Source organism: Guyanagaster necrorhizus (genome assembly GCF_019112545.1).
Source record: "Guyanagaster necrorhizus MCA 3950 unplaced genomic scaffold BT62scaffold_15, whole genome shotgun sequence".
Taxonomy (NCBI): Eukaryota; Fungi; Basidiomycota; class Agaricomycetes; order Agaricales; family Physalacriaceae; genus Guyanagaster; species Guyanagaster necrorhizus.
In genome coordinates, this window is record NW_025064894.1 from 1,020,792 (window position 1) to 1,087,971 (window position 67,180).

The window sequence follows — 67,180 nt, forward strand, 5'->3', positions numbered from 1 at the left end:
AACCCTGAAAGTTCATCTGGTGGTCCAAGACCTTCTAGCCAAGGCCCAAATCGAGACACTTACATCTTATAGCATTCATGCAGTCATCATGCTGATTGATAGTGGATGCACTGAGAGCTCTATTAATTGTGCCTTCATCATCAAGCACAATCTCTCAACCTGGGCCACTGCAGCACCAATCCCAGTCTACAACATGGATGAGACAAAGAACCAAGCCAGTTTGATCACTGAATTTGTCAAGCTTAGGCTCACAATCAGGGATCATTCTGAAAGAATCAACTTGGCCATCACTGACCTTGGGACTAAGGAAATCTTCCTTAGCCACAATTGGCTAATTCACTACAACCCACTCTTAACTGGAAGACCAGCCAAATTACATTTGTAAGATGCTAGTGCTGGAAGATTCTCTTCAAATTGTCTGACAAAGATCCTGAAGACTGCTGGGATGAGGAAATGGAAGATGGCGAGACAATCCTCACCATAGATCTGCAGAAGACCATACATATTCATGCCATGCACCATGCCAATGACCTAGTGGCAAAGGCCAACAAGGGGAAGAGGGAGAAGACATTCAAAGAAATGGTGCTCAAACAGGCATGGGACTACTATGACCTATTTGAAAAGGAGAGCTTCAATGAGCTCCCAGCCCTGAAGCTATGGGATCATGCTATCAAGCTGATCTACAATGCCAATGCCAACCTGGATTGCAAAATGTAGCTCTTTGGCAACAATGAGCAGCAAGAGCTTGACAAGTTCCTGGACAAGAATCTGTCCAGTGGATGAATTCAGCCATCAAAGTCCCTGATGGCTTCTCTCTTCTTTTTCATCAAGAAAAAGGACAGGAAACTCTGACCAATACAGGATTACCAGAAGCTTAATGAAATGATGATCAAGAATTGCTATCTGCTTCTGCTAATCTCTGAACTAATGGATAAGCTCTATGGAGCTCAGTATTATACCAAGTTGGATGTCCACTGGGGGTATAACAATGTGCAGATCAAAGAAGGCAACAAATGGAAGGCTGCCTTCTGCACCAACTGAGAACTGTTCAAACCAACAGTCATGTTTTTCAGCCTCATCAATTCATCAGCCACTTTCCAGTGGATGATGAATGACATCTTCAAAGACCTTATTGCCACAGGAAAGGTCATGATTTATCTGAATGACATTCTCATCATGTCCAAGACTCAAGAAGAGCATTGAGGGCTAGTCCAACAAGTGCTAGCTCTCATGCAAAAGCACTGATTATTTCTCAAGGCCAAGAAATGTGAATTTGAGGTACTCACAACCAAGTACCTCAGGGTCATTATCAGTGAAGAAAGCATCAGGATGGACTCCATCAAAGTGGCTGGGATAACAGAATGGCCAGAACTGACAAGGAAAAAAGAATTGCAATCATTCCTTAGCTTTATAAACTTCTACCAGCAGTTCATTCAGGACTACAGCAAGGTAGTCTGACCCATGACCCAGCTAATCAGCAATGCACTATGGACCTGGGGCATGGCTCAGCAGTCAGCATTTAATGACCTCAAATGCCAACTGGCAGAGGACATGGTTCTCATGATTCCAACACAAGATGGAAAATTCCACATGGAGGCTGACTCTAGTGAGGGTGCCATCAGAGCCATACTATCCCAAGAACAGGATGGAAAATGGTGATCTATAGCATTCCTATCCAAAGCACTTACTATCACTGAGTGCAACTATGAGATATATAACAAAGAACTGCTTGCAATCATGCTCATGCTAGAAAAATGGTGACATTACCTGATTGGCACTACTGAAGTTTTTGAGATCTGGACAGATCATCAAAATTTATGATACTTCTGACAGCCACAGAAGCTCAACTGCCAGCAAGCCAGATGGGTAACCAAGCTTAGCCAATACCAGTATATGCTACATTACAAAGCTGGCACAGCAAATAAGAAAGCTGGTCTTCTCAGCTGATGGGCCAACTATGATCAAGGAGGAGGAGACAATAAAAGAGTAACATTATTAAAGCCTAAACATTTTCAGGCAATGATAATGCCAATCAAGAAAGAAATCCATGAGCACATCAAGAGCATGACTCAGGATAACTGCAAATGAGACCAACAAGTGGCCCCATCCCTCAACCATGAGCAGGGAATGATGAAGGAAGGAGGGTTGATCTGCTATGATGGATGGATCTATATTCCCAGAGACCAGGGCCTTCATGGCAAAATCATTGCCATATGCCATGATCATGCAACTACCAGACATTCAGGCATTGCCAAGACCAAGAAACTCATCCTACAGGAATATTGGTGGCTAAAAATAGGCAACAACATTATGCAATATGTCAAAGCATGTGAAGTTTGCTAATGTAGCAAATCTTCAATGCAGCCATGGGCTGCACCACTCCACCCAAATGAGGTCCCATTGTCACCATGGACCCATATTTCAGTGAATATGATCATCAAATTGCTGGACTGCAATAGCTATGATGCTATCCTTGTCATAGTTGATCACTTCTCCAAAGTGATCATTCCAATCACATATTCTACTGAATTAACTTCTGAAGAGTGAGCAAAAATCTTATATGATGAGATGTATGCCAAATATAGCATGCCTCAGGTGGTTATCTCAGATAGAGGATCACAATTCATCTCCAAATTTTTAGACAACTTATACCAACTCCTCAATATCAAATGCAATGCATCAACTGCATACCACCCCCAAATGGATGGACAAACAGAGCAGGTGACTCAGAAAGTGGAGAAATATCTCCATCTCTTTATCAATTATTGACAAGATGACTGGATAGAATGGTTGACACTTGCTACCTTCCAACACAACAACAGGATCCACTCAGCCACTGGAAAAACCCTATTTTTTGTCAATTTTGGGTGACATCTCCATGTCACTCAAACTGAATCACACTACACTATGACACCCACATCTACAGACTTTGCCACCACAATGGCAAAAATTCATGCTGAAACCAAAGCCACTCTTGAAAAGGCTGCATCCACAATGAAGAGGCAGTATAACAAATATTGATATATGGTACATAAATATTCAGTCAACAATAAAGTATAGCTGGATACAACAAATCTTCACCTCCCACACCTGAAACAAAAGCTGGCTGACAAACATATGGGACCCTTTCCCATTCTCACAAAAATCAGCAGTTCAGCATATAAATTACAACTTTCTGTTACATGGAAGGTTCATAATGTCTTTAATGAGACATTATTGACCCCATACATCACCCCAGCATTCCCAAATCAGAAATGCCCTCCTCTGCCACTACCAGATCTGATTGACAATGAGAAATATTATAAAATCAATCAGATCCTAAATCATAAACTCTGCAAGATAAAAGTATGTGGTGGAGGAATGACCACTACAGTTGACTATTTAGTCAGCTGGAAGGGATATAAACTGGAATCAAATCAATGGGTCAACAAAAAACACATGAATGCCAAGAACATAATATATGATTATGAACAGGCATTGAACTGATATTCCATTGGTCAATGTCTTTATGAATCTTATTAGAAGAAGGGCAGATTATCTGCTCTCAGATGCCTGGACTTATCTCTAAATTAACCATCAGGACAATGGTCTTAAGGAGGGGGTAATGTTATGATTTTTCCTTTTTTCCTTCTTTTATTTGAGAGATTGACCCCTATTTTGCTTAGTCAGGGCACCTAGACTAGTGCTTAGGACCATGGGACAGGCTTAGTCATCACAACAACATCTAATCAGTCATTGTCCTTCAATGCAACAGTAACTGCTTGATGACAGACAATATCCTTTTGTAGGTAGCTTAACAACACTAGACAAAACACTCTATAATGCCAGTACACACAATTAGGTAGTTATATCTATAGAATGGATGATGACTAGTATATAAGTAGCATAGCTCTCACTGTAGTATCTCCAGCTTTGAGCTAAAGTTTTATTCTTCATCATTTTATCTCAAGCCAATCTAAAGGCCTTGTGATACAAAGCCACATAACACATCAAGTGAACTCTGACATCATTGTCCAAAGTGCAAGACAGTGTCAGTTTATCACATGTTTAGATCACATGTCATTTGAGTTTAACACCTTTTGTAGGTAACCATGATACTCCAGGACAATGAGTACTATAGCACAGGCATTCACAATTAATAATGCTATATTTATCTAGGAGACAAATAGTATATAAGTAGTGTAGTCAGTGCCATGTATCCCTAGTCTCAAACTATTCTTTATTCTACCACTTCTACTCAAGTCAACTAAAGCATTGACCTTGAGACACAAACACTATTAAATACACTAAGTGAATTCAGATGTGATTGTATGAACATGATACAGCATCTGTCTACCATGTGTATATAGTCATGTGTCACTTGGGCCTAACACTGAGAGACAGGTCTCTTTGATCTAGTGGAGAAGATAGATTGAAAGTCCAGATGTTTCAAACTCATATCTGCTGATGACTCAATATCAGTGAGAGCAAGGATGGATCTAAAGGAGTCAAGTGTTCTGTCAGTAGGTGTTCCAATGAGCTAATAGTTGGTGATACCAGTTGTATATTTTCCACCTGTAAATGTAGAAGGTATAGAGAAATAGGAGAGTTTCTATGAAGATGGAGATGAAGACTGTGATAGTGAAGTAAAGAGTGGATTCTATGTGATATTCTCAGTGATAGCTGAGAGAGAGACAGATCAAGCTTTGAGCTAATTGTTAGATTCAAGCATTATATGAGTGCAAACCCAGGATAAACTGGCATTGTATTGTGTTTATACAATCACACCAGAGTCCACTTTTATGTCTGACTCAGTGTGAGGTTCAAGGCATTGCAAGTTGCTTGAGAGAGAATAATTATTAGGCTCAAGCTGCATGTGATAAACCAATGTGGCTTCACATTCAAGCCTTCCATCAGAGTTCACTATATATACTAATGTTGACTCCCTGTGCTTCAAGACTTTGTATGACTAGCTTGAGAGTAGAATGAGATAGAATAAACTTTAGCTTGAAGCTGGGGATTTACCAGCAAGAGTGAGCTCTTTAAATACTGTACAAGGCCTGCCAATAATACTACATACTTATTATGTGTATCTCTGTCTTGATGCCCATTGTCCTTGGGCATCACTACCATATATAAAAGATTGATTGTGCATTGTCAGGCAACATCATTGCATTGAAAGACAATGGTGGATTTAGCTAGTTGTGATGACTAAGCCTTATCCCACAGTCTTAAGTGCTTATTCTAGCACCCTGACTAAGTGTGAATAGGGGTTAATCTGAAGAAAAAAAAGAAAAGAAAGGAAAAATCATAACAATAGTATAGAATAAACTTTAGCTCAAAGCTGAGTCTACTACAGCAAGAGCAATACTACTTTTATATGTTTCTGAGTGTGATAAATATAGTCCTACTTATTATGAATATCTGTGAGCTGGAACTTAAGAGTTTATGGTTCATGCATGAAACAATATATATCATCTATTGGTGAGACATTGGTTGCAAGCCATAGCAGAATGGCATGAGTTGTCTAATATAGTCAGGATTACTGGTCTGGCCAGATAAATAATAGTTAAGTGCTCATGATTAGATAGGCATCTGATAAGATAAGATAACTGAAAAAATCATAATAATGAGTCACTTGTCCATCAATAATAATAATGTCAAAATAGAACTTACAAGCTACTTACTCATTATCAACATTTGTATGTCTCATTACTCTCACAACCACCCACACAGACTAACAACTCATTTAAGCATCTGAAGACTGAGGGGGCTATATTATGGATATACTCTACCTAGTCTTACTGAGTCTTTGAATGCCTAAACAAGGACTCAAACTTTCTCTTGACTTCTTCAATGTTCTGTTTTCTCTATTTACTTACTCAAAACTACCAGAAATACATAGAAGATTCATGAAATGCTGTACAACTAGAATATTCTTCATAGCTTTCTCTAGCATATAAACACTTACTCTAGCTATAAAAATCCATCTATCTTTTGACTTATTGTTGCTTTGTGTGAACTAAGAATCTGAGATTACTATGCTTAGTGCTTGCTGCCCCTGATCTTTCCCAGTTACACTTAGTGCTTATTGGATTGATTAGTCTTCCTTTGATTATGCTTAGCACTTATCAACCCTCTTCACTTCTCAATTATTTTCTGAAGTGAATGAACTAAACTTGATTAGAATACTTTACTATATACAATTGCTATGTTATCTCAGTATTCACATCAGTGAACAGGACCACCCCTTCCAATGCTTCTCTTTTCACTTATCTCAAGTCAGATGGCTCATAGCAACATATGCACAAGACCATATTCCTTGAGTTCTGCATGAATATTTAGTCCAAGACATCCATGGCTCACATCCTAGGCTATAGCTTCTGCATTAGGAGTGCCATGGAATTGCTTCTCACTGGAGTCTCTCCAGAAATTGTAGCCACAATAGAAAGCTAGACCTCACTAGTTTTCCTGCTTTACTGGTGCTATATGGAGGATATCATACCCATGAACATATCATGAGCTTACAACAAAGCACATATCAACAAGCTTGCAGAAATATTTGAACAATTTCATATTACTAATGGCATCCTATGCAACCTTACTGAGACCACAGATAGCAATCTCAAAATATAATAGGTGCACTATCCCAGTATCCAATAGTGGGCTTGCTAATCCTCTCTACTAGTACCTTGCTCATCTGTTATAATTGCTTTACAAGTCACTTACATTATTACTCACATTGTCACTACTTACATATTGTACTCACTGCATCCAGCAATAAACCATGATGTTTCAGCAGCCCTTCTGACCTTCATCTTTAAACACACAACTTGAATACATTCCAGTATTTGAGTTCTTTTCACTATCACATCATGACAGCATTTCCAGAACATTCCACAGCACATGCAATGCTGCTAGCATTGCACTCTCTCTCACATGACCAGACTATCTACTTTATGCAGTGAGAGGAACAAAGCTATGGCTGAGGCATTCCTCTCATCCTTCAATAGTCATAAGAATAGTTTGAGGCAGTCCCACTATTGTCTCATACTGACCAAAATGAAGTGATTCCAGTTCAGTGATGGATATTTATACATCCTGTAGATATGATGTGCTTCCTGGCTATAGAAATAAACATTTTTTACAGTTAGCACTTGATTGAACACTGCTGCTGCATATTCAGAACCCCCAAGCATAAAAAGATTGGTTATTATTGATTCATGTTATCTTCACAACATCGAATGAACCTCATGGTGAAACATGCATTGACCATTACACTAAGATTGCCAGTTGGATTGGATGTCTTGTATTGAAAAATTGCCCCATCTTGCCAAAACAAAAAAGAACTGATAGAGCTGGGAATTGGATGTGGGGGAATCGAAACCCCAGTTGTTGCCATTCCGCCAGGTCCACGAGACGGATGCGTGAATTAGGACGAAGTGATGCTTCAGTTGATGCACTCATACTGCCACCTCTGTGAGTATTCAGTCTAGTGTGCTCATACAGATGTATTCTCCATAACTCGTAAAAGCGCCTCCACACTTGGCCAGCTCAACATGCAAATAACGACCCCAATTGTCGAAGTTCTTGTAGTCCTTGACCTTGGCGGCTAGGTCACATCACCTGCCTCAAAGTTCTGCATTGAAAGGACGTATGTATATCGATCGCATTGCCATGTGTCACCAAAAATCGGGCTGCATTACGACTGGAATGCCGACTTGAACAACGTTCATCATCTAAAAGGACGCAGACCCTTAGCCTTGAACTCGAGCGAGCATCGTCCCCATCATGTGCTACGAAATCATGGTTCTTTCATTTGCTTGGAGATGTTCCACGCCTACAATCATCAAAGTGTATCGCGTGATCCATGAGGAAATATGTATGTGACTGGCGATTGTCGTGGGTTAAGGGACAAACACGGATGAACTATAGAATACTAATAGCACTCGCCATCAAGTGCACGTGAACGTGAAGGAATCAATAGATTAAGATAAGTGGGGATCCGAAAATCTCGTCCGTGTTATATAGGAAAGCAGATGCTGATCTAAATTGGATGATAGGAATCAGCAGAGATAACATCTGTATAGTGGACAACGTAACCTTTCCCGCATGAAAACATGATGCCACCCACGCAAGAAAGCTGAATCATTGTACAGTTCTTACTCGACTTGGATTCATTGCTTGGAGCAAGGAACTTTTCTTCGACAACATCGTATCAGCATCAAAATTCAGCTGTATTATTCCAGTTTGGAGCAACGAAAATAATGCAAATATCAATAAATAAGCTGCAAAACCCAGGAATTGAGAAAACGGGGCACATGTACCACAACCACACATATGATATAGGATACCCAGGTCCTGCGCATCTACTCGGCCTTCATTTCCGCTACCACAGCTCCTTGTGTATACGAGATCAAAGGGCAGTCAAAATTTTCCTGGCTCGTATCTGGAATACTGACAAAAAAGAATAGGCGCGGACAGCGAACCCGCATGCTGGTCATGGTGGTTGATGAAAGAAGATGCGTGGGAATATTATCAACAGCTCGAAAAGCTGTTGCGGGCCGCAGACGGGCCGCCTCGCAACGAACGCAACACTGTCCAGTTTTCAAGTTCAGCGTTCTTCTTCGGCCCATCCCCTGGTAGATTATCGTTTTCCAGACCCTTCCAGCCCTTCCCCAGAGCCCTGTGGTATTGCGGTATATTTGTATACCGCAAGGAATTACTAAATTACAATTAGTATAAAAGTGCTGAGGTCCGGGGGAGCTTCAAGTTCGGTAGGCTTCGGGCGGTCTGTATGAAATTATTTCGCCCCACGTCTAATATCGTGTTAAATCTATTTGTTTCTTGGACTTGCCGTTGCCATAGTATGTTCTCATGTATTCCTTTCCTCAAACTCAGACTGATCATTTGTTGATTTGCAGCTTTCGGTGGTATAGTAATTGGACAGTATTGGAATCTTTGGCTTATCACTTGCTACTCTGTGATGCCGACTACGCGTAATCCAGACTTGAAGGACCAGAAGCCTATTTATTCGCTTGATAGCACTTTATAAGGCTCGTAAACGCCACTGCCCCTTCTTCATCCTCTGTCCTCACATTTTATGCTTCTCGTTACACCATTCGTACTGACTCTGTTGGGAACTATGCTGGGTCTCGAAGTTTGTCATCGCATCGCCGGCAAGGTCTCGTCTGCGACAGACCTTTACTATCCTGGTGAGTCTGGATTCACCTCTGCGCTCGCTGCTGGCTGACCGCCTACAGGATCCACTTCATACGCAGCAGACAACAAGCACTACGCGATATCAAGTTCGCAGGCATCAATGTGCAGCGTTGAGCCTGGATCTGCTGAGGATCTTGGCATCATTGTGCGTGTGTAGATTTGTACTTCGTACCTTCCATTCACATGAGGCTTTCTAGCTAGGTATATTGGGAGAGACGAATACGAGATTTGGAGTATGTACCGAGTCCTTCACCTTGCAAGAACTCTGGGATCCTATATTTGTAGGTCAAAGGCGGCGGACACGCCACGAACCAAGGCTTCTCGTCCACGACGGGCGTTCAGATCGCCATGACGCGGTTCAACGAGGTTACATATGACTGTACGACACAGACAGCAGTTATTGGTGCTGGTAATATTTGGGACGATGTCTACAAGATATTGAATGCTCAAGGTGTGAACGTTCTTGGGGCAAGGGTATCAGGGATTGGCGTGGCTGGTTTCACTCTCGGCGGGGGTGTGTACATGGTCATTCATCTCTGTGTATTTTCCATCCTGATCGTGACCGAATTCGAAGGGTATGCATGGCTCAGCAACCAGTACGGCCTGGCTATTGACAATATAGTTTCATTCGAGTTGGTAACGCCAAGTGGCACTATTACCTCTGTAACCGAAGCCAGCGATGCGGACCTTTTCTTTTCATTAAAGGTATACTGTGTTAAGCCTATCTTCTCTGGCGCTTATGCTTCCGACGGCAGGGAGGCAACAACAACTTTGGAATCGTCACTCGGTTTACTTTGAAGGCATTCCCACAAAGCACCGTCTGGGTATGTGCAATCTCCACCCTCCATCTTTGTCACCAAATAACATTTTATACAGGGAGGAAGCGCCTCGTACAGCGCGGACAATATATCTGTGTTCACAGCTGCGTCGGCCAAATTCTCGTCGGAAGTCAGTGACCCTAAAGCAGCAATGATCATGACATATGGGTATTCTGGCTCTCCCGCTCAGGTAATCTATAGCACTATCCATTGTCCAAGACATTGCGTTATGTCGTCTGTAGTTGTCCCTCTCCGGTATGATGTTCTACGACGGCCCTACTCCTCCGGGTGGTATCTTCGATGACTTCCTTGCATTGCCTTCATTATCTAAAGACATCAAGTCTCGCTCGTTTTACGATTTCATCATGTCTTTGGAATTTTCGGCCGATAATGACAGGTATGCTTCGAGCTCCTGGCTACTATTTTCTATGGCTAATTTTTCATATCGACTGCTAGAGTTGTATCTAACGATATCCCAGTGCTTGACTACTCAGAGTCGACAATCAAAGGCCTCATCGATGAGCTGAACGTGAGGCCCATCATTTGCTCTTCTATGCGTGCCTTACTTTATCTTCCTTTTTCTTAGCACTCGGCCTCCACCCTATTTACACAAGGAGCCTCCTTAACCGCGTTTTCTATTGAACCATTCCTTCCTACTATCTTTGATCATGCTCCCGCAAACTCATCTGCATATCCAAGCTCTCGCGAGCGTGCGGTCCTCCTCACCAACCTTAACTTTCAATGGGTAGGGGAGAGCCACGACAGTGTATTTCACGCTGCTGCGGGAGCATTCACGCAGAAGCTCGGCGTTCCGGGCGCACCGAGGTACCCGAACTACGCCATTGCTGGTACTCCGGTGAAGGATATGTATGGTGAAGAGGGGGTAAGGAGAATGGAGGCTACGAGGGAAAGGGTAGATCCTAGAGGTGTCATGCGATTGACGGGAGGATTCAAGGTATAACCCCAATTGTACCAACAAGAGATTTTTAGGCGACGAATTAATTGGGTTTTGGCGTCGTCTGACTCGTCGATTATCTCTTGCTCTTGATCGACCAATGATCGACTGACTGTTCATGATCTGTTAAGCCTAAAGTGGTAATCACCGCCAGCTGGGACACCGCCGGCAAGTTCCGACAGATGTTCCTTCCAAACTTCGAACACGAGGCGACGAAATACACAACAAGACTCTCTGTAGACATCTCTGATGCATATGTCATATCTGATGGCACAGCTGTGTTTTCTGCTGAATTTCAGAGAAAGAACGAATTCGCCGAAGCGCGTCAAACTCCCATTCTGATTCATTCACTCCAGTTTGGGCCTTATAGAAGACGGGCTCAAATTCAGGTCACTGTGTCAGAGTCCTCTTAGCAATGGCGTTAAAAATCTAGATGCAACTCGACGGTCGCCAATCCAAGCCGTAAAGTGATGCTGTGCGGCGTTGACACACGATAGAATTTATCGGCTTGATAACATGTCAGTTCTTCATAGCCTCATACGGGCTGAAATCTAATGGTGAATGATCGAGTCTTACAGTGACTCTTTAGCGGTGTATCAGATTAACAACATTTCGGACACGCGTTACGTTACACACGGGCTTAAAGGGCAGAAACATCTTCCATCAGTGCTTCTGCCTCTTCTGTTGGGATCACAGGCGGACCAGGTCCCCGTCAGAGTGAGCATATCCATACAGATGTACAGATGTCAGATGTCTCTTTATTATTCGTCGATAGAGGCCCAAGACAGTTCCGGGACCGGTCAACCGGAAGCCGGATCAAATTATCCGAAGCCCTTCTTCGACGCGACTCTCACCTTTGGGCTCTACGTCTGACGTGCGGCCCGCCGTTCTCGTGCTTACTGCCCCAGATACACGCTTTGAATTCTCCTGAATGTTTCTCTCGGTCTCTCGAATTACGCTTCCCCTCCCCCTACTGACGCTAATCTTGGAAGGTTTTGTCGCAACGCGTATGTGGCGTGGTTCTTGCCTTCTAGTTTAGCGCCGACATCTGCTAGTGCGCGACATATCGTTTGTTTATTCCTTGCTCGCAGGACGATGTCAGCTGACTGAGGTAGCTGTGGGATTTCCGTGGCTTTTAAGTGACGTGACGTGTTTCCGTATAGGTCGTGTCCATGACTTACGTACCAGGAATCAGATCTCCAGAATCGAGATATAATAAGCATCAATTGTGGATACGCCAACTTAGGACTGAACAAACGAAGGTCTACATCAGTTATTTTTTACCATCGCAAGGTGAGTATTCCAAATATGTTGTTCTATTACTGTGTCTCGATCAGATGGTAGCAGGCTCAGGTATCGAGCCTCTGTACCGGACTCTCAGACCCAGAGGACGGCACAGATAAGGAGGCTTGAGTCCCACACTGTCATGAAGGGCGTGCATAAAGCATTTCCTCGGCAGTGGAACTCAAGGGTGGAAATCCCATTTTTAATGTGAGCCGAGGGGGTGTGTTAGTACAAAGGGTCGGGGTAAGATCTTCTTCAATATCTTCTGCTACTTCTCATAGACACCTCTACATACGCGAGAGACATACGGAAACACGACGGTAAGAACTCTTGGCTGTAGGACCTTTATACTTCGGTGGTTTTGAGGCCATGTAAGTCGGTTGATCGGTCCCATACCTTGTGAACTATGACTGACATCTTCGAATAGACCAGACAATACTCGGCGTGGAGCGGCGACACAGTTCGTTGCCGGGGTGACGGGAAAAGCTCTGGGGAAAGAGCAGTTATGTTGTCGGTATGTATGGGTGAGCTATTGAGCGCTTTCTCTGACAATTATTTGTTGTGTTTTTGGCTCATCTGGAAGACGATCAGAAACGTTGACTAGAATCCTCTCTGTCGACCGTTAATATTTCGTCATTTAGAAACGACTATCCTGAGAACATCGTCGTCTGGAAGCTTAAAACGACAATCATCGAGAGGATGGTCACGCTGCGGTAAAATAATGTAGACATAGCACAGAGCCATAGTAGGCAGACCGATTGTGCGTACTGGTTCAACACTCTCTTTTCTGTGGCGTTGAGCTGATGAAACACATATAGACCTACATCACAAATACCGACTCGCCCATTTGGTGTGATCATCTGCAATTATATTCTCTCCGAGTCGCTGGATCTAAGCGGTCTTAGCTTATTATTTATTTATTTATTTTGGATACGGCGCCGGTTCGCGGCGAGGGATTCCAATGTTTACGTGGCGCATTTTTCGATAGATGCTCAGTAATATGTATTCTCCGGCTGGGGCGGAAATTGCGTTTGGTATGGCATACTCCACTAACAGCCAACCGTTATAGAGATGCCATTTATCCACTGGACTGGAATAATCAGGTAAGCGTGTAAAAACGCGAGAGCTAAGTGTTGAACTCAGGCTATCGACGTCCAGGCTGCAATGTGAAATTAACCCGGTCTGTTCAATATCAGACGGTGCAATTACCAAAATCACAGCTCGCCAAGTGGAAAGAAGCTCGGGCTCAGAGCTGTTACATAACGATGAAAAGACAAAGGATTGCTCTGATTTACTTTAGTATTTTTATGATCTGGGGTGTACAGCTATCGAGGTCGGCCTCCTGCTCTGCGGGCAAGGTCAAGCTCTTGCCTCGCTCTCCTTGACGATACCAACATTCAAATTCCTTTTGGAGGTAACTGTCCTCACCAAGGCTATCGTTACTATTGCTGTCGTTGTCATGTTCGTTTTCGCTAGGAATATCGACCTCGGGCTCATCTATAACCTGTTCGCTGATTTGTGGATTGCAAGGCGTCCAGTCGAGTTGTCCATCGGAGGAGGAGTCGCCGCCTATCCTCTGAAGCAAACTCACAAATAGGGGCCTGAATTTTCCATAGTCGGGAAGCTCGTTAAAATCGAGGGAGCGGCTGTGGTCGAGCAGGTCACCAAATTCGGCTGGAAGGCCTCCAGACAGATGTTTGCCTGAACAGCTCGTTTTGATATGTCGGACTATCTCTTGTGAGCGCAGCGGAGACTCCAGGAATGGACGAGGCTTCCAAGGTAGGTGTCCACGAAGAAGGAAGAGGGCGGTGTAAGCTAAGGATTCGAGGTCGTCGCGCAGAGAAAGATCTACGACGTGATAGAGATAAGAATGAATGACGTTACTGGCTAGATGGCGTAATGTGCACTGACCTATTCCATTGTGAGAATTCAGACTTGCCCAACTAAGAGTCCCGACTATGGCCAGGCGATCCTTTAATGGCTCGTACTTGCTGGGATGACGTTGGGAAACAGGCTTGGAGAGTCCAAAGTCAATGATCTTGATTGTCGAATTATCAAGTGTGCAGAGGAGGTTGTCAGGCTTGATATCGCGATGCACAATCCCGAGCGAGTGGATATGCTCCAGTCCCGCCAGCTGTTGCCTCCGGATCAGTTATTCCCAAAAATCCGAATTTGCATTTACGCACCACTTGATCCACGATTCGGGTGACGGTCGTCAACATCACGCCAATCCCTCTCTCGTTGTTCTGTACCCGCTGCTCAATGCTCGGTCCCAGCAATTCCATAGCTATGTACTCGAAATGCTCCAATTGGCCGTATCCATAAACAATGGGAATAGCGGCATGATCTTTCAAAAGTTGGAGGATACGAGCCTCGTGCCGGAGAATAGGTCGTTTCACTCTCACCGAGACACGCGAAGTCTTGAGAGCCACTACCTTGTCGGATCCTCGTTCCGTCGCCTTGAACACAGAGCTCTATTGTTCAAGTGAGTGATGGGACACACGGCGAGATTTGACTCTTGAGCTCACATAAGCGCCCCAACCCAACTTTTCGTCGTAGGATGTAATCCGGTAGGTCAACCTAGCAAGGCTCATGATGTCTGTGGTTAATCTGGTAGCGTTGAAAGTGGCTCCTTAAAGGCGATGGTTTACGCGTCAAATCCGACCAAATAGCGACCAAACAAATTGATTCTGATCATCAGCAACCTTTTTAAAAGCAATACATCTGTCCTCGAAGGATCTCGGAACCGGGAGAAGGTTCGCGTCTGATGCATAAACCAGGAACCAGGCCTAGGTTTTGCTGTTAGTAACTTCCCTGGCAGGCTAAGTACAGTGAATTAAAGGTGGAGGGGCCTTTTGACTATGTAGCATGACGATTTTAAACTTTTACTGTACAGCGCTTCTGTAGACTCTTTTGGACCCAGTCGGTTCAGAGTCGACACCGGTCACCTATCATGCACAGCACATACAGGTCACGAATAGTATTGCATCATCTACACAGTTGCAGTGTGTTCATGACCATCGACAATCTTGTCATGACGGAGAAAGGACTAGCGGCAAAGATCATCTGTTGGCATGCGCAGCTACCGATGTACATTTTACTTATCATTACTTAGTTACAGCTTAAGCAACCTCAATATCCTTCAAAAATATCCTTATCTTAATTTCAGAATGGCAAACAAGAATAGACAAATTGAAAGAAAAAAAAAACAATGACTCCAAGGAGTCTGAACCTCCCGCTTCACTTGCTATCCTTCCACATGAATATTGGGACAAGTGAATGATAATCAGCGTCTCTCAGTCGCGTATGTTTTTCGGAGACTCCATGAATTTGTCTTATCTTTGTGGCTCGACTCCTTTAGCAAGTATCAACAATAGTATAGCAGCCTCAGGCATATGCAACGGTCATCATAAAAGATGCCCAAGCTTGGTACGTCTCAAGGATCTTTGTCCATGGGCCTCCAGCCCGCCCCGTACCCCGGTTATGACCGTCAAATTCAGCAATGATTACCTTCGCGAGCTACGCTTCCTTCGAAAAATTCTCCCCGAACGGCCCCATCTTGCACGTCGATATGCTTTCGTACCACAGCCTTTGGAACGATGCGCAGAAAGATGCGCAAGTGAAACGGTCTCTCGCTGAGCTCAGATGCGTCGCCTCATTCATGACGTCGTACAGCCTGAGCCATAGGAAGGTTGTGTCTCTAAACACAACGTAAGAGCAAATCAAGGAACCTTGTTCAATCCACTCCCACTAAGTGGTTTTAATGGACCTCATATCCGGTATAGCCGTAGATTGGCACATCCGTTCCGCCAATGCATCCCCAGTCGAGAGACTGCCAATCCTCATCAAATCTACAAGGCGCTTTTGCTAGAATTGACATCTCTCTTCCGCACCTTCCCAAACTCTGCTACCTGGAAGGTCCACGCGGAAGAGTCAATTATCCCACTTTCTCTCAAGGCCTACGTCCCTCGAGTCCGTCGATTCTGGATGGAATGTAAGACTGAGTGTTCGTCAGTCACGGTTAAGGCACCCTTCCCACGCCCTGTGTAATATCGGCTGAGGGTTAGACTCCTCCTGGACCTCCTTATTGTGCGAGAGCCTGCAACTGAACTTTTCAATAAATCGTAGAAGACAAGGCGGCAGGGATATTTTTATCTGGATCTCACAGTTACTGCGTGAGCTTTCCAATGGACTCGTTGAAGGATAACCTGAGTGGGAATCGGTAACAGACGGAACGATTTGCTTGCCACAGATCATGGGATTCGGCTGCCCTCCGCACATTTCGTATAATCCGGTCCCACGGAAATCGTGACTCGTAGCGTGTTTTCACGAACATAAAGGAATATGAGATGTTCGGGTGGCCGGAGGGAGCCCCCAGGTGATATGGCCATCACTCAAACGGCTGATCTTTAAATTTGGCTGTGATATTCGAGTATTGTAATCGACTGAGTGTTTTTGTTGGAACAGAATAGAAAATAGGAGCCCTCGATGCCGTTGCACATACCAACAGCCACACCGAGCTTGCGGAGAAACCAAAGCTATGAAAAAATTCGACTGAGGAGCAACGCGTAACGTCAACGTGCTAAATATGTTGGATGCGGAGCACCCAGCATTCCCGGGAGAACGTCTAGTGAGGCAGAAACCTGGGGGAGCGAGTAACTATTTTTCCACAAGTTCAATCTGAGCCTGCGAAGGAGAAAGCGCATACACTGATGCCATGGTATTTGTGTTGTACTTGAGGGTATCCTGCGCTATTTCGTCGCATCTCACAACGCCTCCATTCCGCTCTCCAGAAGATCGGCATATCTCTGCGTCGCTCAGACGTGCTGTCGAGCTGAAACCAATGTGACAAGCAGTCAACTCGGGTGTCTTTCTCTCGCGTGCGATCCCGGGCCGCCTACCGTGACCTGGTTGTTGATCGTTACCGATCATATTTTCGGTCGTATGGAGCCAAGCATTTTTTTGGTTGAGCCATGTTTTCTCCGTCCTGTCCGTTTCCATTTGATACATGGACCTCCAACCTGCCGCACTGCTTTTTTTTTTTGCTCAGGCTGGTGACGCAAGGTATTCCTTTCTATGGCTGCCTTCCAAGTTGGCGTGCCAGTTCGTATCCATTGAACTGTTAAGGTTGAATATCGGAAAATTGCTGGGCTTGTTGCAATAGGCAACGCTCTTGGCCGCACTGACGGTATTTATCCGTCGCCTTTGCTTGGTTCCAGTCCCGGCGGTCTTATGCTTTGGCTCGGATAAATGACTTGGAAAATTCAATATATATCACTCACGATCCTTCCCTTCTAACCAACAAAACCCTTTTTTCTCATCATGCTCAAGCTCTTCTCTATCGTTTCTCTTGCTGCAATTTTCCAGTGCGCCAGTGCTGCTGCGACAAGTTCTACGGCGCTGAGTGGCCTCAATACCAAGTTCACGGCCAAAGGAAAGCTGTTCTGGGTTCGTTATAGACGAGTCACCACCCTGTATAATGTTGAGTACTGGCCCTAGGGCGCAGCGGCCGATGAAGATACCATCACCATTTCCGGTGCGTTTTTGCCACAGTACAAATCCACATGCTGACAGGCTTCCTTTTCAGCGAACGAAGCCATTTTGGAATCCGAATTCGGGGCGGTACGTTCGACTTGTGATTCTTTACCTTTGCCTGACAACCGTAGGTGACTCCCGAGAACTCCATGAAGGTCGGCCGGTTCACGCGTGGCAGGCCATCCGTATCTTATGCTCAATTATTACTAGTGGGATGCGACCGAAAGCACCCAAGGGACGTTCACCTTCTCCGGATCTGACTATCTCGTGGATTGGGCTATCTCGAACAGTAAAATCATCCGTGGACACACTTTGGGTTTGCTTTTAGGGCCACGACCCTGTTTCGAGCTGTGGAATCTGATATGCGCTTCTTTGCAGTGTGGCACTCGCAGCTCCCTTCGTGGGTCTCTGCCATTACCGATGCGGCTACACTGGTGAGCTAGCTAATAACCCCAAGTCGACAATGCCCCAGATATTAAGGGATCATATTAAAGACGTCCGTCATTCAAACACATATCGCGAATGTAGCTGGGCAGTACTCTGGTAAACTTTATGGTAAGCTTGGCGCTTGACTGTTTGTGGTTCACTGACTCGCGCGCTTCGGGGATAGCTGTACGTGTCCTTCCTATGTTTTAGGAGAATTGACCTACCGAAGAATGATCAGTGGGATGTCTGCAAGTGTGTCGGCCCTTACCTCTGCGTCCCTGCATTCTGACAATCTACAGTGAGGTCCTAAATGACAACGGTACCCTGCGATCGAGTGTCTTCTATGATGTTCTTGGAGAGGTAAGTCCTTATCCTGCTATGGCCAGTGTTAGGATATTACTCACCTGGTCATCAAGTCCTTCATTACCATTGCCTTCAAGGCGGCAAGAGCCGCAGATTCTACCGCAAAGTTAGATCAGATTTGCTCTTCTTATTTCTCACTGATACTTGGACCAGATTATATATCAACGATTACAACCTCGACTCGAACAACACCAAGGTCCAAGGCTGGTCGCTGCCGCTCTTCCTTCCTCCAATTTCTTACGTCTTGCCATTCAGCAATGGTTGCCCTTGTCAAACGGATTAATGCGGATGAACAGCTAATCGACGGTATAGGTACACAGATGCATTTATCTGTACGTCTACACACACTGAGGTATTTTGGATGTGTTGTTGACCATACATAGGCCGGCGGCTCGAGCGGGGCAGCAGCAGCTCTAGCGGCACTGGCAGAGGCGGGTATAGACGTTGCTATCACCGAGCTGGATATCGCCGGTGCAAGTGCATCCGATTATACCACCGTCGTTGATGCCTGCCTATCCACCTCTGCCTGCGTCTCAATCACCAGCTGGGGGGTCAGCGATGCTGTAAGCCCATTTCCCTACCTGTCTCCCAAGTAACTTTACTTAGCTACTCACTTACTTATCTTCTTTTCCAGAATTCCTGGCGCGCCAGCTCTACACCTCTGTTGTTTGATAGTGACTACGAGCCAAAGGCGGCGTATACGGCAGTTATATCTGACCTGTCTTGAGAGAGTTCTTTTGAAATCTATTATGGGATGTGTTATTTATAGCCGGGCCGGGTGATCATCGGCCCGAACGCGAAAACGTCATCCTATCAGGGTCCTGAGCCCGGATTTGATTCCGGTTCATTACTGTGCACTGCCATTCGCACATCCACTTTTATATCTTTCTCTGAGGCTGGAGCCTCTTCTTAATTTTTCTCCTTCTTACCACGACGTCTGTAAGCTCTGGATCGTTCTCAACTTTGAAATGGAGTTCTGACTTGGGTGGCGCAGTTTATGCCTGACTCGCTTCCTCAAGAAATCGTTGACACCATTATCGATGAGCTGAAGGACTACACGCATGATCTGAAGTCGTGCTCGCTGACATGTCGTTCTTTTTTCCCCCAAACTCGTGTCCATCTGTTCACGTCGATTGAGCTTTCAAGCAACAAGCGATGCCAGGAATTCATGGTTTTGCGGTCCTCCTCCCCATACGATCTCTCTTCCTATGTCAGGAGCCTCACGATTAATTTTCGCCGGAGCGACCTCACTTTTCAAAATCTTCTTGATGTCATAACATGCTTGACAGTCCACCACATCACGCTGGAGCGTCTGAACTGGGGGAAACTCACAGAGGATATGCAAGGGGCGCTTTCCACATCTTTTCCTCACCTCCGGAGCATCTCCTTCGTCCACGTTAAATTTCCCGACTACCAGACCATCTGCGGATTTCTGGGCGGATTTCCAGAGCTCCAGGACGTCTCGTTATCGGATGCTCATGTGCGCAAGCCAGGCGATCACATGGGATATGAGCGCAGCAGTATACGGCTGGCTGGCCTATCTATCATCGGAGCGCCTACTAGTATCCACAGTCTCACTTCGCCTTTAAGCCCTATATCATTGAAGCACCTCCGCTCGCTTAGGTTCACCTGGAGTGTTCTAAATGACCTCCCCACCGTCCAATCCATCCTCCTTGCTGCTCAAGGGAGTCTGAAAGAGCTCATCCTCACCCAAGCACCTTCCTACGGCGAGATCGGTGAAGTGGCCTCTTTCCCCTTTTTCGTCGTAATCTATCTCTCAATAATATGACCATTGTAGACCCCGGTTTTGTAACCGAATTTCCTCGGGAGCTGCGGATTCGAGATCTGGACCGCCTCCAAGTTGAAATGTGGGACCGGAACGTGTGGGGAGGATCTCCGGAGTTTGATCTCCTAGACGCATGGATCGATATATTCAGGTGCTCCGCAGGGCATGTGCCTCGGGATATTTCGTTTCACCTTTGCCTCTCTAGTGGCGCCGTGTTCGAGAATTGGGAACAGGGATTGGGCGCGTGGTCCTCGTTAGACGAGGTTCTCGCTACTGAGACGGGGCCGTTTGAGTCTCTGTCGCTTGTGATATATGGACTTGAGATGGCGGAAATGATGCAGTTCAAGGGTGTGATAGAGGATCAGCTGCCGAGGTTGAAACAGCGTGGGATGTTGGATGTCCGGTGTAAGAGTTTCTTGTCGAGATGACTCTAGTTCGTTTTTCTGTTGTTTTGCTTTTGATCGCGGGCTTATGAAAGGGACGTCAGGAAATAGGGTTGTTGTTCCGCATTGACGTTTGTAATATACTCAGGACTTGATCTATACGGTATAAATATTTATATTCTTCTGTACAATTGGACAAGGTTCACGATGCGCGCGTACATGGCGCGCGAGAGGTCTTATTTCAGGCAATACCAGCGAAAGCGCTCAGTGAAAAGATGGTCCCATACTGGAGGCATGATACATCCAGTCAGCCAACGTCAACACCGAGTACACAGGTAAGCCCGTAGCTTCCTTGACTGCCTCTGTGAAAGGTGGCTAATGTACATCTTCAGTATCTTGGCTTTAAAGGGTAAGGATTAACATACCATATTCGTACACCTGATTTACGGCTTCGATTAGCATACCATGAATCAAGGAGAGAACAGACGCACTCGAAGCAGATCGCTCGTATCGTCGGGTTCTCTTTTTGAATTTGTTTCGCCGCCTGGACAACCTCTGCTTCGCAAGCTGCAAAGTCGAATTCCGTTTCCAAGGTTATCCAGTTATAAAAGGCACCCCCAACTGGTACACCCTTGACCGGCGGCGCGACATCCAATGCGACACCCTTGAAGTGATCCTTTGTGAGGTTCTCAGCTGAGAATGTAATAACCCCAACGGTGTCTGGCGCGCCGCCAAATAGCTCTCGAAGCCATCGAACCTGTAACAGTGCGCTAGTACCGATTGGGACTAACCAAGCAATCAGACTTCTCGCTGTCGGAAGCTATGGGAGGAGAAACTCACTGGGCATTCTCTCCGCAAGCTCTTTGTGTGTCGCAGCCATGAACCCACAGCTCGTAATCAAACAGGTAACGTTCTCCTCCTTCATCAGCCTAGTCCCTTCTTTGACGAACGCGTCCACCAACGCCATCTGCCCTTCCCTCCCGGCCAATACCACCGTCTCGCGGGTCGCTGCCTCGACGATGGAAATGACCACGGGATAAGCGTACGATTTGAGATTACCGCAATCTCCAGGCGGCCGATAGAACTGGGTGTTCAACTGCAGCACACCAAGTTTTTTGGTGGACGACATTGCTCGATAAAACGCCAGAAAGTCATGGCTACTTATTTCATGGCTATCATATCTCCAAAAAGTGTCTTATCTCGGCCGAGCCTGCCGATCATCTTCGGCATGTCGGCATATCGCGAGATGAGCGAACATTATATTTGTCTTTCATCATTTTGCGTTGTTCTGGTGCACGATACTCTTTGAGACTCCGGTAGAAGTCCTTGATGGCCTGTTGGCGGTGTTATCTTCTTCTATAACTGCCTATCTCTCATGGGAGACTTGCACGCCTTGCCCCGTCCCAGCGTTTTTTGTTCCTCCCTCTATACCACCACGCTCCTCAGCACAGACCCCTCTCAGAATCTTCGTCGGACCTAGCAAAAATGGCGAATAATCACCAGCAGACCGCGGATAGTAGTTTATCCAGCTTCCAGGTCCTATCTCCATCGTTCCTATCGCGTTGCCTGCCTCAATTGTGCCACTATCGTCGACTATAGAGTACCAAGCAAGGGTCTATCCCCCCTTTCCATCCACGGATAAGAAGGGAGCGTTCCTCGCTATCTGTTTTTTTTTTACATTCGGACCCAACCATAATGTCGCCCTCCTTGGATTCGAAGCTCGACCACAAAGACGACGCCGAATCGGACATCCACGACATCGCTTACGGTCCCGATGGCGAGCCCAGTCATAATATCGAGGATTATTTCAAGTTCGATCCTAAGGCGGAGCGGAGGCTCGTTCGGAAGCTGGATGCGAGGCTCATGCCACTTATCTTTTTTCTGTATGTCTTCAATGCCATCGACCGGTCGAATTTGGGTGAGTATTTCGATTGAAATCATACACCGCGGAAGGTCACTGATGGTTGGGATTCTACCTACTAGGAAATGCGAAGACGGATGGGCTGGATACCGACTTGAAGTTTAAAGGGAACGACTACTCGATAATGCTCTCCGTTTTCTGTACGTGGCGTCCTATACCTGGACTTGGGTCGCACGCTTATCTCCTATTGCAGATGTCCCATTCTGTACCCTCACTGTCCCAGCAATCGCCCTCTCAAAGAAAATCGGTGCCAAAGTGGCACTCCCACTTTATATGATCACTTTTGGTGGAATGTGTATGATCAACGCTGCGTGAGTCTCTCCTACTACCTTCCATTTCTCATTTTCTCATCCATCGTTCAGAGTGAAGAACTTTGCGGGCTGTCTGGTGGTGCGGCTGTTCATTGGCGCAGCGGAAGCCGGGTTTGCTGTGACCATTATCTGGTATCTGACTACTTTTTACACGTATGTTCTTCTTGCGTCTGCCGTCCGTATTTAATATACAGTTGCTTAGGCGTGGTGAGCTGGGAAAGCGCGTGGCCGTGTTCTATTCAGCCTCTGCTTTTGCTGGTGGATTCTCTGGATTGATTGCCTACGGGGTGTTCCGGACAAATATCGCCCTTAAGGGTTGGCAGGTACGTTGAACCTCCATCTTGATCCAAAGACCCTCCTCACATATCTTTCTCAACAGCTACTATTCCTCATCGAGGGTGGCGCGACTGTCTTCTTCTCAATATTGGCGATGTGCGTCATCTCTTTTCCTTTCTTCCTCCCCCCCTCCTTGGACACAATCCTGATAACCTCTTAGATTCATCCTACCCGCGAATATCAACTCGACGCCGTTTTTCTCGGAAGAGGAAAAGCACGTCGCGCGGACGCGTATCCTCCGTGATTCGTCCGCGGTTATCAACCAGAAGCTTACATCGAAAGCTTTCTTCGCTCCCCTCAAGGACTGGAAGCTCTATGTCTGGGCTTTGATCGCCATATGTTATGGTGTAGCTGCTTCGTCAGCTGGGACGTTCCTCCCTCAGATTATCGGACGCATGGGTAAGGGAAAGTTGACGACCAATCTGCTTACGGTACGGAATGTTCCTTTCTCATCATTGGGCTTGTGCTAATGGACTGCGTGTGTGTGTAGGTCGCACCCAACTTTGCCGGCGGGTTTGCTGTGCTGCTCACGGCGACCTCGTCGGATTATTTCCGAGAGCGATCGTTGCATATCGCGGGTGCGATGTCTATAACGATGATTGGGTTCATCGTCAGTGCGTCTATCTTCTCTTTCATTCATGTTATGGGGGAGGGAGTTAATTGGTATTTATCTAGTTGACACTGTTGACGTAAAGAAGACTGGGATTCAGTATTTGGGTTCTTTCCTGTTGTGTCTTGGAGCATTTACGCCTTCGACTATCTTCCACGTGTGGCATAATTGCAAGTAAGTAAAAGGCCATAGGCAGGTCAAGTACCGACTTACTAGTCTGCCTCTGCAGCGACGCATCTGAAGTCGGACGTGGTTTCCGTACGGCCCTCATGACATTCTTCGCGAACTGTGCGCCTAATTCTTTCTTTCCTTATATGCGCCTAATTCTTGTCCCTTAAGCTTCCGGACTCATCGCATCGAACATCTTCATGGCCAAAGAAAGCCCGTACTACAACACTGCGCTCGTAGTCAACTTCAGCTTCCTCGCTGTGGGCATAGGCCTTATCCTCAGCTTACGGACGTACATGATGCTTGACAATAGACGGAGGAATAGGGAACAGGGCGTGAACTGGTCGAGCAAGGACGTGCCGACAGCGGCGCTCGCCGTTGGGGTGGCGAGCCCAGACTTTAGGCATTTCCTTTAATGAAGGAGGTTCCTGCGTTTTGATGATATATAGTACTATTTTTATGTTTTTGACGGCACATAATGCAAATTTACGACTACTGCGAGTGTATAGACTTCTTTTTAGAGAGATATAGAGTACATTAATTCATGAACTATCTACAAAATAAAGCATGAGGGAAAACGTTTAATGAACGACGATGACTGAGATCTTTTGCCCAGTGATACCCAACGGATGGGAATTATCATCCTCAGCAACGATAGTGATCCTGCCTGAACAAGGACCCTCCGACGATTTGGATTTTGAAGAAACCACCCAAGATCTAAGGTTGCTCGCCCTCCGCTCCAAAGGTTCCTGTTCCTGTTCCTGCGAGGACTGACACTTGCACTTGAAGATGCGCGTATAGGTGCCACGACCGTGCTTTCCGTTGAAAATATTTTCGTGTCGGCTACCAGGGATCCTCCTATCAGAGCGATGCTCGCAAAACAATAAGACGGAAAACCGCGACATACTCAAATTGGAGTCCCGCAAAGGAGAGGAGATCCTTGGAAACCAACTTGGTGCGTTTCTGATGGCTGATGGAGGGGACGGAAACGATCGAGTGGCAGGCGTTCATGTTGTGCGCGAGCTTTGGTTGGGCTTTGATGGCCTTGTAGAGATCGGACGCTGTTTGGACGACGAAGGCCTCCCCGCCCCCGCCTGAGGATTTCTGAAAGAAATTTTTTTCAGTTAAGCAAGCGGGAGGGGAGGTGACGAAAGACCACGTGCAGTGGTGGAGTCCGCTGCTGGTGACTCCGGTCCTTGCACCTCCCGCAAGATCTGCCTGACCCTTTTCTTCTTCGCATTCTCATCGTCCTCCGCCTTCGTCTGCAGTCCTACAATTTCTGTAATACCCTTTCTTTCCCTCTTCCGTTGAGTGAAGCGTCTCTGGTACTCCCGTTTCTTGGTTAGGCATGGTGCGCAGGACTTGTAAGGCGCATCGTCGGGCATTGGTTTTTTGCATGTCGCACAGGAGCGACTGGTCTGGTGGGTAGCCGAAGAAGTACCATCGAGCATCTCAACATCCATGATGGTGGGTGATAAAAGAGTGGGCTTGTGTGGCGTCGTGGAAAAAAAATAACGGGCGCGTCTGTAACGGCACGTGATTGTGACGGTTCGTTCATCTGGTTATTTGGCGCTAGACATTTGTTCTCCGGCATTCTACCGAATCCAGAAGTCCCGGGACCCATTTACCTCCCATTTTGGATGATTTTTGACTAAAAATCCATTATCCATGGGGCTTGGTCCTCAACTCCGCATAGTAGGAACCTAAGCTCAGCAGCCCAAAATCCGGTATTTGATCCCATATCCTGCCCAGGATTGTCAGATTTCCATGGTAATATGCATCGTACTTGCTTAGCCCGGGGAACCGAAGAGGGAGATTCAGATGTCATACGATAATTGCCGCTCGAAGGCCTCCTTGGCGGTGATTACCTGTTTCGGACAAGACAAAACCTGTCAAGAACTGATTACACTTAATAAATTATCTTCCAAGCAGGAGTGGTCATCGACCACGGGAGAAACTCACTTCAAGGGGAGCGTTCTCTGCATCATACCATGACCTTCCTTTTCACTGCTCTCGCTTGTATCGGTTCTTTTCTTGTCTTTCAGTGGTTAAAATGTCAGGGAAAGAGTAGTTATCCAACATCGTTACTGCCTGGTCCAACGTCCAACCTTTATTGGGGAATCTGGGTGATTTTACCTCTAGTGTGCCTTGGCTGGCCACCACACAATGGGCAAAAAAAGTACAGTGAGTCAAGTTTTCATCGGGCCTCGCGAGTCTAGACCTTCTTAGGCGTGTGCTACCTCCACGTTTTTGAACAAGAAATCATTTTTCTGAGTAGTGAAGATGCTGCGTCCGATTTTCTTAACAAACGGGGCGCGATTTACTCGGTTAAGCCGAAGTTGAAAATGGTGGGAGAATTCCGCTCCAATGACTTCCGCGTTTGCTGAACGTTTCTGCTAGATGTGGGTGTAATAGAATGGTATGTTCATCTCTGTCTTGTCAAATATCAGTGTATTTGTCTGTGAGGGCTCCAGAAGGCGCAATTCTTAGGTCGATTGGTTCTTGAACTACTAATAAATCAGGATTCTAATCTATCTTCTTATATCACAGCTCCCTTTTCTCAATTACGATTCCGAAAGCTTTGCACGACAACAGCGCTTTGTCAAGAAAACTCTGGGCCTTCGCAGCATCACCGATTGTCATCCCATGATCCGCGCCTCTACCAATACATTCCTATCTGAGATCATCAACTCACTCTCGCATCACCTCGAGCATTCCAGAAAGTACGCTGGAGGACTCGTTCTTTCCGTCGTATATGGCTACCAAGCATGCAATGCAGATGACAAGTTTCTCAAGCAGGCTGAATTTTGTCTCGACATCATCGCCAACGAGATTCAGGAAAAAGATGGTAATTTGGAAGGCGATTATTCACGAGCTGATGTGCTATTCAGATCTGCCTCATTGCCTCAAACAAGACGACGAATGTCGTGGGATGCATATTCCCAAAGGATCCATTATACGGCAAATGAATGTTGGTTACCGTATGCGACATCTAAAACCGTACCTTAGGTCATTGCCAATATATGGTTTGAAGAAGAATCCTATTATATATATACCTACTTCAGGGCCATTCTACGCAATGAAAAACTTGATCCCTTCCCCGAGGTGTTTGATTCAGAACTGCTTCTCGCCTCTATGATTGCGTGTTTGGATATCAAGAGGTCCAGAGAAAATCAAGTGCCAGTCAAATATAGCAATTCTTCCTTCAGGTAAGTTTATCGTCTCAGTGTCTTGGTCGTAATTGACGCGAATCCGTCGTGTGGAACACCAGATAGTCTGTCTTGTGATATTAAGAAGAGGTCTGAGAAAATAAAGGTCTTGCCGGAAGTCGGTCAAGTTTAGACTGGTTTCTAAGGTTCTGAGTTGTCGGTTCATAGGGGGTCCTTTGACTTGTAATATTTATGTGTCTTTCCCCTGATATATCTTTACTTCCTCGGTATTGCTGCTGGTCAATTAACGTCAAGTGTACTCATTGCTCATGTCCGCTTGCCAATCTGCATGGGCTAGATAAAATGATGTTGAGTTTGGGGGAACCTTTCGATGCAGTTGCAGAGTAGAAGAGTCAATGGAAATAATTAATACTGGGTGTGATCATCATTTCGTGGACCCAGGGCGGGTCAGGTCAAAGACCCTAATGATGAACGTCTGCACCCGTTCTCAGAGCTAGCAGCCCCATGGAGACGCACCAAACACGACTATGGGGAAAGACTGAGCATAAACGGAATGAATGGCCTATCGAAGGATGAGGCAGCATGCCGACACAACAGGGACATCAAAAAGATACAATCCCGGGACCACCTACTAATATACACAGATGGCTCACAGCGGGACATACGGGGCCAGAGGCAAGTAGGGGCAGGAGTAATAGGGCTCAGAGACGGGACACAGGCATTCGGGTTTAGTATGGGCCTGGGGAGAAAAGCTGAAGTCTACGATGGAGAAATGGCAGCCCTCGCCATTGGAGCAACAAGAGCGACGAACCATGCGAAGGAAGACGGAGAAGTAAAGCACCTACACTTCTTCGCAGACAACTCATCAGCCATCAATGCCATATTTGACCCTTTACCCAGAACTGGACAAGCATTCTCAATACTGTTCCACCGACGCATATGCCAATTCCTCGACAGCGATCCTATGCATACAGTCGAAATCTCGTGGTGCCCAGGCCACAAAGACATCGTAGGAAACGAACGAGCAGACTATCTGGCGAAGAAAGGAGCAGAGAAAACAACGGAAGCAATGGGCAGAACAAGGGCCAACGCTAGAAGGGAGGCAAAGGCAACAACGCTGGAAGAGTGGAGAAAGGCATGGGAGGCCAGCCCTAAATGGGGACGCTACGTGACGGCAAATAGAATTCCACCATCACTGAAGCCGACACCCCACCTCATAGACCTTGCCGCAAAAAGAGAGCTATTTGGCAGAATGCTTCAATGCAGAACAGGCCATGGATACATAGGCGAGTACTACTCACAATTCGTGCCAAGTAAGAACGTTGACTGCCCTTGTGGAGAATTGTTTCAGACACGGGAACACATCCTGCGGGAATGCCCCCTCTACGAAGAACAACGGGGGATCCTCCGGAATGTGTCAAGGACTATTTACCTACCAGACATCCTTGGCACCAAGGAAGGAATCACAGCACTGAGCGAGTTCATGGAGAACACGGGAGCATTCACCCGGACGGGACAACCACAAAACGAGAAGCTCGCTCCAGAGCCAGAAGAGGAAGAAGGAGGAGAATGGTGGGAAGAAGAAGAGGGCGACATGGAAGACGAGCATGGATAACTGCCGCGCACCCACCACACCATAGACCATGTCCAGCACAGCCAGCACCCAAGACATGCTCGCAAAACACCCCAGGCTTCAGCCAACCGCAGGATCAAACGAACCAATTAGCCCACCACGAGGGCACAAAATACCATACATGTCCGTTACTCTACTCCACACTACACGCCAAAACACCCGGGGAACTCAGAAGGAAGAACGGAGGGACTGGAACAAGAGGGAAAGAGGATCCTGAGGCCCTGTACCTCCACCGCGTCTTAGTAGTTAGCTTACTTGTTGCGGTTAATCAAATGCTGAGGACAAAAAAAAAAAAAGGTCAAAGACCCATGAAAAACATTCCAATCAAATTCAAATTTCGTCCCGGGCCGTGTAGGCCGCCAGATCACGTGTAGGTTCAATTGGACAATACTTGAGGCTGTGCCAATTTTTCTTCCGTTCATTTCCCTCTGCCATTTTGTTTGCGAAGACTTCATTCCCTTCTGATCCCTGCTCGTTGGTTCGATTTTACGCTGACGCGTGGCTTACAGATTGTCTTAAATTCGATGCTAAACGATGATCGCTGCGCTACTTGTGGCACAAGGAACCTCCGAGCAATCACCGTACCCTCACTTCACAATCCTCGTATCGACCAGCTGCTTTCCGTTAATGAACCGCCTCTCGAATGCGAAGAAGCTTCTCTTCGAGTTGTTGTGGATCAAGGCCCCCAGATGCTCTCAGATCTTGACGCTAAAATTGCGGACATTAAGCACATTCTACAGCAACTGCTTCGCAAGAGAGCTCAAGCAGCGGATAACCTCGCTGTTGCCAAAAATATCCTACATCCAATGCGTCGCCTTCCGACCGACGTGCTTAGAGATATCTTCCTTGCATGCGTAGAATCGCCGGCACGATGCCTCTTTCCCTATACAACTCTCGATTCAATGGATTTGCTCCAAGGCCCCTGGGCCATATCTCATGTTTGTCGTAGATGGAGGGACATCGCCATAAGTACCGCAAGGCTCTGGTGTCGCATCGGCCTAATTTTTCCTCTTCATACAAGCCGTACCTTGGCATTTACGTTGATGTTGGGATGTTATATCGAAAGGTCCAGGGATCTCGGATTATCTCTCGTTGTATACGCAGAAGATGACATCTCGGATCACTCTACTCTAGCCCTCCTTTCTACCAGTCATCGATGGAAAGATGTAATACTCGACGTACCATCGAAAACAATCCGTACTTTATCCTTCCGTAGAGGATCATTCAGGAATCTGCGTTATCTTCACGTCATGTTGGATGACGGAGAAGGAGATATCCTTTCCTTGGATCCCTTGCTCGACGCCTTCGAGTACGCTCCGAATCTCACCCATGCTTCCTTTAGTCACATCGGTGACCCCTTGCACATTTTTCGTCTACCGTGGTCTTAGCTCACCGTATATGATGGTCCAGACGGTCCAGACGATGAAGACATCACAGACATACCACATTTGCATGTGCTGACGAAGATGTCTCTTCTGGAGAGCGCGCGCCTCTGTTGTGACAAGCATTCGGGCGCCCCTTCGTCCGGCAAAGTTCACCTTCCTCGACTGCAGAACTTGACCCTTGAGGAAGGCTCCTCTGCCGTTGCGGGGTCCTTGGCTCAGTGTATCTCTGCTTTGTCACTGCCATCCTTGACGGAATTAAGGCTCGGATATTCGAACTCCACAAACCAAGTACAATTACCTTCTATCATCCACCCCATGGGTATCGATGCTCGCAGGATAACCACATTGCAGCTCACGTTCCGTTTCAAGCTGTCGTCCGCTGCCATTCATAGCATCCTGGTTTTCCTCGAAGGTCTTCCCACAGTAATACATCTCATGGCTCAAGCTGAGGGAGTCACCGACAACCTTGTAGAAGGGCTGATCAGTCGTCGTGATAACCAAAGCATCTTGCCATCGCTAAGGCGCCTTGACTTCCGCGGTTCCACATTAGGGCTGGACGATCCCATACATTTTATCACCATGCTCGAGTCGCGGGTCTCTCCCTTGTCAACAGATGTAATGATGGATAGCGTCACCTCCTCGACAAGGGATTACCTTCAAGAGTTACGACTGGATGAACGTTTTTCCATTGATGAAGCCACCCGTCAAAGGTGGGATGATCTTTCGGAGAGGGGCCTGACAGTTCGATATGGAGCGGAAGGGCTAGGTGTTAGATTTGACCACGTAGCTTCGCGTGGTCGAGAAGACCACTTATTCCGTGGTATGCCATGGGTCCCGTAGACGTTTGAAAAGCATCGCCACAGCCTTTTCGGAGCGGAGGACTATCCGAGACACTAGCTGCGTTTCTAGGACAATATCTATTCACCCGGCACATCTCTTTCTGCTTTGCGCACTATGTACCACGTCCAAATTTCAGCACTTTCTCGCCGACCACCGTCTAGCCCGCAATGATAGGTAAAATCCCCCCACACGCCGATAGACGATATCGTTTTATCCACCGCGACACGACTCTGGCGTTTCAAATGTTCTATTCATATGTTATGAAACGATGTACGTCATAATTGGGCCAGTCTTCGAGACATCAATGATCCACGGTCTGACCTCGATATATTTAGATTCTTATCACTGAACATACCACACATTTTGTTATCGAAACCGTGTGAATCTTGTCGACATTGCGCTGCAAGAGAGCCTAAGGGCGTAAGTGATTTTAGGAGTACAAGGGAAAGGCGCTTAATGTCAGGTACAATTCTCGCTCTCTCCCAACCACAAAGGACCAATTGAACATCGCATGAGACCTGCCGGGGCAATGCATCGCTTCTATTCAATCCTCAGCACCAAACGCTCTGACAATAAGGCTATTCCTTTCTTTTCGAGCGATATTAGCAAATAGCTGTACTTCTGTACCTATGCAAGAACGGCAAGAATCTCTCTTTAGTGGCATCCAGGAGCTGCCAGCACCACCATCACCACTACATGACCGACTCATGGTACTACTCCCCGATTACAGCGCCAAATCTGCCATTTGGTGACGTGAAGCTCAAGGCAACTCTTTCATTACCTAGGTACCACAGCTCATTCTCGTGCGCCACGGCCCAGGAACCTATATATATCTTATCCGGTGCGTGTGTTTCCTTACTGTATGCGTTATAATGTTTCAAGCCATCAATTTCGTAAAGCCGTTACACACCTGTGTCAGCGCATCAACGCATCACAGGGACATGGAACCCGTCCTTCCCGCTCAAAAGCCCAGAAGCCGGGACGACTGAATCAACACCTTTATCCATCTCGTACCTGCCGATTCTCGAAGGCACTACTGGACACATGAAGACGTGTTTTACGGTCAGTTTTAGCCTCCACAAGGATCGTGCCATACTAGTCCAATAAGCCACAGAGTATAAATGTATAGCAAGGTATGCTTCTCGAGCACCTGTCTCACAACCCACTTTCCTTTCCGTTTCGTTTGTCCTTCCCTTTCTCCTGACTAATGCATATACTTCTCTTGGGTCTTATTCTCTCATTCCACTCGGTCAGGTCACTTGAAGTCTTTGGATCCTCTGGAGACCTTCATATTGTTAACAAGGACATCGCGCCCGACGGTGTCACACGTTCGTGAGCAATACTCCCTTCTCCTGTTTGAAATCTCACCCGGGACCATTCCAGGACTATACTCGCTGGTGGCGTATTCCCGGGTCCCCTGATCAGCGGGAACAAGGTAAGGTTCTCTTCGACCCATTGGAATAGGCTTTGATGTCCTCGACAGGGAGATCAGTTTCATATCAATGTAGTCGACGATTTAACCGATACGAGTATGGGTGTCAGCACCAGCATCGTAAGTGCTAGCCTTATCGAAAATATTTTGTCTCACTGTTCCTTGCAGCATTGGCATGGTATATTTCAACACGGAACGAACTATGAAGACGGCTCTGCTTCCGTGACGCAGTGCCCAATTCAACCCGGCGACTCATTCCAATACGATTTCAGCGTCCCGGACCAAGCTGGAACGTTTTGGTATCATTCCCATGTCGGAGTGCAGTACTGTGAAGGTCTCAGCGGCCCGTTCGTCGTGTATGACGGTCCAAATGGCGTAAATGATCCTCACCGCGCTTTATACGATGTGGATGACGGCAGGTTCATTGTCATCCTATGATATTTTAGGTATTGACATAGTTTCAGAAACGACTATAATTACTCTGGGAGATTGGTGAGTTCCCATCTTATTCCCATATAGCTCTTTGCTCAAGCCCATCTAGGTACCATGACACCGCTAGACAGGTAGCCGACACTTTGCTTGCTCCCTTGGCGAATTCTACGCTGATCAATGGAATGGGCCGATTCTTTGAGAACGTGAGTGCCGCTATCTATTTCTGAAACTTTAGAACTCACTAACAAGCTATGCTCACAGCCCACTGCTCCTCTCGCCGTGATAACCGTATCTCCTGGAAAGCGCTATCGATTCCGAGTCATCTCGATCTCTTGTGACCCTAACTTTACTTTTTCAATCGACGGACATAACCTCACTATCATCGAGGCTGACGGCGTCAATACACAGCCGCTGACCGTAAATTCAATTCTGATACTTGCCGCTCAGAGGTATTCCGTCATCTTGGAAACAAATCAACCGGTAAATAACTATTGGATGCGTGCCGAACCCGACGCTGCTGGTCCTCAAGGATTCGAGGGCGGTATTAATTCGGCGATTCTTCGTTACGAAGGCGCTCCCGACGCAGAGCCCACGACCTCCATGCAGGCAAACATCATCCCCCTTAACGAAGTCGATCTGCATCCACTTGAATCTCCCGGAGCGCCAGGAATACCCGTTCCTAATGGTGCTGATGTGGTGCTGAATTTCACCCTCGGATTTGATGGTGGGCTCTTCTTCATGAACGGCGTGCGATTCATTCCTCCAAGTGTTCCCGTGCTGCTCCAAATCCTTAGCGGCGCTCAGCGGGCTCAGGATCTACTGCCACAGGGAAGTGTTTTTGATCTGCCGCTGGGAAAGGTCATCGAAATCAATTTATTTGGGCACAACGCGCTGGGAGATCCCGTGAGTTTTACTCGCGATTGGTTGACATATGCATGCTCATGGCTGTTCAGCACCCCTTCCACCTTCACGGAGTGAGTATTTATCTTAATGTCGTGGACCTGTGCTTACAAATGTTTTAGCATGCTTTCGATGTAGTAAAAAGTGCCGGCAGCAATTTCTATAATTTCATTGATCCAGTTCGTATGATGAGCTCATTGATTGATACATAATGCTAATTATGTGTTATAGGTTCGCCGAGACACAACAGGAGTGATCCAGGGTAGGACCACGACAATCCGATTCACGACAGACAATGTTGGTCCTTGGTTCTTGCACTGGTATGTATGGTCGTGGTATATCATATGAACACGAATTGATAAGACGAACACCAGTCACATCGACTTTCACCTTGACGCGTGAGTATACAGTGTATTACTTTTGCATGCTTCCACTGACATCAGTATAGCGGTCTGGCCGTCGTTCTGGCCGAGGGAGTTGAGGAAGTTAGCAGCGCGCTCCATCCCGTATCTGGTAAGCTTAGAGCTATCATGGTTTCTAGATTTGTCTGACTGCTCAATTCTCTCATCGCCTTAGCTTGGAACAATTTATGTCCCAGCTATATGAGCAGTAATATTTCTACAGCCCAAGATTAATATCCTACGCGCTGTTATAATTCTCACTCATTTCTGATTAAATAACTCTTCCTCTCTTTTGACTGACGTACTTATATTTACTGGGTTTATGTATTTTCCTTTTTATGAACTTATTCTATGACAGATAATTTAATCTGTTTACAGACTCTATCCATGTTGTACTACTTTCACATGTAAATAGCAATATTCGGACTACCAATACCCCACAATTGTAATATTTGACCGGTAAACTTCCCTCCGCCAGAAGTGCTATGGCATGAAATCAGTGATGGAATACATCAGCCTCGAAATTGATATATCTGATTTGCTCCCATCGATAATCATCTGTGACAACTGTCGTGTTGTCGCACTCGAGCTGCAATAAGACCTAATCAGGGAGACCGGTCAGCTCAGTTGATATCAGCTCAAATTCGGTGTACCTCGCTAGTCGGAGTATACAACGGCCAGATTGGACCTGATGGGGACATCGTATGGACGAGTGAAGCAGTAGAAAGAAAAATATCACGAACGAGCATGACCCAGTCCATCGTTGGGGTCCAAAGACGTCGCAAATGAGATCCAGTAGTCAAGCATGGTTTCACTCAGCGTCCAATCAGCGGCCGATGCATCGCTCATGTGATCCTCCCAAATTCCCAGTCCCCCAAATATGAAAGGTAGTTCTGCAGCATGCGGCACTTGAATAATTGGTCAATACCCGGCCCAGAATTCGAGAAAATATGGGTAACAGACCTCCAGAGTGAGGTGGAAAGATGGGCAAACGGCATGAAAAGAGATACCCGAATGTTTTAACGGTGTTGTTCGCCGCGTGCTGCATGATCATGCGCCGCTGACTATGAAACATCAAGTCGCCATCTAACAAATGCGATGATGAGATCAGATAGTGAAACATTGAAGAAAGAATTCAACTCATGGCAGCCATCCTTTTGTAATCGGATGAGAATCCGAACGTCTCCTTCCCGGTCCCATACGGTGATCCCAGAAAAGGATTGTCAGGATATAGCATCATCAGGTCATTGATAATGGCAGACGGTATCGTAGGGGGCCCATAAGTTTCACTGATAATATTCCTGATCCTATTCTCGGAAATGTCACGAGGGGACGGAACGAATTCGGTCCCTAAAATTTGACTTATTGTTCGTGAACTCATGTTATGGGACACATAGCACCTGCCTTCATCTAGATTAGCACCAGCAATGAAAGGAAGCTGAATATTGCTGATAAGTCTGCTGGGGAGATCGGGCACCAGTCCCCGTTCGCCGTCGACGTTCGGAGAAAACCAGAACTCCTCTCTTGCTCTAGGATCCTTGTATACTTCACGAAAGCCTTCCAGAATGGCTGACGTATTGGCCTTTCGTAGGCAAGTCATTGAGAACGAGGTTCCGACCCAGGAGCTACACCCAGGAACAAAAGAGACGAAGGTATTCCAGGCTTTTTCGTTGCGCTCTGGGGTGAAGAAGGGAAGAGCTGCTCCCGCTCCTGATTGAATGATCTAAGACAGAATCTTTTAGCCAAAAAGCCGAGCTGCAAGTGAATACGTTTCCTACCGCAGCCGCTGCTAAGTTCGATATTTGTGGTTGTAAAAGAAGTATAGATGTCATAATCCCCCCCGCGCTCTGTCCAAAGATGGTTACCTACATCCCGGGCTCCATCAAATGTTATAACGAAGACTGCGAGTTTTTACCTTTTCACTGTCCCCACCAAAAGCTGCGATATTTTCTTTGACCCATCTAAGCGCTATCATCTGATCTCTGAGTCCAAGATTCAGATACCTTCTTGAAGCAGCTTCGCTACCTTGCGGAAACCCTAGAGGTCCGAGGCGGTAGTTAAAGCTCACATAAATGGTAGGCGTTCCCTAGAATTTGAGATGTTCACCAGCGAGGATTGTGCATGTAATGACAATCGTACTCTGTTGATACTTCTGGCGACAATAGCACTGCCGTTGTAGAAGGACGATGCTCCTGTGCTGAAGCCACCACCATACGTCCTTTACCGAAGTAACTTGGTTAGAAAGATTTCAAATGACAATGAGATTCTAGGTACCAGAACAACACAGGCAGCGAAACATTCTCGGGGAGGATGGCCGGACGAAGAATGTTGACAGTCAGGCAGTCTTCAGACACTATATCTTCTGCGATGCCCTGGCAGAAGATTCAGCTCCTCTATTTAACTTTGCTTGTACGCCGACCTGTGACTCACAGGCTGTATACATGAGTATCCATATTCACTTGCGTCAAAGACGCCATTTTCTGCCTGGATACCGGTCTTCGCAACCGGAGCCTTCAGGCGCAGGAGACCTACCGGTGGCTCTGCGTATGGTATACCTTAAGTTGACATTATCAATTGTCGAAAACACTGGTTGCCCGTGATTAGGACATACCCCCAAAGAACTCTTGATGAGTTCCGTGAAAATGAATGTCCTTGCCGACGAATGTAGAACCAGAACACTGGACTTCAGGAGGTGAGCTAGCTTGAAATGACGAGAGAAATTGTAAAGCAAAAGCAGACAGTTGATCCAGTTGTCGCATAATGAGAATTCAGAATGAACAGCTCGCGTCATCGCACACGTGATGGACTACAACTTGTATTCCTGCTGAGCTGCTCTAAGGAGTGACGCCACTCAGCTCCACCTGAAACTCCCGATATGCACATTAAGAATCCAATAATCATGTTTCAGAGTCTAGGGGAAAGACGACAAAATAACCAGTACAGTGAGTTTCACTAGTGGACACTGTGGGAGTTGAACCCACGACCTCACGCAGTCATAGTGCGAAGCGTGCGCGCTACCAACTGTGCCAAGTGCCCCCGTTACTTAGGCGAATAGTTTTATAAGAACTTTATCTGCCTATCACAACAAAACGAGAGAGGTTGTAAATTACATTATACCTGCTAGGCGTACAAGAAAAGGAAACAATAACGAGTTTCATCGGCGATTCACCTGGATCAAACGCAAGATTATAGCATTGACATATCGTGTCACATACGCTTTAATCCTGCTCATAAGTGAACTCGGCTGCGACGAGGTCTCAGGACTAGCAGCATCGTGGACGCTTGTAGGCTTATCGTTCGACTTAACACTTCCAGGTTTTGATGTCAAAGTGTCCTCGTCCGACGAATGTTCTTTAAACCACTTTTTGCATGTCGTTAGAACAAAAGGACCCTCCTAAGAAATTTCGCACCTTGACAAGCTCCTTCGCCGACTCCTTTGGGAACCTTTCTTGCGTCTTGTAATCCACATATGTCACACCAAAGCGCGTGATATACCCATCAGCCCATTCGAAGTTGTCCAGGAAACCTTATAATGGAACGTTGTCAGACGCGTATGATAGCGGGGACTGGGACTCACTCCAAGGAAAATACCCTCGCACGTCTACACCATCTTCATGAATGGCTGCCAACAATGCCGAAGTTATCCCGCGGAAATACTGTACCCGGTCGTGGTCAAGCAAAGCTTGCTGCAGAGGCATGGCATCCTCGTCTTTAACGGCGAACCCGTTCTCCGTGACACTAAAACATGTGAACACGATTTGAGAAAAACAAAAGAGAAAAATCGCACTATATGGGCATGTGGTACCGCTTAACGGATCTTTAGTACACAAACCGGAAGCAATACTTGAAAAAAAGTACGTACATCCCATAGATAATTGAGTAACTAGATAATCATGAGACGTTTCTCATTCATCCGCGAATGACTAAGGACTTACAGCTCGGAATCCTTGAGGGTCTGAGAACGTTGGAATCATCGATTGTACTGATGGAAAGAAGAAGATGGCACCTACAGTCTTGCAACCACGCGCAATGAGCTTGAGTTCCCAGCTGAGACCCGTCCGGCCTCGTGAACGTGTAATCTACCAATCCTTGAAACTCGTCGTCCCCGCCCGCCCCTGATATTGATCGATTCTTCGTAACCCAAGTAGAAGCTAAATTAGACTTACGGCATAAATTTGTGGTATATGTATTCATCCCATAGAAATCGGACGACCCTTTCACTAACCCAATCTCCTCATCCGTAAACTGTGGCAGACGATGTCCAAGCATCTGACGCAGGTACGGCGGGTATTCACCCAGATAAATCGGGTCAGCAAACCAGCCTATTGCCGTGTCAAGGGCATGCTGAGCTGCATCCATATCTGAACGAATGAGCACACAATGAATGTACGTCTTTGTACGAAGTGTAAGACTCACTCTCAGGGCTGTCGTCCCAAGGCATCTGCCAATCACCGTTGAGAGTTATCCCGATTTTACCGCCTTGCGTCGGCTTGAACTCTTCCCGATAGAGCTTCACGGCGGAAGCATGGGAGAGGAGTACATTGTGACCAACACTGAAGAGGCCTTGAGTGAGGATAGACAAATGTATATTGGAGACCTACGTCCATGGCTCTCGACTAGAATCACCCTCGGGGGATCGTGCCCGATCACTGGATCTTCCAGGAGCGAAAACACCTCGACCATAACCTAGGATCGAGATGCACCAGGGCTCGTTTATGGTAAGCCTGTAGCAGATGTAAATTTTGAATAGGCATGGAAATATCAGGAAAAAGAGCGCACCAGTATTTCACGCGATCGCCGAATGCCTCAAAGCACACCCTAGCATATCGCATATAATCCTTTGTGATTTCCGCCTTGTTGAGCCATCCGCCATAGCGGTCGTGCAAAACTTGAGGGAGGTCCCAATGATACAACGTCTGAAAAATAAGCCTCGGTTACCAACACTGACGACACTGATGGCGTGACGTACGACGAACGGAACGATACCATTTTTTAACAACTCATTAATCAAGTTGTTATAGAACTCGATACCCTTCTCGTTAATCGGATCATCCCTACCGCCTAAAGGAATTACTCGACTCCAGGAGATAGAGAAACGGTATGCTTTGACGCCATACTTGACCAATAGGGCGACATCCTCCTTCCACAGACGGTACGAATCCGTAGCAACCTCACCATCGCGTCCGTCAAGGGTTTTGCCTGGCGTCTTGGCAAAGTCGTCCCAGATGGAGGGACCGCGCCCATCAACAGACGTAGAGCCCTCGATTTGGAACGACGCTATCCCAAACCAATACCCGTTAGTAACGTATACATTCTTAAGGACCGTGGACATACCCGTTGCGAAACCCCACAGAAAGTCTTTAGGAAGCTTTTTTACAGAAGGCGCCGTCATCTCAAGACGTACATTTTCAAAACACGATTGCGATATCCTTTATATCCTGTTCACCTACACCAATTACCGATATCAGAGAAAGAGTATTGACACACCCTCCGAGAATACTCCGCAGGGGCAGACGACGCTGCGAAAAGGTAAAGGAGATTTTCCGGATGCTCGGGGGAAAGACCAATGGCTTGAATACAAATAGATTGAAATTCAGCCGTGGCTCGCATCTTTTTTTCATCTCGCCTTTTGGGTATCATCCAGATGAAGGAAGACTTTTGATGAGGAAGGAGGGCGTGTTATTCAAGCGGGGAATTGTCGGTCGATCACGTGATCGGAACCTCCTTTTCTCACTCCAGCAGCCTTTCCAGCCTTTCTCAAGCTCTCTGATCGCAGGCTTACAAGATCCCGCAGTCAAAAGATTGAGCTCGCAGCGATGAGTCCACCTACGAGACAAGGCTTTGCCATCTTCGGTGCCGGCATCTTCGCAACTGAAGGTAAGTTCCTATCTTCCAAGATCTAAGCGATCGCTTACAATAATGTATCCGATAATTCCCCGCATGCAGCGTACATACCGGCGCTCGCAGCTTTAGGAAAGGCTGCACCCCCACTCAAAGCAGTGTATTCACGCTCTGCTAAGAGCGCCGAGGGCTTCTCGGCTGCTGCTGTTACAGCCCTGGGTATTCCTGCGCCCGATGTCTACCACGACGGTGAAAATGGCGGAGGCGTAGATGCTATCCTCGCGCGGAAGGACATATCCTCAGTCCTTATCGTCCTTCCTATCCCTGTCCAGCCATCAATAATCCTGAAGGCACTCCAAGCAGGCAAACACGTCTTAAGCGAGAAACCGGTTGCCCCTGACGTCGCTGGCGGGATTAATCTGATCGAACAGTGTCGGTCCGAGTTCCAGGGAAAGGGGCTTGTGTGGCGGGTCGCGGAGAATTACGAGGTGGAGCCGGGGATCCAGGAGGTGGGGAGACTTATTGGCAATGGGGCGATTGGCAAGGTCATAGGGTTCAAAGCTTGCATTCTGAATTACGTGAGTAAGGACTCCAAATATTATAAGACACCATGGAGAACTGTGCCTGAGGTACGCCTATTCTCTTTCATTCCGTTAGGAGCCGGTCCTCTGACGCACAGGTGGCTCGTAGTATCAAGGAGGCTTCCTGGTGGGTGATTTCCCTCTGTGGTTCTGCAAGTTCTAATGTATCCGTTTATCAGTTGGATGGCGGAGTTGTGAGCATATCGACTTGCTATTTTCAGGGAAGACAGATACTGACGCTCCATCTTTTAGCATACTATCGCCGTGTTGCGCGTTCTACTTCCTCAGCCCATTACACACCTGTCGAGCTTTGCTTCGCTAAACAAGGAGTACCTCGCACCTCATGACACGATCCATGCCATCGCCAAGGCTTCGTCCCATTACTCTGGCACCCTTGAGATGACTTTTGCCTTTCCCACAACGTCCAAGCCAGTCTCAGCGAAGGATGCATATGTCGTCACAGGTACAGAAGGATATGCAGCGATTTCTATAGACGGAGGATTTATCAAAGCCATTCTCACGACGGAAAAGAAGGAAACGGTTGTCAAAGAGAAAATGAGAGGCGTTGAGCTTGAGCTTGGTAGCTTCTTTGACGCGGCAGACAGCAAGGAAGGCATTGAGCCATTTGGAAATCCGGTAGATGCGCTGAAGGATGTCGCATTCATTGAGGCTGCCTTGAAGAGCAATGGAGCATTGGTCGATCTAGGTCTGTTGGTCCATGGCTTGGAATGAAAAATGTGGAAGTTGTATATGTAGCCCATTGATTTCTCAACTCGGCTCGTGAAAATAATGAATGATTCGACCCGGTTGATCAGGGCGCATGGTTCGACTTGTTGCGACATTACTCCGCTGGCAGGGTCTAGTAACAGGGCCTGAGGTTCACCATGTGAAGAACAACGATCGGACGGTATATGATGAAACGTGAAGTAGCGAAGTCCGACAAGGCATTTCGTAAGAATCCATTAGACGTAGAAGGGCGCACGCAAAAACTTGCGTGGCTCAATGGCTCAGACTGAGAGCTTGAGCCTTGAAGCGTCTAATAGCGAACCAGCTTGCCTCAGAATCCGTGAGAAAGATCTAAGGAATGCTACGTCACTATGGTCCATGTCGTAGTATTCAGAGAATTGAACCAGGATTGCAGTTAATCCGATTGGGGGTTAGTGGGTGAGGAGTGAAGTATATATAGCCGACCTGATTTAGAAATCATTTGAGTGCACAATATTATTATTTGGTGGCACTATAGCCAAGTGGTTACGGCGATAGATTCGAATTCCTGGGATCTAGAGAGATAATCTATTACTCGCTGAGTGCGTAGGTTCAAATCCTGCTGGTGTCGCTTGCTGTTTTTCTTAGCTTAAATAGTGGTGGAATCTTTCCCCTTTAGGGTTGCGCATGAAGCCTCAAGTGGGATACGTTACTGAGGGGTGTTTTGATACAGTAATTACCATTATCTAACTCATCACTTGCAGAATCATATGACAGGTGTGCAGAACTGCTGATTCATTTTTAGAGCTGCAAGTGATAGCTTTTGGTTGCCTATAAGTGTACTTTGTAAATAGAATAGATATGCAGCTGTATGAATTATTATGCTTCCATGACAGATATGCTCTCCAAGTTTTAATAATGAGCTAGTGTAATTTACTATAACTTACATACTGCACTGCTGAAGTGATGCTCACCCCATAACTATATGAAAATACTATATAAAGAACCTCTAGTTCTACTCAAAATGTAAAATTACTGTGTAACTTGGCAGCTTCAAAAATACATATATAAAACATTTTCACTATCTTCTACTCCATTGGAAAATATGAGATTTGAACCCACAACACATTCAAAGCACTACCACTGTGCCAAGTGTTCAATGTAAATTTGTATTGGCATAAAATTCCATGAAAAAATTTTGCCATCATTTTATAGCACTGTTTTTCATGTAATTATTATTTCTGAATGTAACTTATATCAAGTTTTTTTTTTCCTGTATCTACACTGACAGTTTTCTTTCCACCTTTATTTACTGGCTATCAGGCCTCAAATGTTAGGATGGCATACACATCTATCAAGGTCAGTATTCCTTCATCCTTTTCATGTCAGGCTCTCATATATGAAGCTCTTTGTTAGAAAATAGCAAAAGAGAGCTCATTACCAGCATTAGAATGTCTTGTCTCTATTATTAAGAATGCCACTGCAACCCAATCTCATTCCTAAAAACTCTGCAATTGTACTGAATATCTCTTCATAGCTCATGTACTTCATGAGATTCTACTTTGCCAATAAAGTGGACACACTACCAATTTTAACTCAGTTGATAGCCTCACCTTTAACATGAAGATGCTGATTGATGACCTATTTGAGATCCTCTCATTTGTATAGATATTGGGCCACTTTTAATGACATCTATTATCCTGAAAGCTAGTGCTGATGATGACAATGGATGGGTTTGAGATGTCAAAGGGCATCATTTCACTTTCTATGTCCTATCTCTTTGGGGCATTCACAGATCAATTTACAAGGGTCAGAGAGGTTATTTAAGCCCATCTTCTCTTGTCCATCATAAAATATCAACTATACTTTATGCTCACAGGAAGAGGGCATATACCTGATTGGACAGCTGGAAAAACCCTTAATGGTGTATTGGTGCATCTTTTGCATGAGGTGAACTGCCAATCTGTTATTTTTACAGTTTTATGACAGGCCACTAGGGCTATACAGAAGATTGAGTGTCGCCTTGCTCGTGATATGATGTCTATTCCAGGTATATGGCTTTATTATCAGTAGTATTCTTCTCTAATGTAGCCCATATTTTAGGGTCTGCAGTAGCGGTCGAGCGCATCTTTTCTTCAAGCAGAGACACAATCCCAATACGACGCGGAAATCTGAAGCCTGGTACCATTCTTACCTTAATGTTAGTGAAGCACAGGCTACGCCTGGCTTGTACAGTTGTAGATGAACGATTAGGTGACGACGAAGACTAGTTTTCTACTATAGGGAATGTACAGGTCTTCTCAGTAATGTATTCTATGACCGTAATACGGCCGTTATGTCCGTATGTATACTCGTACATACCGTGAAGCTCACTTTTGGTGTGCTTACGGTACAGCTACCGCCCACCCATATCCGTAACGGTACGGTGCACATCCCTTTCAGCTAAGCGATTTTAAATTTGTTCCCTTTCCACGCCTTGTAAAAATTAGATTGCAACTGTATCGCGTGATCATCTGCCGTGGACTGACCGATGAGGCTGTCGAGAGAAGACGGTTTTTTTCCGTCCATCTGATTCGAACATTTTCGCCTACCACCTTCCAAGCTCCTCTAAGGCGACGCAGAGGAGCAAAAAAGGAATAGCCTAGTCAAATCTTATCCAAATAATGAAAATACGGATAAGCGTTGATCGGATTTCCTAGGAGTAGCAGCTCTTGGTGTCTGAACTTGGTCACGCGTATTTAAGTCAAACGACGATCATGTTTTAGACTTCCCCATTGCCCAACTTCGTATCCCCCTGCTTTGTTCTCTGTGTCGTATACAACCGGTGTTGGTCCCGTGGACGACAATGGCACAGTGCTCTTCTTCACCGACAGTGGGCCAGTCTCGGGTTCTACTGACTACACCACTGTAGTCATTTTTCACGGCAGTGGCTTCACTGGCAGTAAGTCTTCTGATTTCTGATGTAGGGTATTTCTCATACCTTCATCTGTCCAGATACCTTCCACAAGCTCCTCCCATTGGCTGCAGAAAACAATCTGCATCTCGTCATTTTGAACAGACGTGACTATGCCGGTTCGACAAAGTATGCCGACGAAGAACTCGCAGAACTGAGCGAGGGAAAGACCAAATTTTTGCAGCGCCTTGGATCGGAGTCGGCGTATTTCTTGGCGTGGTACATACAGACCAACGACATTCCAGAGATCGGCGCAAACGACAAATCTGGAGGATTAGTTACTATTGGATGGAGTTTTGGGGTCACCACGTATGCTCACTTCTAACTTTCAACGCTGTATTGGTGCTAACTTTCAAGGGTTCAAGCATGCTCACCATTCTTTCCCATCCGGAGGTTATTCCCCAAGAGACCTACGAAGCGTTGGAACCATACTTCCGGCAGATGATATTCTACGGCTAGTTTTTCCCTTCTATCATGACTCTTAACTTTTCTCAGTTTTCTTTCAGACCCTCCCCATCTCGCTTTCGGATATGATCAGCCACCGGAAGGATACAACCCATTTACTGATCCCGATCTCAAGACAGCCGAAGAGATCTTTGCTAACTTTGGCTACTGGGTCAGCACTTACTACGACCACCCGGATCTTGCGTCGCGTTCCCCAAGTGGGCTTGACTTTAGTAAACGTGGTACACATCCGTCAACCGAGAACATGACCCCGGATGACATGGCAGTTATATTTGACCGCGAGGCCGCTGGGAGGATGGAGATTCCCATGTATGCCTTTACCCCTCCATCTCTTCTCCCTTGACTGATTAACATTTTTCAAATCAGGTTTTTTCCCCCGATGCAGCCTACGATCAGAAATCAAACGGAAACCGCGCTGTACGACGAAGAGGCGATAAAGAAGATTCTTCCGAAGCTAGAGATCGTTCATCAGTTCTGCACGGCAACTAACTGGTACTGTGTCTGGGGATTCTTTGGGAACGAACGTTTTGCTCCGAAGCGACCTATTCGCTTTATCGAGATCCCAGGAGCAAACCATTTCGTACGTCGATCTTTTCTATTATTCATGTCCATATTGCATTTACATTTGTTCAGGTCCATTGGGACGATCCCAAAGCGTATATGGAGGCGACGGTGAAAGGCCTTACGACATGATAGTTATTACGGTCCCTCAGTGAGCAACTTATATAGATATTGATATCTCAGCCCTTGTCAGTGCCAAATTGAATATTGTACCATTCGTGATGTCCTTCAAATGCCACGTACGAGTTTCAACTAATGTGAGACGTTCGATCCGTGGGGAACCAATAGAAAACAAGTTGCCCAGTCTCCGCTCTCGCGTCGGTGTCATGTTGATTCTATTGGGGCTGTACCCGATACACCGATGACAAAGGACGCAGAGCGTCACAGATACGACAAGATAGTTGACGGCGACGACAAGGGGGGAGATTATAGGACGGATGCGATTGTCTATACTCTTTCTTCAGACTTGATATGATTAGAGTTCTTCTTCATATCGCACTTCACAAGGTACAAAGGGAACGTGCCATCTCGTGGGTCCATAGGCGGTTCATAAGCGGCGTTTAGCTGAAGGATAATAGCATAGTTCTTCAATTCCTCGCTATCTGAGTGCAAATCTCTTGATGCTCGTTCTTCCACACCTTCGTTTGGTAGAGTCTAGAGAAGCAATATGTATGCATAGCAGCAATCTGCACACTTCCTGAGTGGAAGAAGTACCCCTTTGAGTGTTAAGTAAAGGTAAGGTGCACTGAAACCACTGTCAGTCAGGTCATCCCCATTGTCATTGATAGTGACGTGCCGGCTCAAGCTCGAGCCCGAACCGGTCCTAAGCCAGCCCTCTAAAAGTCCAAGCTGGTCCAGGCCCAAACAACAATTTTGGAGGGCTCAAGGCTTGGCTTGGTGCTTTCAAAGCCTTGAGCCGGTCCTAAGCCCCATGCTTTCTGGATGTATATAGATAAATATTTTAATTCTATAATCTGATCAGTTTGACATACTCTCATAGTGGAAGGATCTCCAGATAGCAAATCTCACCAGTAAATCCCAGCATCTGCTCCATCAAAAGTGTGAGGCAAGTACATGGAGCTGAGTCATATCTTCTGACCAAAATAAAGCTCTCAGAATGTATATCACTGGATACAAAGCTGGTACAGCTTCAGAAGGTTGATATTCATTACTAAAATCAATGTATAAGTACATTTTCATGCTCTTGGCATTGCTCTATAAGTCCATACCTACCACCATTGACAAGCTAGGGCTCAAGCTCAAGCCAGCCTAAGCTGAGCCCTGTTTGAGGGCTTGGGTCCATGATAAGTCTGTAGTAAGGTATGAGCAGCAGGCTTATCAGAGAATAAGCTAAGGTAGAAAAAGATGAGATGGTGCTATTAGCTGTCTCTTAATGCATGTACAAATACTATATCATGATGAAATTGATTCCCAACATCACTTAAGTCTTCAATGTATCATCAAGATCTTTCCTCCACTTGTTTGCTGGGAAATCTCAACCACCACTCAGCTCTTTTCATTGACTCACCCACCTACAACCTTTAGTGTTTGATGTTGCCAGATTTGGTCCTTCCACTCTCTGGTTCACTGAGCACTCTAGACTTGAGACTTTATGATAGAGTTCTGACAGGATTCCCACTGCAAGTCAGCACAGATTTTCACATCACTCTTACCTTTGGCTCAACTCATTTCTCATTCTTCCCATTTGTAAAGTCCAAGTCTTAGACAAACCAACCATACACATCAGTATCTGATTACCATTACCTCTCCTTTCTCCTTCTCTCAAGTGACACTTAGCTTATTTGAGCTTGATGTTCTAATAAGCTAAACCAGTGTAAGCTGAGTGTGAGCCATAGCTTCAAGCCTAAGCCAGGCCAGCACTTCACTAATCTCCAAAAGTTCATTAAAATAATATACAATATGCATTCTACTTTGTTCCTCTAAAGATAATATTTTCTCATTTTCATATGAGTGAGTATGCATCTTCAATTTTACCAATGCTTTCTATAGCTTGGGCACATCATTTACAATACACTTTTCCCATTAACATTGGGTACTATAGATTGGGAAACTGGCCATGACACTTGTACCACTAACTGGTTCATAAAAATTAAAGTCCTCATGGCTCTCTGTGAGCCATTGGAGCTCTGTCTTGGGCTCTGGTTATAGTGTGCTGTAAAGCTTACTTTTTGTGGAGAACCTTGACCAAATAATGGTGCAGCACCAGTTGATGGTGTCTGAACAATAGGATTAGATAATAGAGCAGCCACAGATGGAATAGAAGTGTAATTGTTAAGGTAGTATTTCTGCACATTATATTTGGCTTTCTTAAGATACTGATTCAACTCATCATTTGTATAGTACTCTAATTTAAGATCACAATATATGATTTTTGGATCAAGAACTGTATTGGGAGTCATATTAGAGGAAAGGCATAGAACAGCAAGCCCATCCATCACATATGCTGTCTATCTGTAATAAGGAGATTCATAAAACTTGTAATAGTAGTTGCTAAGTTCTGATATTCCTTAAGAAGTCCCAGCTTGATTTCAGATGGCATATAGTCTGGAAGAGCAGCAAGAATACCCTTGAGATAATATTAAAGCCCACAGAAGATTGCATGAACTGTTGAGAGCATTGGCTTCTTAGTAACTGATATCTCCACAGTTGCAGCATATAATTACTTCAGCCAGTCTGTCACCATAGCATCCCAGTCATTCATAGAAAGCTCATATTGACAGAGTTCTCAGTTCACAGCAACATATGTATTAACAACATGTTGAAATCATACACACATTGTCAGACAATAATCAAACAATTATAAATGCAATGCACTGCAACTGCTAGGGTCTGACACTAACTGAAGATAAAGCAGATAGATGAGAATAAGCAGATATAAGATGGTGATGAGAGGAATAAGATATAATGGTTGATACACTATGACCACCAGTATTGGTATTAGAGTGATAGCCACACTAGTAGCCAAAGAGTTTGATCAGTGTATATTAATCTTAGCTCAAGACTAGAGTACATCATTGTATAATACTGTCTTAAATACTGTTCAAAAAATCCTTCAGCCTATAGGCAACTATTGTCCTGCTGTTGTGCCTACTACTCATTGTCCAGTAACAATAATACCTCTGCTATGTGTCTGTACTATTGTCTGCCTATAATATCATTGCTATGGTGAGTCAGATGCAAGCTGCAGTCAGCCTTGCTGTTGTTGCACCATTGCATAATCCTATTGTGAAGCCATCATGCTGTTATCAGCTAGGTGTCATAAGATAATGAGTCAGATGCCACATAGTGTTATCATGCATGCATTATCTATGGTTCCCTATGGTTCTGATGAGGTTTTTCCATGGCTGAGGCTGGTTGTGTCAGGACTTCATCAGGCCATTATAAATATGAGCTTACTAAGCATTGGCAGATAGCAATTAGAGGCTAAAATCATGACATACATTCTAGAAAATAAGTTAAATACATGATATATACTGAATACATATTAGTAGTTATATAGCATCTATGAGAATCTGAATGTATGATAGTATACAAAATAGTAAGTAAAATATTAAATAATAAGAATATTATATGCTCATCTCAGTCTCAAAACAGGGTTATATAGATGGATGAAGGAAAGAGAGAAAACATAAAGTATGCTACTAACAGATGATTGACAAATAAAGAAGAGAGCCTTGGTGTTTGCCATGACTTGACTATATTCCAACACTTCTTCTTTGGTGTTAAAATAATAAGAATAAGATTGTAACAACTCAGTCAGCACAGTAAAGGTGAAATGACTGAGGGTGCAGGTGCAACTACTAGGTATATATACCTGGAGGATATCAGAATGTCAGCCTGAAACATCAGATAGAGATAGAGGGCCAAATATCAGTCACAAAAAAATTTATAAGATCTCTCACATTTACATGGATTTTATGACTGTTATAAATGTCTATAAAGCTTAGTAACTCTCCATTAATCTTGCTTGCTGTACTTCTCTTGTATTTTTGCTAATGCTATGCTAAGCAATCTAATATGCAATATATTCCCATTTTGAGAATACTATTATGCAAAGCAGCAGCAGCTGAATTAGAAATTTTGTGGTTGTCTCCCAAATAAACTATCCAAAGGTGTATATACTAGCTGAATATTCTGTATAGAAACTGATATATTGTATAGTCATATGCACATAATATTTCTAATCTTGCTTCATCAATTGAGTTTATTAATGAGTATGATATTCAGTGCCTACAATGTCAATGTCTCTTCAGTATAAGCTCTGCAAGTAGATACAAAGATCTGTGTATTATTATAAGCTAATCTAGAGTCTTAGAACAATATGCAGATATCCTGAATCATAATCCAGATTGCTTGTTCTGCCAATCTATTTTCAGCAGAGAAATATGGTGCTGTCAGTTTGAGAAGAATCTTATAAGGCTTGCAGTAGTTGACCCACTGACTCTGTAAATGCATTATCCACATGCAAACATTTGATATGCTGACAAGTCTAGTTTTCAGCTATGATGCAATAATAATCAAAGGCTTGAATTGTAGTCTTGTCAGACTTATCAGCCAAAAATACTCTATGTTTATATAAGATGCTCTTATCTACAATCAGCATGAAGTGAGACTTCTCTCTATTTGATATTGTATAGCTAGGACTTTACATCTGTCATCATAAGTTTAAGAGGGTCTACATCTGAGTCTGTCAGTTCATCAAATGGTTGATGTGTCTACTTTACTATTAAGCAGTCTTCACACTTTCCCTCAACTTTTCTGTCTGTGATTCCTCTAGCAAGGTCATCAATTAGATTTTTGGACACTATTGACTCTATTGTCTCCATGCTCATATGTGCAAAATATCAGTGCCATTGGCATAGTGAAGCAGAATCACTTCTTAATGACATGGAAAAGTGTCTGGCAGGTATCTGTTCTTCATCATCTACATACTTGAGAACATACATTCCACTTTTGCTATGTCTACTAAAGACCTCAACTCTATTCTTATATTTGATGACAGTCTGATAACCCCCAAATATTGTGTAAAATCCAGCTGCATCAAGAGTGCTGACAGAGATAAGATTTGTTGCCAGTGAAGGTGTATATAAGGCATTCTTAAATGTCAGCCTCACTAACTTGGTATCTCCAGTCTTGCTATAGAATAGTTTGCTGGCAGTTCCAACATCCAGAATTGAAAATCCACCTTCAATTTGCTATGCTGAGAATTCTGTTCAATAAGGTTGGAGTATATACTCAGTAAAATCTTTAAGATCCTGTAAAAAATGGTTACTAGTCTCTGAATAAAGAATTTTTATGGCAATCAGCAACTAACAAAATTAATTCCAATTGTCAGCTAGATGAGGATTTTCATTCTGCTGGATCAGGATAGGAATGCATTTACACACAAAGAGCCTGAACACTGAATAGTGTGAGACTCATCATTCAGTACTATTCACTAAATCTCTCAAGGGAGTTGCTGGGTTCAAACCCTGCTTTTACAGACCCAGTATCTCTGGTTCACTCAAAGATCAGAGCCAGACTGGTCAACTATCTGGCCCTCTTTCAACTGATGTCTTGCATTGGTACAGAGAGAGAATGATAAGGAGCCAGTTTATGATGCAGGAAATGGAACATATTATTATCCTTCTAAAGTCTTTGTCTGTCAGCTCATGTTCAGACTCAGATAGATTGTCAACAGCAGTATATTTTATATAGAGATTCTAGATGTGGGCTTTCTCTGTATACTTCATGTTTTGGAGGATGCATTGGGCTTCAGATGGGATCACCTCATTCCAGACAGCATAGGTGTCAATGATTGAATCCCATGTCTCTTTAGCTGTTCCCATCATCTTGACTCCTAATTTTATAGAGTCAGAGACATTAATGATAATGTGAGAGTGTATGTGAGAGTCTCTGAATTTTTATTTATCCAGCAACAGTGTGGAGCTGAGATGTGGTGAAAGTAGCATTGTGGTTGGTGTTGTGCTCTGGATTGTCTGTACAATTGGTAGATATAATATAGATCCATTCTTTACTACTGATGATTTCAATGATCTTGACTCTCCAGATAGTAAGGTTCTTATCATTGAACTGGAAGACTTCAGAGAGCTGAATAATAGATGAGCTTATCATTGATATATTTAGAGGCTACAGTGTTTTATATGGATAGTGAGTCACTTTGCAAATATAATGTATTATATGTTCTTTTTAACTAGTTCAAAGGATAGAGCAGAGTCACATAACCTAAAGTAATAAGAACAATATTGTAAAAACTCAGTTAGCATAGTAAAGGTGAAACAACTGAGAATGAGATGTAACTGCTAGGTATATATACTGACAGGATGAAGTATAGGAGTTTGGGTAAACAAAAGAGTCTATAAAGAGCAGTGTACAATATAGGTAAGTAAAGCAGGAAAAAATTACATGTGTGTATTTTGTTTAATAGATGTAAGATGTTTATTGCAATTCTATGAAGCCTCTGAATTTGAGGAATGCTGCTGGTTCCAGTGCTTTGGTGAAACAATCTGTGATGTTGTTTTTGGTATTCACATATGAGAGTAAAGATAGAGAGTAAAGATAAAGAACAAGTATAAGAAATCTCAGTCTGCATAGTGAGTGTATAAAATGACTGAGATGTAGAAAAGCATGATAAGACTTTTATATGTGATTGAAAATATAAGTACTACAAAGAGAAAACTAAGGTCAGTGGTGGATACATCTATGGATTCTCCTTTAACACTCCCTCTGATTTGTAGTTAGGTGACTGATTCAGTGCTGAGATGACCAAGTAGCAATAATGGATATCTTATGGGAGTGGCTTCATAAACATATCCACTGGATTGGTGTTAGACCTGCTTAACACATGATCAAAACATGTGATAAACTGATACTGTATAAAGTTTGTACAGTCATATCAGAGTCCACTTATATATGCCCCAAATGTGTTTAACAAGGCCAGTGCAAGTTAGACTTGAGAGAAGAAAGCAGTATAGATAAACTTTAACTTGAAGCTGGTCTACTACAGCAAAAGCTATGCTACTTATATACATTTCTGCATGCAATAAATATAGTCTCTACTAATTATGTGTTTCTGTACTATAGTGCTATGATGTCTGATCATTGAGTGTGAGACAATAGGGTATTGTTCATTGTTGAGGTATTTATTGTGCATTAAAGAATAATAGTGCAGACTGCCTTTTGTGATTAAGTAATTATCTCATGCTAGTCAATAAGCACTCTAGATAAGATAGACACTGTGATAAGATAAAATCAAAGATAAAATAATCAAGATAAAAGATAAAATAAGCAGAAAAATTATAACATTACCCTCTGTTAAGACCATCATCCTGATGGCTCAATTAAGAGAGAGTTTGTAGTCATAAATGATATTAGCAGCATTCATGTTGCATTCTAAGATCCACTGGTCAAATTTAGGGCTATAGCCTTTCCACTTGACCAGGTATTCAATGATAGAGTTCAGTTCCATCTTTTGGTGGCCACATGTTCAGTGAAGACAGTGGTTGAGAACTTATTCAACCTCATATTATTCTTTATCAGAAACCGAGCTCAGTTCAGAGGGAGGAGAGGTTTTCTGATTCAGGAATGCAGGGAGCATGTACAGGGAGAAAAGAGATTCATTGAAGACCAGATGGATTTTCTAAGTTGTGAAGTATGTCAGACAATAGGTGAAAGCACTGATCTTCTTCATAATGAGGAAGGAGTCTATCTGTTTGTTGGCAAGCTTCTTCTTCAGATATGGGAGATGAAGATTGATCATATCAAGCCAGACTCAATCTCCAACTGTGTATTTGATAGCAAGATAATGGGATTTGTTGTACTAGTGCTTCATTGTAGCAGCAGCATTTTTGAGAGTGGTCTTGGTTTCTTTATGGATCTTGGCCATATGGTCTATGAATGCAGTTGAAGTGGGTGTTGTGATGGATCAGTGGGACATGTTGGTGATATAGGGATATTGCCTATGGTTAATGAAGAATAGTGTTTTGCCAGTTGCCAAGTGGACTTGATTGTTGTGCTGAAAGGCAGTGAGTTGAAGCTAATCTGCCCAGTCATCCTGTTGGTGGTTAATAAACATCTGAAGGTATTTTTCAACCTCCTGATTGATGTACACTGTCTGTCCATCTTTCTGAGAGTGATACATGGTTGATACATTGCTTCTGATCTGGAGAAGATGGTATAAGTCCATTATAAATTTGGAGATAAACTGTGATTTTCAATCTGAAATCACCACCTGTGGCATACCATGTTTGGCATATATCTTGTCTCATAGAATCTTTGCCCATCCTTCTGATGATAGCTCTGTTGAACATGCAACTGAAATAATTGCTTTTGAAAAGTGATTGATGATGATGATAGCATTATAGCTCTGGCACTCCAGTAGCCCAGTGATCATGTCCACAGATGTGTGTGTCCATGGAGCATTTGGAACTTCATTTGGATGCAATAGAGCTGCTCTTGCTTGTGTGCTCAATTTAGTATGCTGGCAGATCTTGCAAATGATTTTCTCTCAGAGGGCATGATCCCACAGCATATATATTTGGCTGTCATAATAGATCAGATCTCCTTCTTTCATCATTCTTTGGTCATGATTGATGGAAGGGGCTACCTTCTAGTCCCATAGCTCAGTATGCCAGGTGGCACTCTTGATGCACTTATGCATCTCTTTCTTTATTGGCATAATTATCACTCTGAAGTGCTCTGCCTTAAGCACTACCATCTTCTTATTATTGTCTTTTCTTTGATCATGATCTGCATGTCAACTAAGCAGATTCACCTTCCAGTTTGCAGTCTCTATCTTGTGTTAGAGTAGAAAGTCATATTCTGCCAGTTTAGTGATCCACCAGGCTTGTCATCAGTTCAACTTCTGTGAAAGTCAGAAGTACTGGAGATTTTGATGATCAGTCCAGATCTCAAACTTCTGGATCATACCTATCAAGTAGTGCCTCCACTTGGACAGGGTGAGCATGATGGTAAGGAGTTCCTTGTCATATATCTTGTAGTTCTACTCTGTGGTCATGAGGGCCTTGGATAGGAATGCAATGGGTCACTATTTGCCATCTTGCTCTTGTGAAAGTATAGCTCTGATTGCTCTGTCACTTGAGTCAGCTTCTATTTGAAACTTTCCCTCTTCTATCAGAATGGTGTTATGATTTCTCCTTTTTCTTTCTTAGTTAATCCCTGTTTTTGCTTAGTCAGAGCACTTAGGAATAGCACTTAGGATTATGGGACAGGCTTAGTCACTATAATAGGCCAAGTTTGCTATTGTTCTCTGACAGTGACAAGTTCCTTAACAATGAACAGTACTCTTGTAGATAGTCACAATGCTCAAGGATAACAGGCATTGTAACATAGAAGTACACAATTAGTAGATATATATTTATCTCATGGACAAGCAGTATATAAGTAGTGTAGCTCTCAGTGTATAACTCCAGCTTCAAGCTAAAGTTTATTCTTCACCATTCTATCTTGAGCTGACTTGTATTGGCCTTAAGACACAACACTATACAAACACATATAGTGAACTTAGACATGACTGTATGAACTCAATATAGCATCTACTTATTATGTGTTTAGGTCACATATTGCTTGGGCTTAAAAATTAGCTCAAAGCTTCTAGCTTCTCTTTTCTTATGCACAACAAGCATGAAGAAAACCAAATGCCACTATCATCCACATCAACCTCTGATCTTACAGATGACTTTTTTAGGCTTTTAGGCTTAGTCATAGAAATCCTTTTCAGACTTCTTGTGATTGTCTATCTCTGCCAAAGATGACAATCTGTGACTGCTTGAGTAATCAAGCACTGCCATGCATTAAGAACCATACAACAAATCATCAAAAATGTCTCACCCATCCTTCTCTTCCATGACATCCCAGCATCTATCTGAACCTCCTACCAGTCCATGCTCAGAGCCATACCAGAAGCCCAATCTAGCAGCTTGAGTTCAAGGACTCATCTGATGGAAGAAGAACACTGATACCCTCCAGGATCCCACCAATACAACCACAGAAATGGCAACACTCACCATCCTCAGCACCTGATGAACCTCTCTCCAGTCTCAGACTATAAGGATAAGGATCTCCTCAAAGACTTCTTTGATGCTGAGCCATCCTCTGACCCTTCCATCATCTCAGCTCATGGGATTGCTGACTGTGCTTGGGACTCTCTTGATGCCTCTTGGATGGCTATAGGGTCTGATCATCACACTCTCTATGCAACCTCAGAAGAAAGCCTTACACCCTTTATCTATACAGACTATAGCAGCAGAGAAGCCTCTGACTTTAAGTCAAGTGATGAAGATCCACTCTGTGAAAGCATTCATCACTAAGTCACTCCAGATGGAGGCTCATGAAGGGACTCTTTCTCTACAGAAGAAGAAGAATACAACCACCAGCAAAAAGAGTATGAAGCTGTTTGGTATGATGCAGAGCATCAGTGGTGACAGTGCAAACTTGAAGCCATCCACTGAGACTCTGATAATCTCAGGTGGTACAGGCTCTATGCCAACACCATTAGCCCCTCATTCAGAGAGCTAAGCATTATAACAACAACAACCAACCCATGGACTGGACCTGCAGAAATGGTTACTGCAAGTGAAGCAGCACAGCAGAATGCATACCTCTCTCAACCTGCTGGAAGTATTGACTCTTAAAATCCCATTCTCTCAGATGCCAGCTCCATTCTTGGAGCCTATGGACTATGACCTCTTCCAGCTATCTGAGTCAGCAAGCAAGCCCTCTGATGATTCCTACACAGCAATATTGCTGCCCTCTTCCTCAATGACCAGTTCTATAAAAACTTCTGCTGATATCACTGAAAATTGGAGAAAGAGAAAGAGTGAAGCAACAGCAGCAAAGGGAACCCTGAAGTCAGAACCTACTGACTTCAGAAAGAGTCTTCTCCTACAGCTGGATCTAGTACCACTTGAAATAAAGGACAGCTCTCCAATGACATTGAGACCCCAAGCCCCATCCATCTTTGATCAGCTCATCAACTACCTCACTGAGGAGAGCAAGGAGAATAAAGGGGATGAGGGTGACAAGGGTGATGAGAGCAAGAAGATGCTGTATGAATGGGCATAGGCACATGCAAATGATCCAGTAGATAAAGAAGCATTGCAGGAGGAGATACAATGTGAATGGGAGAAAGAATATTTACAACTATACTGAGAGAGGATGGTCACACTCACTCAGAATGTCATCTGGAGAATGACACTCCTGGGACAAGACTATATGATAGCAGATGATTTGGAAAAAATTGACATTTTACAGTATATCACCATGAAGCAGGCAATTTTTATATATAACAGAACACACTCCAAAGACTCATTGATGAAGACACCAGCATATTGATCCTAGTTTCAACCTCAGCTAATGCCAAACACCCCACCTGTTGCCCCAAAATGAGCTATCTACATAGCACCCTCCATCTGAACCTCCAGCACCTAATACACCTATACAGCACCATCAATCTGAAGCACCTGAATCTGGCCCATCTGACTGACACTTCAACCAATGAAATGGCCTGCCAGATTCTGAAACCCCTGGACTGGCCAAGAAAGCCAACTTCTCAGTGGACAGCCACCACTGAATGAAGTAGGTTGTTAGACTCAAGCTGCATGTGATCTTAAACACATGATAAACTGATGTCACTTTGCACTTTGAGTGAAAATGCCAGAGTCCACTGATGTGAATATAGATCATGATGTGATAAAGCCTTAGTGATTGGCTCAAGAGTAGAATGGTGTGAATAAACTTTAGCTTGAAGCTGGAGATTACCAGTGAGAGCAAGCTTTCTTATATACTACAGATTCTGTCTACTATAAATACTACTACTTATTATATGTCTGTGCATTATTGTGCTTATTGTCCTTAAGTGTTGTGATATTCTACAATAGTATAATTGTGCATTGTTGGGCAATGCTGTTGCATTAAAAGACAATGACCAACTGGGCTCATTGTGATGACTAAGCTAGTCCCATGGTCTTAAGCACTTGATCTAGATGCTCTGACTAAGCATAAATAAGGGTTAATTCTGTGAAAAGAGAAGAAAATGAGAAAAAATTGTAATATTACCTCCTTCTTAAGATCATCATCCTGATAGTTAATTTAGGAATAATTCATAGTCTCATATAGCATCTGCTGCATCTATTCATTTTTCATTTACCCATTGGTTGGATTCTGGGCTATAGCCTTTCCAACTGACCAGGTAGTTGACCATAGTTGTCATGCCTCCCTCTTTGGCTCTGACTTTGCATAATTTGTGATTTAATATTTGATCAATTTCATAGTGCTCTTCATCATTGATCAGATTAGGGGGTGGAGGCAGTAGTTGTTCCTGGTTGGGATATGCTGGGCTGATATATGGTGTTAGTAATGTCTCATTGAAGACATCATGGATTTTCCAATGTGCTGGTAAACAGAGTCAAAAGGCAGAGGTGCCAATTTTAGAGACTATTAAAAACAGCCTAGTGCACTTGTCAGAGAGTTTCTTTTTGGGCCAAGATAGGTGTAGGTTGGTTGTATCCAACCAGACTTTGTCATTGACTGTATAGGTGTGTGTGGATCATTACTGTGTGTTGTATTGTTTTTTCATTATGGATGCTGCTTTTTCAAGAGCAGCATAGGTTTTATTGTGTATTTTTGCCATGGTTGTGGCAAAGTCAGATGAAGATGGTGTGGAGATGCAGAACCAGGTTGTCTGGGCTACATTGGGGTGGTGACCATAGTTGACAAAAAATGGTGTCTTGCCTGTTGCCAAATGGATGCAGTTATTATGCTGGAAGACAGTAAATGCTAGCCATTCCAGTCATCCTGTTGATAATTGATGAAAAGTCAAAGATATTTTTCAATCTCCTGATTGACTTGTTCTGTTTGACCATCAGTTTGAGGGTGGTATATGGTGGATGCATTTTGTTGGATATTGAGTAACTTATACAGATCATCTATGAATTTGGAGATAAATTGTGAACCTCGATCAGAGATGACTACTTGGGGCATTTCATATTTGCTGTAGATCTTGTCTCATAGAATCTTGGCCCACTCTTCAGACATTGACATGCCCTCTCCATGTTCAGGTATGTAAAATTGCAAAAATTGTGAATACATGAATGGGATTTCAGTCCAGTAAGCATGTAGCAGAGAATAGGATAAAAGTGCACAGAAACCTAGCCATCATAAGGCTAAAGTGAAGTAACAATGAGCAGAGTGCATGGCCTAGTAGCAGACTAATACCAGAGGGGTTAGACTGCATGTGAGGTCTCAGCACTTGGCCCTAAACATGCTAATACTATTACAAGAGGGCATGCTAAAGATAAAAAGAATATGATTGAAATATGATTGGCAATCCTGATCACATTGATCAAGAATGCACAGCCATTGATGCACTGATGAGACATGCCTTTAGAACAGAGAATTGAGACCCAAAGAAAGGTATCTGAATAACTGGGTGCTAAATGGAGAAATGAAATGATGGCAACAAAGGAATAGATAGAGGAATACTACTCTCAGAGATGAATAGCACATATACTGCTCAGAGACTTGCATGCATACTTACAGTGCCTTAGCATGCTTAACATAGTGAGGGACTCCACATCATACTGAGATATGACACATACTATATTGGGTGAGTTAATTAGTGCATGTCAGGCCAGAAGCAGTACATTTTGTGAGCCAGAGAGAATGTCAAGACACTGAAAAAGAGAACATAACTATTGTGGCTGACTCTAGACATAGGAGATAACCCCAGGGGTCTGGAACAGTGTACCACTGTCAGGGATGTACCACTGAAGAAGTAAGAAAGTGAGCAGACCTGGCTAGGCCAGCTAGCTGAGGTCAGCTAGCAAGGAAACATTGTGCAGTCCTGGCATGGAAGAGAATAAGCATGGCAACTGTGATATGCATGAGTTTAATACCCACAGAATCTGGCACAGAGTCTCACACTTTGAAGATACCATAGTAGGATTGTATTAGTAAGTACCACAGTAGAGTATTTAAATACAGTATTGTATGAGTAGAATACAAGTTTCTGACCCCCACAGTTGCAGTGTATTGGGCATAGAAAGCCTTGCACTCTAGCTCTGGGTTTGTGTTTGTAACTTCAGGCAAGAGAATAAATGCATTATTGAATATCATTGAGAGCACTTTGAGAACTGAGTGAGGCATTGAAGCTCACAAAGGACTTGAGCCCAGTTTGATAAGAGGTTTTGGATCATGCTCTAACCTGAGAATAAGAGAGTGATGCCTGCAGAGCATCATCTTGAGTTTCTGAGGTATTTGTGATGCACAGCACTACAAGTGGCAGAGGTTCAAACCCTTTGGCTTGATTAGTGTGCACTTTTGTATTATTTCTGCAGATTAGCAGACATTCAAACTCTTTGGTCTGTCAGATAGTGTTCTGTTGTGTTTTGTGTCTCTGGATCACATAGGTTTGAATCCTGTGGGTCTACAATCGGTTTGGAAACTTGTGAACAGAGATCTGTGCTCTTTGGCACTTGTGAACATGTTTGTGATTGGTTTCTGCTTAGAGCACAAAGCTTAGAGTCATGTATTATGTGTGTTAAGGATTTTGAGGTGATCTGAGCTGTGCTTAGGATATTTTGAGGGTTTTGTGGGAATGTTTTGACATATTGTATTGAGCTGCAGTACCTTTTGCCTTGAGGCCTGGTAACACCTGTTGCCACCTCTTGTTTTGATAAAATGAAAAGCTTTGAGACTTAGAGAGATCTAGGACTGTTGTACATGCACTATTACTGTTTGCATGCTGTGAATTCATTGAAGAAGACAATTATATTTGTTGATTACTACTTTTATCACATTATAATCCCTCCATGAACTAAGAGTTTTGTGTGTGTGTTAGTGTGAGTGTGGTCAGTGGACAGTGCTCTGCTGTATCTGTTTTTATCTTATGCACACTCAGATCCTCTTCAACATTAACTCTGTTGAGCATAGAATTGGTATGATCACCTTTGAGAACCTGTTGATGATGATGATGATTGTATCATAACCATTGCAGTCTGGGAGTCCAGTGATCATGTCTACCAAGATGTGACTCCAGGGTTCCCAAGGTATTTCATTTGGGTGTAATGAGGCTGCTCATGCCTGGGTTGAGGACTTTCCCTATTGGCAAGTTTCACACTCTTTTATGTATCATTCAATATCTTGGCCTATTTTTGGCCACCAGTATTCCTGTAAGACCAACTCTTTTGTTTTAGTGATTCCTGGGTGTCCCCAGGTGGTGTGGTCATAGCATGTAGCAATGATTTCATCTTGGAGCCTCTGATCCTGAGGGATGTAAATCTGCCCATTATAGCAGATCAATCCTTCTTTCTTCATCATTCCTCTCTCATGATTCAGGGATGAGGTCACATGCTGGTCTCATTTTAACTCTTTGTCATAGATTTTATAATTTTGCTTAGTCATGGTTAAGGCTTTTGAGAGAAATGCTACTGGTTGCCATTTCCCTTCCTGTTCTTGTGACAGGATGGTCTCAATCATACCTTTGCTGAAGTCTGCTTTGACTCAGAACTTACCATCCTGGCTAGGAATAGTGAGTACTATATCTTCTGCTAGTCATTGTTTCAGGTTGTCAAAGGCTAATTGTTGCAATGGTCTCTACATCCATGGGGTATTGCCAGTTAGTTGGGTCATTAGTCTCACAACCTGGCTATAGTCTCATATGAATTACTGATAGAAGTTTGTAAATCCTAAAAAGGATTGTAGTTCCTTCTTTCTTGTCAGCTTTGGCTATTCAATCACTTCAGCAACCTTGACTAGATCTATGTGAATACTTCCTTCACTGATAATGATGCTGAGGTATTCTGTTTCTAGTACCTCAAATTTGCACTTTTTGGCCTTGAGGAACAGTTTGTGCTTTCTCATCAGAGTGAGAACCTGTCATACCAGCTCCCTGTGTTCTTTTCTTATCTTTGACATAATGAGAATGTTGTTGAGGTAGATTGTGACTTTTCTGGTGGCAATGAGATCCTTGAATATGTCATTCATTATCCACTGGAAGGTGGTGGATGAGTTAGTGAGCTTGAAGAATATGACTGTCAGCTCAAACAGCCCTTGATTGGTTCTGAAGGTGGCCTTCCACTCATTGCCTTCCTTGATGTGGACATTGTTATATCCCCATTGGACATTCAGCTTGGTATAGTACTTGGCTCCCTGGAGTTTGTCTATCAGTTTTGAGATTAGCAGAAGGGGATAATGGTTCTTGATTGTTATCTCATTCAGCTTTCAGTAATCTTAGACTGGTCAGAGCTTGCCATCCTTCTTCTTGATGAAGAAGAATGGGGATGCTATTAGTGATTTGGATGGTCAGATTCTTCTGCTGGATAGATTCTCATGCAGAAACTTGTCAAGTTCCTGCTGCTCATTGTTGCCAAGTGGATATGTTTTGCAGTCCAAATTGGCATTGATATTTGGGATTAACTCAATAGCATGATCTCATGGTTTTGGGTCTGGAAGTTTGTTGAAGCTCTCTTTTTCAAAGAGATTCTTGAAATCCTGAGCCCACTCAGATACTATTTCTTCAAATGTCTTCTCCTCTTTTTCTGCTGCTGTCTTTGCCACCAGGTCATTAGCATGATGCATGGCTCTGACATGCAGGGCTTGATGAATGTTGATGGCTAGGATGGTTTCACCATCCTCCATCTCCTTATCCCATTTATTGTCTGAGTCCTTGTCCAGCAATTCAAATGGAATTTTCTGGTATTAGCATCATGCAAACATGACCTTTTCAGTTTTTCAATTGATCGATGGATTGTGATGGATCAACCAGTTGTGGCCAAGGAACACTTCTTTTGTTCTGAGGTCAGTGACTGCCAAGTCTATCCATTCAGAATAATCACTGATCATAAGTCACAGTTTGACAAATTCAGTGATCAAACCAACCTGATTTTTGGTTCTGTCAGTGTTATAGACAGGTATGGGGGCTACAGTGGCTCTTGTCAAAAGATTGTGCTTGCTGACAAAAGCATGGTTGATCAAGCTGCCTGTGCAGCTACTGTCAACTAAGATGGCCACTGCATGTGTAGATCAATTGGTGAGAGTTTCGATCTGAGTGTTTACCACCAGATCTTTTCTGATAGTCTTAGTCCTTTGGGCATATCTCTGTGGTCCTTTGAGCTTGTTGAGCCATTCTAAGGCCTGACATCACTCCATCTTCCTCATTCCTTCAATCATCTCATTGATGACCTCCTCAGCTCAGGTCTTATGCACCCAATTTTTAAGTACTGCCTTTGCTGCTTCTTTCATCCTTGCTTCTTTGATAGTTCTCCAGGTCTATTCAGTGTTGAATAGTTTAAGCCATTTAGTGGGAGTCTCTCCCCCTGTTTGGCCTGTAGGCATTTGAGTTTTTTCTTTAAGTGATTCTTGGATGTGCAAAATGAGAATTGATTCAGGTATATTCGAATGCTCACATAATTTAGGCATAGTGGTAGCTACAGAAGTACTATCAGTTCATCCAGCAGCTGTTGGTTACACACCATAAGGTTTTTTGGCTGACCCAGTGGAATCACTCACTGGTCAGCCCTGTCTTTTACTTCTTCAATCTTGGTTTCAGCACCAAGTTCTTCTGCTTCTTTTTGCAACTCAGTGATCTGTGCCTGTATGTCTTCATAGGTTCATTTTCTATCTGGGTAATTCTTCAACATGTGGCCTTTTTGTCTACAGTTGAAGCATTTGCCTTCCTTCTTCAGCTGGTCAATGTCCATGGGCTTCTCTGCCTCCATATATGTAGTTTCCATGTCTGTCTTCTGCATGCTATAAGAGGCACTGGCTATTGATGATTCTGATTTGACAGTATTAGATATATTGTTAGTTTTAGACTCTGAGGCTGATAGTTGATTTGGCTTCCTGTAGTCCTGCAGAATAGACCATTCTGCCTTCTGCCATTGTTGCTCCTTGTATATCTTGACAATCCTTTCTTTCCACTCATTATAGCCCTTCAGGATAAACTTTCCAATGGCAGATATTATGGTGATGTATAAGGGCAGGGATCCTCTCTTGAGGGCCTTGACCATTCTTCCATCATTGGTGACATTATCCCAGATACCAGCAAGCTTGGTGAGCCATTCTAATTCATCAAAATAGTTAGTGGCCACCTTATTCTCCATCTTCTATTTCTTGATCTTCTGTTTGTGCACTTTCTGCACTGCTGGATCAATGAACTTATCATTTAGCATCTGTTTGAATACCAGCCATGAGGGATATCAGTAATGTTCTCTCATGGTGGATTGAAAGTTTGGGGAGATCAAGATCCACCATGTCTTCACTTTATCCTCTAAGTAGGAGGCAGTGAAGATGACACAGTTCATGTCTGTTTCTAGGTATGCAGTGTAGATCTTGAAATATTGTTTGCAGTCTATCAGGAAATAGTCAATGTCATCAGAGGCCCCCTTGAAGAGACAGGGTTTCCAGAGTAGATCAGGCTTGCATTGGAGAACCACAGTGTTTTCTGGTAATGGTCTCATGAAATTGGGCCACTCATTGAAGGGTGGTCATCATCAGTCAGTTGGCAGCCTGGAGAATGAGTGAAGGGATCCATCATCAGTGATGGGACTTCCCTGGAGTGTGACTTCCTTTCATACAATTACTCTATCTCATATAGTGAATCCTAATTAGATTGCTTCTGGATTATCATAAACTGGTTCTTTGCCAGTCTTACTGTCTGTGGCTTTGTCTGGTGGTGGCTAAGCACCAAGAAGTCTACTCTCCTTGCTGGTCCAGGGGTTTCGAATGCCAACTGGTTGGATTGTTGGCTGTGGCCTAGAGCAGAAGAGCCAGGTTGCCAAGGACCAAACCAATGAGGTGGAGTATGAATATTGGCTTTATACTGACAGTGCCATATACACAGCTCATTTCAGAGTGACAGATGGCATCTATGGCATTGGTTGAATGTCAAACCTTGATTTGTAGTTTGGCAGCTTATAGAGCTGATCTTCTAGGTGTCTGGTGTTGTATGTCTAAATGGCATATTTAGTGGTGGAATATTGTAAAATATCCTGCCATTCATCTGGTTCTGCATTAATGTATAATTGTCTCATATATGACACCAACCACTTGGCATCATACTATAAAAAGATTACCCCTGCTCAGTACAGGTTGTGGTACTCTCTGACCCTAGCCTTCTGTATTTCTTCTTCTAATACTTCTTTGTCAATGTCCTCCTTGGTATATTTCATAAAATCTTTGAGCCTATAGACCCTTCACTGCTCTCCATCTCATTGTTCTTGTTCTTGTTGTCCTCATTGTCCTCCTCTAGGAGAGAAGTGATGGGCTGGTCAAAGATGCTCCCTGTGGAAGGTTTGATCATTGCAGAAGAGCTGCTGAGGCTGGGTGCTAGGCCTGGCTTTAGCATGGAGGGATACAGGGGTTGTGGAGAGGTCTGCTTGGGGATCAGCTCCAATCTCAACATCATACCTATTGCCACCATGTGTTTGTGCTGTCTCCAGGTTCTGGCTATAGACTTAGAAGTTTCTATAGAACCTCTCATCAAGAAACTGTCAAGTGACTTGACTTTCAAGGAATCCTCAGAGAGCATGGTCAGAGATATGGGCATTGAGAGATACTTATAGCCCATAGTGTCTGAGAATAGACTTGTCATCCTGCTGGATGGTATTGGGGCTGGGGGTGTGTCAGAAAGGGGGATACTCAAGGGTTTCAGGGCTATTAGTACATTGAGAGAGATAAGGGACACCATCTCTATTTCCCCTTGTATTGACCTCACTGGAGATGATGGAGCTGTAAGGCCCTGCTCAAGGGTCAGTGTTGGTGGTACTTGGCTCCCTAAAGACAGAGGCTGAGAGCTCCAATCAGAGCCCATATAAGCCAGAGGACCCACTTTCCAAGCAGATGGCCTTGGCTTGTCACTGCTGCTCACACCTCTGTCTGTCATATTCTGCTGTTTCATATTCTCACTGGGCCTTCACTCAGGCATGCTTTACAAGGTCTTCTCAAGCTTGCTCAGAGCTGGGCCAGGCTCACTTTTTGGCTTCTTGCTACTCTTGCTGTCATAGTGCAGCATCATAGTTAAATGGAATGTTGATATCCCAGTCAGGGAAGAGATGATAGATGATTTAGTCTCTTGCCTATTGTCTTTCTTCTGCCTGGTCTTGCTGTTCTTTGGTTGGCCTCAGCCCATGGCTACTTAGACTAGAGTGGCCTGTGAGGCTTTGGTTCAGGGTTGCATAGAGGGAACTGTGTCCCAAGTCTCCTGCAGGTGGTGAAACTTAGGATCCTGGAGCCACTCTAGTGGCATCAAGAGAATCCTAGGCATAGTCAGCAACCCCATGGGTTCTGCTAGCAGTGGAAGGGTTGGGAGATGGTGAGTCATCAAAGAATGTCAAGGAGAGATCCTCATCTTCATGATTAGAGATGGGGGGCAGGATCCATGGGTTCCAGAACCCTGCAAGGCAAGGGTTTCAGTCTTGGCTGTTTGATTGTCAGAGAGAGTATCCATGTCTTTCTTCTTCTTGAATGTCCCTCTGATACAGGCTGCTAGACCTGGCTTCAGGTATGTGATGCTCTGTAGGCTGGTGAGACATTTGTCTGGATTTGGGGATGTCATGTAGAGAGAGATCAGGGGTTATGTTTCTAAGGATGTGACAGATGTTCTGAAATTTGTGGTAGTGTCTAACTGCCCATGCTGTGATTGATTGGCATCCATGGCACAGCTGTATGATCACCAATAATCCTAACAATATTCTAATGATGGATGTGAGGAGTTCAAAGAACTCATGATTGAAGTTGGAGTTTGTTGCATTGATAGGTGGCATTCAGTTTTCTCTATACTATAGTGTGTGAGAAAAGGGAAAAGGAAGCTTCAAGCTAATTGTTAGACTCAAGATGCATGTGATCTTAAACACATGATAAACTGATGTCACTTTGCACTTTGAGTGAAAATGCCAGAGTCCACTGATGTGAATATAGATCATGATGTGATAAAGCCTTAGTGATTGGCTCAAGAGTAGAATGGTGTGAATAAACTTTAGCTTGAAGCTGGAGATTACCAGTGAGAGCAAGCTTTCTTATATACTACAGATTCTGTCTACTATAAATACTACTACTTATTATATGTCTGTGCATTATTGTGCTTATTGTCCTTAAGTGTTGTGATATTCTACAATAGTATAATTGTGCATTGTTGGGCAATGCTGTTGCATTAAAAGACAATGACCAACTGGGCTCATTGTGATGACTAAGCTAGTCCCATGGTCTTAAGCACTTGATCTAGATGCTCTGACTAAGCATAAATAAGGGTTAATTCTGTGAAAAGAGAAGAAAATGAGGAAAAATTGTAATATAGGTCCAAGCAGAAAAGCCTCTGAAGGAGATGATCCTGAGATCATCAAACTCAGCTTTATCATGTGAAACAGGTGCATCATGTGCAAAGAGGATAGGCTGACTGGGAGTTCTGTTGCTGATGATAACTTGCTCCACTCATTTCTTGAACCACCCATCAAATGGAGATGATCACCATTCCATGACTACTCAAATCCAATGGAGGCATTACTCACCAATACAGCCATAATCCATGTAGACCTGATCTTTTATGAAAACTCTGACCCTTCAAAGGTGCATTGGATGACATTGATCAATTTCTGATCAACTGTGGACAATATTTTGAGGTATACTCTGCATACCTCTCTTTCAACATTTATCAGGTATTCTTTGCTGCATCCTACTTTAAAGACAAAGCAAAGACTTGGTAGACCCTCATCTCTCCTGACTTCTATTCAATAACCAGACAGCATCATTG

General features: G+C 44.3%; 17 protein-coding genes and 2 non-coding genes across 19 annotated transcripts; 12 read left to right on the forward strand and 7 right to left on the reverse strand.

The window, feature by feature from the left end:
• The first annotated feature begins 8,772 nt into the window (after positions 1-8,772).
• Positions 8,773-11,048, forward strand: BT62DRAFT_951023 (FAD-binding domain-containing protein). Its single transcript, XM_043188162.1, has 11 exons — positions 8,773-8,846; positions 8,904-9,194; positions 9,243-9,346; positions 9,399-9,434; positions 9,487-9,715; positions 9,776-9,906; positions 9,957-10,025; positions 10,078-10,209; positions 10,262-10,416; positions 10,476-10,548; positions 10,606-11,048. Exons 2-11 carry the CDS (start codon positions 9,083-9,085, stop codon positions 10,978-10,980), a joined length of 1,416 nt encoding a protein of 471 aa, XP_043038906.1. The 5' UTR covers positions 8,773-8,846; positions 8,904-9,082; the 3' UTR covers positions 10,981-11,048.
• An 857-nt stretch (positions 11,049-11,905) lies between these two features.
• On the forward strand, positions 11,906-12,975 carry BT62DRAFT_1007157 (uncharacterized protein; the record flags this gene model as incomplete). The annotated part of the gene is made up of 6 exons (XM_043177315.1): positions 11,906-11,981; positions 12,030-12,085; positions 12,138-12,267; positions 12,584-12,629; positions 12,686-12,772; positions 12,900-12,975. 6 exons carry the CDS (start codon positions 11,906-11,908, stop codon positions 12,973-12,975), a joined length of 471 nt encoding a protein of 156 aa, XP_043038907.1.
• Positions 12,976-13,825: 850 nt separating this feature from the next.
• BT62DRAFT_822852 (kinase-like protein) lies at positions 13,826-14,726 on the reverse strand (the record flags this gene model as incomplete). The annotated part of the gene is made up of 3 exons (XM_043182363.1): positions 13,826-14,106; positions 14,170-14,392; positions 14,445-14,726. Coding segments are annotated over 3 exons (786 nt in total), but the record flags the coding sequence as incomplete, so codon positions are not given.
• Positions 14,727-17,580: 2,854 nt separating this feature from the next.
• Positions 17,581-19,309, forward strand: BT62DRAFT_981272 (glycoside hydrolase family 10 protein; the record flags this gene model as incomplete). Its single annotated transcript, XM_043189584.1, has 12 exons — positions 17,581-17,706; positions 17,833-17,880; positions 17,925-17,948; positions 18,004-18,109; positions 18,172-18,227; positions 18,288-18,348; positions 18,473-18,579; positions 18,636-18,688; positions 18,736-18,785; positions 18,838-18,914; positions 18,966-19,145; positions 19,217-19,309. 12 exons carry the CDS (start codon positions 17,581-17,583, stop codon positions 19,307-19,309), a joined length of 981 nt encoding a protein of 326 aa, XP_043038909.1.
• Positions 19,310-19,415: 106 nt separating this feature from the next.
• Positions 19,416-20,906, forward strand: BT62DRAFT_193740 (uncharacterized protein). Its single transcript, XM_043180003.1, has 3 exons — positions 19,416-19,517; positions 19,577-20,318; positions 20,381-20,906. Exons 2-3 carry the CDS (start codon positions 19,580-19,582, stop codon positions 20,794-20,796), a joined length of 1,155 nt encoding a protein of 384 aa, XP_043038910.1. The 5' UTR covers positions 19,416-19,517; positions 19,577-19,579; the 3' UTR covers positions 20,797-20,906.
• A 34-nt stretch (positions 20,907-20,940) lies between these two features.
• On the reverse strand, positions 20,941-21,880 carry BT62DRAFT_969925 (uncharacterized protein; the record flags this gene model as incomplete). The annotated part of the gene is made up of 4 exons (XM_043188961.1): positions 20,941-21,126; positions 21,177-21,189; positions 21,243-21,537; positions 21,592-21,880. The coding sequence occupies 4 exons, from the start codon at positions 21,878-21,880 to the stop codon at positions 21,016-21,018; spliced, it is 708 nt and encodes a 235-aa protein (XP_043038911.1). The 3' UTR covers positions 20,941-21,015.
• A 373-nt stretch (positions 21,881-22,253) lies between these two features.
• Positions 22,254-24,596, forward strand: BT62DRAFT_193622 (MFS general substrate transporter). Its single transcript, XM_043180002.1, has 11 exons — positions 22,254-22,669; positions 22,735-22,812; positions 22,866-22,983; positions 23,035-23,136; positions 23,186-23,306; positions 23,363-23,415; positions 23,480-23,750; positions 23,810-23,933; positions 23,995-24,103; positions 24,159-24,217; positions 24,269-24,596. Exons 1-11 carry the CDS (start codon positions 22,447-22,449, stop codon positions 24,511-24,513), a joined length of 1,503 nt encoding a protein of 500 aa, XP_043038912.1. The 5' UTR covers positions 22,254-22,446; the 3' UTR covers positions 24,514-24,596.
• BT62DRAFT_994884 (uncharacterized protein) lies at positions 24,565-25,588 on the reverse strand. Its single transcript, XM_043190488.1, has 3 exons — positions 25,261-25,588; positions 25,005-25,201; positions 24,565-24,940 (listed from the first exon to the last, which is right to left on the reverse strand). The coding sequence occupies exons 1-3, from the start codon at positions 25,558-25,560 to the stop codon at positions 24,679-24,681; spliced, it is 759 nt and encodes a 252-aa protein (XP_043038913.1). The 5' UTR covers positions 25,561-25,588; the 3' UTR covers positions 24,565-24,678.
• Positions 25,589-26,204: 616 nt separating this feature from the next.
• On the forward strand, positions 26,205-26,932 carry BT62DRAFT_836675 (uncharacterized protein; the record flags this gene model as incomplete). Its single annotated transcript, XM_043182429.1, has 3 exons — positions 26,205-26,276; positions 26,317-26,475; positions 26,648-26,932. Coding segments are annotated over 3 exons (516 nt in total), but the record flags the coding sequence as incomplete, so codon positions are not given.
• A 1,578-nt stretch (positions 26,933-28,510) lies between these two features.
• On the forward strand, positions 28,511-28,825 carry BT62DRAFT_837630 (uncharacterized protein; the record flags this gene model as incomplete). Its single annotated transcript, XM_043182432.1, has 1 exon — positions 28,511-28,825. A coding segment is annotated over one exon (315 nt), but the record flags the coding sequence as incomplete, so codon positions are not given.
• A 599-nt stretch (positions 28,826-29,424) lies between these two features.
• Positions 29,425-31,125, forward strand: BT62DRAFT_1007167 (uncharacterized protein; the record flags this gene model as incomplete). The annotated part of the gene is made up of 2 exons (XM_043177316.1): positions 29,425-30,250; positions 30,311-31,125. 2 exons carry the CDS (start codon positions 29,425-29,427, stop codon positions 31,123-31,125), a joined length of 1,641 nt encoding a protein of 546 aa, XP_043038916.1.
• A 1,207-nt stretch (positions 31,126-32,332) lies between these two features.
• Positions 32,333-34,524, forward strand: BT62DRAFT_897735 (laccase 1; the record flags this gene model as incomplete). Its single annotated transcript, XM_043183311.1, has 12 exons — positions 32,333-32,457; positions 32,509-32,560; positions 32,609-32,677; positions 32,726-32,976; positions 33,090-33,192; positions 33,239-33,892; positions 33,943-33,963; positions 34,012-34,068; positions 34,121-34,209; positions 34,264-34,287; positions 34,338-34,402; positions 34,466-34,524. 12 exons carry the CDS (start codon positions 32,333-32,335, stop codon positions 34,522-34,524), a joined length of 1,569 nt encoding a protein of 522 aa, XP_043038917.1.
• Positions 34,525-34,786: 262 nt separating this feature from the next.
• On the reverse strand, positions 34,787-37,049 carry BT62DRAFT_897626 (esterase 1; the record flags this gene model as incomplete). The annotated part of the gene is made up of 11 exons (XM_043183307.1): positions 34,787-34,891; positions 34,944-34,978; positions 35,034-35,198; positions 35,254-35,376; positions 35,431-36,013; positions 36,069-36,155; positions 36,206-36,376; positions 36,430-36,508; positions 36,565-36,662; positions 36,721-36,845; positions 36,902-37,049. The coding sequence occupies 11 exons, from the start codon at positions 37,047-37,049 to the stop codon at positions 34,787-34,789; spliced, it is 1,719 nt and encodes a 572-aa protein (XP_043038918.1).
• A 197-nt stretch (positions 37,050-37,246) lies between these two features.
• BT62DRAFT_t102 lies at positions 37,247-37,326 on the reverse strand. The gene has a single exon. It is a non-coding gene; the product is annotated as a tRNA-Ala (tRNA).
• BT62DRAFT_193956 (glycoside hydrolase family 1 protein) lies at positions 37,263-39,804 on the reverse strand. The gene is made up of 13 exons (XM_043180004.1): positions 39,625-39,804; positions 39,260-39,567; positions 39,070-39,206; positions 38,892-39,014; positions 38,707-38,843; positions 38,457-38,651; positions 38,301-38,405; positions 38,226-38,245; positions 38,153-38,173; positions 38,078-38,097; positions 37,868-38,028; positions 37,701-37,816; positions 37,263-37,651 (listed from the first exon to the last, which is right to left on the reverse strand). Exons 1-13 carry the CDS (start codon positions 39,680-39,682, stop codon positions 37,445-37,447), a joined length of 1,608 nt encoding a protein of 535 aa, XP_043038919.1. The 5' UTR covers positions 39,683-39,804; the 3' UTR covers positions 37,263-37,444.
• Positions 39,805-39,945: 141 nt separating this feature from the next.
• BT62DRAFT_951045 (oxidoreductase family protein) lies at positions 39,946-41,500 on the forward strand. Its single transcript, XM_043188163.1, has 5 exons — positions 39,946-40,167; positions 40,237-40,760; positions 40,822-40,843; positions 40,896-40,906; positions 40,965-41,500. The coding sequence occupies exons 1-5, from the start codon at positions 40,107-40,109 to the stop codon at positions 41,442-41,444; spliced, it is 1,098 nt and encodes a 365-aa protein (XP_043038920.1). The 5' UTR covers positions 39,946-40,106; the 3' UTR covers positions 41,445-41,500.
• Positions 41,501-41,945: 445 nt separating this feature from the next.
• On the forward strand, positions 41,946-42,048 carry BT62DRAFT_t99. Its single transcript has one exon. It is a non-coding gene; the product is annotated as a tRNA-Ser (tRNA).
• A 2,225-nt stretch (positions 42,049-44,273) lies between these two features.
• BT62DRAFT_897867 (uncharacterized protein) lies at positions 44,274-45,178 on the forward strand (the record flags this gene model as incomplete). The annotated part of the gene is made up of 4 exons (XM_043183314.1): positions 44,274-44,358; positions 44,412-44,679; positions 44,736-44,828; positions 44,866-45,178. Coding segments are annotated over 4 exons (759 nt in total), but the record flags the coding sequence as incomplete, so codon positions are not given.
• Positions 45,179-45,556: 378 nt separating this feature from the next.
• On the reverse strand, positions 45,557-46,394 carry BT62DRAFT_1007172 (uncharacterized protein; the record flags this gene model as incomplete). The annotated part of the gene is made up of 3 exons (XM_043177317.1): positions 45,557-45,854; positions 45,908-46,050; positions 46,389-46,394. The coding sequence occupies 3 exons, from the start codon at positions 46,392-46,394 to the stop codon at positions 45,557-45,559; spliced, it is 447 nt and encodes a 148-aa protein (XP_043038922.1).
• Positions 46,395-67,180: the final 20,786 nt, after the last annotated feature.

Excerpts from the sequence above, each read along its gene's own strand:
- BT62DRAFT_951023 (XM_043188162.1), top strand. The coding sequence starts at position 9,083 with ATGCTTCTCGTTACACCATTCGTACTGACTCTGTTGGGAACTATGCTG. Across the intron at positions 9,195-9,242 it reads GACAGACCTTTACTATCCTG|GATCCACTTCATACGCAGCA; the intron begins GTGAGTCTGGAT and ends GACCGCCTACAG. Across the intron at positions 10,026-10,077 it reads TCCCACAAAGCACCGTCTGG|GGAGGAAGCGCCTCGTACAG; the intron begins GTATGTGCAATC and ends CATTTTATACAG.
- BT62DRAFT_193740 (XM_043180003.1), top strand. The coding sequence starts at position 19,580 with ATGCCTGACTCGCTTCCTCAAGAAATCGTTGACACCATTATCGATGAG. Across the intron at positions 20,319-20,380 it reads ACCTTCCTACGGCGAGATCG|ACCCCGGTTTTGTAACCGAA; the intron begins GTGAAGTGGCCT and ends TGACCATTGTAG.
- BT62DRAFT_193622 (XM_043180002.1), top strand. The coding sequence starts at position 22,447 with ATGTCGCCCTCCTTGGATTCGAAGCTCGACCACAAAGACGACGCCGAA. Across the intron at positions 23,137-23,185 it reads TATCTGACTACTTTTTACAC|GCGTGGTGAGCTGGGAAAGC; the intron begins GTATGTTCTTCT and ends ACAGTTGCTTAG. Across the intron at positions 23,934-23,994 it reads GATGATTGGGTTCATCGTCA|TTGACACTGTTGACGTAAAG; the intron begins GTGCGTCTATCT and ends GTATTTATCTAG.
- BT62DRAFT_994884 (XM_043190488.1), bottom strand. The coding sequence starts at position 25,560 with ATGGATGTTGAGATGCTCGATGGTACTTCTTCGGCTACCCACCAGACC. Across the intron at positions 25,202-25,260 it reads CAGCAGCGGACTCCACCACT|AAATCCTCAGGCGGGGGCGG; the intron begins GCACGTGGTCTT and ends AATTTCTTTCAG. Across the intron at positions 24,941-25,004 it reads TTTGCGGGACTCCAATTTGA|CCGACACGAAAATATTTTCA; the intron begins GTATGTCGCGGT and ends GATCCCTGGTAG.
- BT62DRAFT_193956 (XM_043180004.1), bottom strand. The coding sequence starts at position 39,682 with ATGACGGCGCCTTCTGTAAAAAAGCTTCCTAAAGACTTTCTGTGGGGT. Across the intron at positions 38,844-38,891 it reads TCTAGTCGAGAGCCATGGAC|TGTTGGTCACAATGTACTCC; the intron begins GTAGGTCTCCAA and ends AGGCCTCTTCAG. Across the intron at positions 38,652-38,706 it reads TTGGGACGACAGCCCTGAGA|ATATGGATGCAGCTCAGCAT; the intron begins GTGAGTCTTACA and ends TCATTCGTTCAG.
- BT62DRAFT_951045 (XM_043188163.1), top strand. The coding sequence starts at position 40,107 with ATGAGTCCACCTACGAGACAAGGCTTTGCCATCTTCGGTGCCGGCATC. Across the intron at positions 40,168-40,236 it reads CGGCATCTTCGCAACTGAAG|CGTACATACCGGCGCTCGCA; the intron begins GTAAGTTCCTAT and ends CCCCGCATGCAG. Across the intron at positions 40,761-40,821 it reads CATGGAGAACTGTGCCTGAG|TATCAAGGAGGCTTCCTGGT; the intron begins GTACGCCTATTC and ends GGTGGCTCGTAG.